Consider the following 71,170-nt stretch of genomic DNA (forward strand, 5'->3'; position numbering starts at 1 on the left):
TGAACGCAGTGCTTAGTGAACCACACAATCAAAACAAATTACAATATAATGTCATCAAAATGTTACAATATTAGAGAAATGCTGTTTATTGTCAATACAGAAGCGCCTTTTTACAAGTAGTGCATTATTGTTCGTGCCACAATTCTTGGTGAACACAACACTTGATACATTCCTCTGCTGGTGGCTCCTCATATTTTTCTGAACAAATAAGACAATATTGATCGAGTCTTAACCAAGAAAATCAACAATGTCATAATTTATTCCTCATTGAACTAATGCCCATATAATGAATCTATGCGCACACTTACCCGCGCACACTTTCCCCAGTAAGCCAAAATTTGAATTGACGTTCTTATAGAGTTGAGCAGCTAAGAGAACCTAAAATTTTTTATTATATATTTAGATTAATATGCCCATGATCGAATAAAATATTGTTTAACACTGAGGGACTCGGAACTTGGACCTGGCAAAATGTGCAGAAATGCTAAAAAATAACAAGAAAACTAGTGAATTTGATTGATTGCAAATAAAAAGTTGAAGAAACGTGGCACGGCGCACTTCTATGAAAAACTAATATGGGGATTCTGCGCCCTTGCTTCACCCAAATGAACCCCTCTTTCATACATTGCATAGTCGAGATATACGCACTGCGCACACTTACCCACTGCGCTCAGTTACCCCGAATGACTCTATACACGAAAAATCTGTTCGTACTCTTTTGAATTTACTGAAATAACATTGAACTTGAGGGGATAATAACTCCGCCATTTTGGACATTTTATATAGGCGATTTTTGAAGAATTCTACCTTCTCTATTCAGAGTAGCAATACAGGGACTGGAAAAAATCATTTCATGCGTATGCATTCTTGTTTTCCAGGCGGTTCGCTGACAAAGCTACAACCCTTCGCGCCAGTGGTCGCAACCCAATTTCCAGCAACGTCACCATTTCCAATGGCCAGAAATTCACCGATGAGCCTTCGAAAACAGAACCTGAACGTACCCAGGATTCCAGAAGTGCACGGAACGCCTCCAGTGAAAAACAAATCAGTGAGAAAAAATACCACTAGGGAAGTTAAGTTCGAGACGCACAAATGATTGGACAGAGTGTCACGTGAATGGTTGATATGTTCGATGTTTATGATGTGTGTTGTTATCGAAAAGCACTGAACTCACGAGCGAGATTTTCTTCAGATTTGAGATTGTCAAGAAAAGAGATTAAGAGATAAGGTTTTTGTTGAACTGATGTGGCCGATACCAACTTGATGAAAATTCATAATCCATAATTAAACTTTAGAAAGAGAATCACACGATTTTCACTAGGATGAAACACTTCACATGTTTCGCTATCATAATAGCATCTTCAGGTGCAGGTGGGTGAAGTTAAACTACGTGAACGTATTTTTTTGAAAAGCTTATTGATCTCTAGTTCGTGTCAGTTGAGGATGATTCAAAAACTCCCCATCTCATATAGGTACAAGGAGTTGAGGTACTAAAGATGAGGCAAAAATGCATCAGGTGCTGAATCTTTCTCCAAAACTATTTTTTGAAGAAAGATGCATGCCAAACATGCATCCCATCGAAGATATGATGGGGTGTCAAAAATTGAATCTTACCTTTATTGATGAAGGGATATTTCCTTGAATTTTCGATATACTTTGTTGAAAGTCTTTCATCATTTCAAACAAAAAAGGTAAGTCATCTGCCTTACTACCAAAATTATGTTATATCATATAAGTATGACGTATACCTTTTTTTCCTGAAAACCCGTCAGTTTCAGCAAGAAATTTCAAGAAACTCTATTTTTTCAAAATGAAACAAACTGTCAAAAATTCATTGTTCAATGGTTTAATATGAATAATAAGATTTTCTTGCCAGAATAAGATCTGAAAAAATTCTAGTTCATCTGTATTAAGTGGTACAGAAAGGATTGGAGAGAGTCTCATTATATAAGGCATGTTTTATATTGTGTATTTAGCCTTGTAAACCTGTTGAATTTGTGGATATATTATTATTATTATCATTAGGAGAATATATCAGAGATTCTAATTGTGTTAAAAGAAATATTCGCTTACAACTGTGATCATTAATCTAAAAGATAATATTCAGGTATGTCTATGGAAATAATTCTAAATTTCATAACATCATCTAAAAATTTTAATTTTCTAAGGAATTGTGTCAAAAACTCTGTATATGAAAACATACAATAATTATATATTATATTAATGTGTCATTCACTCCTTGATTTGATCGACTCATCCTGTTTTATAATTAGTTGAGAACAAATCGATGTTGTCGACATTTCGGAATTAATATTTTCTTGCCATGATTAAATTAATAGAGGCAAAGGTAGATATAGGTACACCTGATATTTGTCATTCGCAACAGAATTATCGAAAAAATCATGATAATAATTTAAATAATATGATCAGGCGAGCTCTATATTAACGATGGTTTTATTTTTGATCGATTTTCTTTATTTCCGGAATTGAATTTGATCCTTTTCATGCTAAATCGTATTGTTTTATGTACCTTCTAGTCTTAGCGTAGATGACATAGATAACTTCAACACTTAGCACCCATTCAGTTTACATCCTTTTGATTAATATTATTTTATTTATACTACATACATAATTCATGTCACCATACTCATGTAGGATTGAATTTATTTAATCATGTATAGTGAGTAATCTATATTTGTATGTTTGTATGTATTGATGAAATGTGATAAACTACAGTTTTATAAAAATCCATATTTATCTCTTCCTATGATACCAAGATTTTTACTTCGATTTCCTTCTCCTACTCTAGATAGGTACTCCTGAAAAATGCCATTTCATTTTAGAGGTGAACACCTAATATATCCTAAGACAGTAATAGAACATCCTGATTTTCAGACAGAGTAGATAATAGGTCATTTTAGGAGGGGTCTAACCCTAACCTCTTGCTAATTTTTGACCCAAAAAATAGAGATATTCTGAAAGAGCAACTCTTCTCGTAATAAATCTGAGCATTTCATCCATTTCGGCACAACCGTTCGGTCTTGAGGAAGTTTTAACTGAACCCAACTTTTTGGGAATTTTTCGAAGGTCATCTATAGAGTAGTTTTTCTTCCCGTAAAATTATCGTAGATCCGAAAGTGATACATATTCTGAAAGAAAAACTCTTCTAGTAATAAGAAGAATTTAATTCATTTCGGCAAAATCGCTCGATCTTGACGTATTCTCAAGTGAAATTAGCAATTTTTGAAAAATGTCATTTCCAAGATGAAAATCTGAACGAATAGAGATAGGCTTTCGAAATTGCTCGCAATAGATTCAGCGTGTTCTAAAACCTATATTTACGTATCAATATTTCAAATATCTGGCCCAGTTTACGAGAAAATGATTTTTTCTGTTTTTCTACTTTTTATTTTCGAGTTGACTTCGAAGAACTCTCTGGAGTGCAATTCTCTATTGATTCATCAACTGTTTGGTTTTATAAAATCTTCGAAATAAATTCTATCCATTCCATATCCAAGGAGAGTCATAGAACATCCTGATTTTCAGACAGAATAGCAAATAGGTCATTTTAGGGGGGTCTAACCCCTTGCTCATTTTTGACCCAAAAAAATCGAGATTTTCAAAATCGAGTTTTAGTGCTACGGTGGAAGCCTGGGCAACGCTGATTATAGAACCAGAAATCCCAATATAATCAGATGAATATAACAGGAGATATCGCAGATTGATATTTGCAATTTATGAAAAATGCCATTTCCAAGATGAAAATCTAAACGAAGGGAGATAGGCTTTCGAAATTGCTCGCAATAGATTCAGCGTGTTCGAAAACCTATATTTACATACCAATATTTCAAATATCTGGCCCAGTTTACGAGAAAATGATTTTTTCTGTTTTTCCACTTTTCATTTTCGAGTTGACTTCGAAGAGCTTTCTGGAGTGCAATTCTCTATTGATTCATCAACTGTTTGGTTTTCTAAAAACTTCGAAACAAATTCTATGCATTCCATATCCGAGAAGAGTCATAGAACATCCTGATTTTCAGACAGAATAGCAAATAGGTCATTTTAGGGGAGGTCTAACCCCTTGCTCATTTTTGACCCAAAAAATCGAGATTTTCAAAATCGAGTTTTTGTGCTAGGGTGGAAGCCTGGGCAACGCTGATTATAGAACCGGAAATCCCAATTGAATCAGATGAATATAACAGGAGATATCGCAGATTTATATATGCAATTTATGAAAAATGCCATTTCCAAGATGAAAATCTAAACGAAGGGAGATAGGCTTTCGAAAGTGCTCACAATAGATTCAGCGTGTTCGAAAACCTATATTTTCATAACAAAATTTCAAATATCTCTGTTTCGGAGAAAATAATTTTTTTTTGATTTTTCACTTTTCATTTTCGAGTTGACTTCGCAGAGCTCTCTAGAGTGCAATTCCCTATTGAATAATTGGCTGTTTGGTTTTCTGGAATCTTCAAAACAAATTCTATGCACTACATATCCTAAGACAGTAATAAAATATCCTGATTTTCAGACAGAGTAGTAATAAGGTCATTTTAAGGGGGTCTAACCCCTTGCTCATTTTTGACCCAAAAAATCGAGATTTTCGGAATCAAGTTTTTGTGCTTGGGTGGAAGCCTTGGCAATGCTGATTATAAAACCGGAGATCTCAATTGGATCGGATGTAAGTATAAGATATCGCAGATTTAAATTTACAAAATAAATTTTTTAGTTTTTTGCCATTTTTCATTTTCAAAGGCTCTCTAGAATGCAATTCTCTATTGAATTTTCAACTGTTTGTTTTTCATCGAGAAAACAATTTCTATGCACTCCATTTCGGGAGAGGGTGACAGGGGAATTTTGGTGAAATTGGGCAATAAAAAAGCAGTTATCATATAAATGTATTCACAAGACGTTACACATAATATTCTTCATAGTCTCGAACGAAAATTCTATCACCTACCCTTAATTAAATTTTGATAAAAATCGGTGCCTACTAAGTGGATACCTACATGTATTTTCAATGATATGAAGTCAGAAAAATATTGCTTTTGACATGAAAATATTAAATTTTAAGACAACAATGTTCAAAATTTCATTACCCTGTAAATATCCACTTAATGTATATTTACACTACAAATTGCTTGTCAATTCTAAATATTCACAAAAATTATGAAGGATCTATAACTAACTGTACAGTTCATAAAACGTCGGTGTTATAATTTATTTTTCATGAAATTTGAGGAAAACTGAATGGCAAAGATACAATTTCTGCAAGGAATTATTCATGAAAAATAAAGAACAACCTTTGGAGCAATAAATAAATAAATAAATTAGGATGAGAACAAAATATTACAGAAACTGGGAAATTGACTATTTTTTCAAAACCTGGAAGAATCGCTCTGATACATACGAAATTATTTTTAACGTTTAAATATTTGGCATCGCGATATTGATTTTAACATACTTATAATTCAAACTTGAATTTCAAGTTTAATTTCACTGACTAACACTATACAATAATTAATTTTAGGCAATGGTAAGAACAATATATATTTCTTTTCTGTAAAAAATATATTTCTCAGACACTTGGCCACTCTACTGATAAACACAGATATTTTTATAATACATCTCTGTTGATCGAAACGGATAATATCAAGATTTTCAAACTTTATGCTTATTCACTTTGCTAATGGACAACGTTGTAATAATATGCCGAAATTTATCCAAAATACACACGAGGTCGGTAAAATTTCGAAATTTATAGAGGAATCCCAAAAAATAATTGTAGCGCCTCCTTAAAGTGGAATATTAGGTGATTCAAATTTTGTCAATCAGTTGCAAAGTTTTCCTTATAAAAATCCAAAAATTTTGTATATTACCAGATTCTGATTACTAAAAATATATTCTTCGACGTGAAGCCAATATGTAGGTACTTTAAAGGCAAACATGTATGTAAAATACCTAAATTCACCAAATATATACCTCAATATTTGCACATTTAAAACAGAAATTATTTGACTAGATCAACATGCTACAAGTTCGAGAAGTCCTATTGATTGAAGATTGAATCTACTAGTCAACTAATTTCCGACAAAGCTCAAGGCTTGGACGTGAATATAAATAGAATTGAAAAAAAAAACAATTACAGACCAGTGTATTGAAAACGAGTCATTCGTTACGAAATCCCATACAATTAAAAATATATATACATATTAATAAATTAATAAATAAATAGGTTTCTCCGAGAGAAATAATATCGAAAATTTGAATGTCAAATAATAAATAATAGTGCAGTTTTATCACCCACCTCCTTTATTATGAAATGGAAATTCGTAGAATGGATATAACTATTTACTTCTATAATATATTCGTTGAAATCGCGTGAAATGCAATGCATTCTTTCGATTTCGACGGTTCAAATAACTATAAACCTCAGAATTGATCACTGAGCAAATTTGGACCATAGGCACTCATATTATGAAAATATTTAATAATTGGGCAAACTTTTAGAAGCCCTAAAATCATACGATATAACCATTGCCCGAATTTCCGAAAGTAAATCGGTTTTTGAGCTTCAGATACATTCAATGATCAGCAAAATACAAAAATAGAAAACGTTCAACTATTCGAATAATTATGGCAGTACACAAATTCAACAGATATAATAAAAACATTACGAACTTTACAATGAAGATCTTAAAATATATATACCACTAATACTATGACTGGCAAAGAACTTATTTGGTTTTGTTTTTGTAGAATCTTCTCTTGTGTATTTCCTCATGCAAAATGGAATTCTATTTTGTACTTCTTTTTACAAAAAGAATTTCTTCTATATACTGAGATCATAGAGGCACTAAATACATGAATTCTTACACAGAGAGTTATCAATGAGGAATTGAGATTTAGCATACTAATTTTCTTGAAAGGGAACGGGGGTCTAAGACGAAATTAGTGAAGAACTACCAGATACACATATTATTACAACAACCCATAGTCGATTTCTTCGACAATCTCTGAAGAATTTAGCTACAAAGTTTTGGGCGATTTCTACACTCATTTCGGAAATGTAAGAGTTAAAATAGATTGAATTCAATTCTTAATGATTTGATAAGGCCCTGTTGTAATGCAAGGATGCATTGGAAAAAGTGTCGTCCAAGAAAATGTGGGCAAAGAGTACGCCCTAACCAAAAGATCATTGGCGGGTTTGATCGCCAATGGTTTTACGTCGTTTTCTCCATTCTTGGTTTTCATTTTTCCTGAATATTCATCCAAGCCATGTTTGTACTTGTTCAAGTTTCTATGCTGATAAAAAACAAGTGATATTCTGGTAGGGGACAATCTATTCGGCTCTTTCAGGGCTGTGGTTGCATGCAACTCATGCTTTGCGCATTCGAAAAGTAGACTTCCGTGCTCTAATGCTATGGCCACACCGCCAACTTCGGAATCTCGAAAACATTCCAAGTTATCGGTGTACAACTTCTGAAATTGTAATTTTGATTGTAAGAGAGGGCTACTGTTCAATACGTTCTGTCCTTGAAAGTCATCGAAAGGGTTTATAACTTTGTAACACGGTAAATCTGAGAAGCCTGCCGAATAATTTTGACCAGTATTCGAGGCGTGAGAAAATGCACTCCCATCATTCGAACCGTATGGCAAATAATTTGAATAATGACTAGAATGTACGTTTTGTTCGAAACCATATGAATTGAAACTGTTCTGATATGGGTTGTTTTGATTGCAATTATTCGAGTAAAAGGAATTGTAAAAACCATTCGGGTAGAACGCCTGATTGTTATAAAAACCGGCCGTTTGTCTGTGCCAGAATTTGGGATGGTTTGAGGTAGAACTATTACTGTTCAAATAATTTGGTCCCATTGGATCAGAAGATCCAGATGGATTAATATGGTATTGAGGTATTCCATTGTTTACAGCGTTGTAATTACCGTTAAAATTGAGGTTGCTTTCGGTATTTCGTAATTTTGAAAGAGGAGTTTGCTCAGTGTAATCATTCCCCTTACTCATTTCCTCCTGCTTTATTTGAGGCTCTTTGTGCTTTGGAGAAGCAGTTTCGTTTTTTTTGGAGCCTTCTTCTGATTTACGTTTATTTTTTCTTTTGCAAGGCTCTAGAGGAACGCTCAGCAGTCTTATTTCTGAACTATACCTATAAAACATAAATCGTCATAATTTGCACAGCATAAGAATACCAATGAACATACTTGTGTAGAGCCTCTATACTTCCAAGCGCTATTTTATTTTGTTGGTTTTCCGTTGAACCGAATTCATCTGTCGCATCAACAACATACATCGGTAGAACGTGAAGCTGTTCGTCTGGTGGCGTTTTGGAAGTTGATTTCTTGGTCAATGTGACCACAGCCGTGCAGCCGTTGTTCATGTTTTGAGTGTCTTTGTGAGCGTGAGCGCAGAAATCCATGCAAGCTGTCACCCCCGAGAATGGACGCCCTTTGGTGTAACCCAAGCGGCAATCCGAGGCGATTTCCTCGTACTGCGTCTGGTTTTTGAAGGACGACGGCGCCAAGTTACGGTAGATCGGTGTTATGTGACTGGCCAACTTCTGCAGTTGATCCTCGAGAAGTTCCTCTTCCGCCTGAACGTTCAGCCTGAATTTCCTGACGAATTTCGATCTGGTGAACTTGCAGCCGTTGTAGTACATGCTCCAGGAGCAGCCGAAGGAGAAGCTGGCGCCACAGGAGTTGGGGTCTGTGCCTTGGCAAGCACATGTCCTTGGGTCGTTGATGCCACAGCGTCGTTTGGTTGGTAGGCCGAATTTGTTGAGTTTGTCGGTGAGGAGGTTGTACAGGTCGTCGGAGGCGTTTCTGGATACTGCTTCCCATACAACTATGCAGATAATGATGAAGGCGGATACGCAAGAATGTCCTTGACGATGCTTCACAATCACCAAGTATTTCTCATCCTGGCCAGAACGTCGAAGAATCTGAAAGACAAAAATGGGACCATGAGTTTCTTCTACAACAATATTCTCGGAGATCTGTTCATTAAGGTGCAGTGGCAACCTAAAGGCTTCTCTCGAATTGAAGTAATATACCTACTGATATTCATTTGCATAGTGCAGGCTTACTTATTTCTCAGATTTCTATAGCAGTTACTTTAGTAATCTAGGAAAGAGTTTCTGGAGAAAGAGTTTTTGAAGAAGGGAAACATTCTGGAGGAATATTACAGGAATCATTGGAATTGCAAGATCCAAAAGAGTATTTGGATCTGATTGGGAATGCCTCACCGTCACAAGCCTGCGCAGGGAATGTCTTAGAAGAGAAAATTATAGGAGGGCTAGGAATCTTGAAGTGTTCATTGGAGCTAGAGAGCGAGCTGTAGACTGCGCAGATGTAAGAACAGCTTTGATGGGGGGCAGAATGGAGCTCGAGTGAAATTTAAACTCCTTACCAAACTATTAACTACCCTAGTATGGAAGAAGTATGACTTAACCTTAAGCCTGCCTTGATCAGTGCAAACGGGCATAAGTGACAACGCAGCTATGGAATGGTGGAGAAGAAAGAAATTTCACATCAACATGTCTTCGAATAATACTCACCCATTTGGCAATAGGACATCCCTGGTTTGTTTTGCCTTCTTTTCCAGTATATCGGACCTTCTCGATTCTGATAGCTTTTCCACTCACGCCAGTTTTGCATTCGAAATCTTTTCTCAAATTCCTCAGATTGTCGGCGCACCCTGAAAATTTCAACATTGAGTTTTGACATAGGTACATATCCAGCAGCACAACCTTCAAATTTCTTAAAGATATTATAAGAGTTTCAAGAAGTAGAAGAACATACCTAGATGAGTGTAGAAGACTCCAGGCTCTGGAATACTTTGGTTCGGTTGAAGACATTGACAAGGAGGAGGCTCGTTTTCCGCCTTCAACTTGGCTTTATCTGCATTCTGTATGATCGAACATTTGTATATCTTTCCAACCCCGGACTTCTGCTTGAGTATATCTCCGAAAATCTGCGACTTGTTGCCCTCCTTCTTCGCCAAACTCTTGAAAATGTTCAGGGAAATGGTCTTTTTCGCTTCGTCTTTGGTGGTGTTTTCCGATTTATTTGAGCCACCAGCGTTACTCGGATTCAGGAAGTAACGTTGGTGGCTATACCATAAAAAATGACCGTTGTTGTGGTTCTCGTTCTTCTTCTCGTTCATGTCTGCCTCGCTGTTCTGCTTGTTCAGTATCATCGTTTTTATTTTCGTGTTGAGATTGACCCGGTCCGATGGAAGATTGGTTTCCGGCTCCTGGTTCATGTGGGAACTGTTCTGAGCGTGGTGATTGTACAAAACTTCAGTCTTATGGATTTGTTCATGGTTGTAAGTTTGTTGTTTATCTTTGGCACTGTCGTTCGATTGTCCGGGTTCCCACACCTGGTTGCTGTTGGCGTTGGACTGCTGCCACATGTGCTGATCCAGACTTTCTCCGCTGAACATCCCACTGCCTGGATACCCACTAGAGTTGTGTGAAACTAGCTGCGGATTGCTGTTCACCTGTGGATACCCAGGCTTGTCGTTTCCCGAATTCGAGTTGGCAAACGTGGAATTAGCGTTCGGACTGAAGGTATCGTTGCTCACAGACGTGAAAACTGTGCCACCCTGCTGACTGCTATAGTTCTGATTGGAGGTAGGAACATTTACAGCGCTGTTAACCGAACTCGGTCTGGATAAGTTGCCCTGCTGCGAGCTGTCCACGTTTCCAGTTGGCGTGGTGGCTGGAGGAATGTAATTCTGGTTTTGTATCGTGTACTCCTGGTACTGGTTTCTTTGGTTTGAGTTCTGAGGGGTCGGTGGTTGTTGAGGAACTGGACTTGGTGTATGATGAGAATAATTCGAGTTCGGTCTGGCCAAAGGTTGGACCGAATGGTTCGGATTGCTTGGAGGACGTGGATTAGTTAACACTTGAACAGCTCCGGTGTAAAACGTGTTGGTTTCGAACGCTGGCTGCTGGTAGGAAGTTTGGTAAATACCGTTGGAATACTGTTGGTAACCTTCGATCGGCGTATGAGTTGCCGTTGGGATCTGTTGGATGAACTGCCCTTGGGTCCAAGCTGTAACAAATTCTACTTGGAATTGAGCCGAGAGGGGTTCAAATCTTGAATGCTTACCTTGACCAGGATCTGCTTGCCATACTGGGGTAGCGAACCTGTTCGGGTCTGCGTAGAAAGGCATAGGAGTCTGAAACAAAAATTTAACTCAGTTGCAGTTGGTGTTATCAATTCGCAGAAATAAAAACTATAGAATGAAAGTTGAATATTGCATCCTTTCATTGGAGATCAATTAAGGATTGGTTATCCTTATCTCGTAGTAAAATATGATGATAATTACCAACAACTCTGGCATTCATTGATCACTTTGTTTACTACAAACAATGTATATCATTCGTTATCATCAATTGGTTATTGACACCACTTTCGATATCAATATTCTGCTCATAACTTGAAACTCGATCAACAATAACCTTCGAAAATTTCCCTGAGTCATCAAAAAACTGCAATTTTTCATTGTACATCTTTCGCTGACGTTTCAAAACCTGAATGAGTTGATCCCATGAGAATACCGAACCTTATCACCACCTGTCTCTTTTGAAAGTTACTTGAATTTTTTCTTCAGTAGGTTGAGAATTTTCCAATATATCAAACCCTATTCAAGCTTCAAAGGAAAATCTGAATAGATATCATAGATATAGATAATTTTACCATAAACTTTGACTAGGAAGTCAGATTAAAATCTGATTTATCATTTTTCTCGATAACTGCACGATTTACAAAGATGGACTACTGTTCAATTCTGCATCTTCAAAACCTGAACAAAAAATCAAACGAATTATTTGATTTTTAACCTCCTAGATAAGGTGGAACATTTACGAATGATGGTAAACCGAATAAATGATCAGGAATCGTGTGAAAATCACTTGTGACTTGACTCCGTCAGATTTCCATAAAGTGTTAATAACGCGACATCGGAAGCAACCCCAAAGCAAAACTGAGTGTGGTCGTCTGCCTGGGACGCGTTTTGGGGGTTGCACCTGAGCCCACAGGGAGGGTGAGGAGTGAATGAATAAGGTTGAACAAGGTTTTATACCTCAGGGGGAAGAGGGGAAACTGACCTATCTCAACGGTGGGGTGACTCCAGTAAACCCTTCTCGTATAAATAACCCCGTGCGTATCTTGGACCAGCTGATGATAAAGGATCAGTTTTTCCAACTTTGTTATAAATACACTGTGTGTTTGTTTGGTTGTGGTTTTCTCGGATGATTAATGGGGGGTTGAGTACTCTTTTCGACGGGGACAAGGGCAGCGGTTGTGAGTGGCGTTGGGCTAGTCAGGGACATCGTCTTCCGACTCCAAGATTTGATATATGGGAAAAATTCTCGTGATAATTCATTCAGTTTCAGATTTGGGGTTTGTCTGTGGTTTGGCGTTGAACTTTCGGTGGTAAGTTCATCTGCCATCAAAATATTGCAAGATGTGATGTTTATGGAAATCAAGGTGCAGGTAATTTTTGGTAGTGATTGCAGAATATGGATTATTTCTAAACTCAATTTACAAGGTGTCTGTAAACAAACGCGATGGACTTAGGGAGATGATTCCTCGATGAAAATAACAAGGGGTAGTTCCCATAATTTTTTTTCGAAATCGACCTCCTTTCCAAGATACAGCCTTTGGATGGCGATGACAAGTTGACAGTTTTTTTACGGGTTTTAAAGTAAGTAACTAAAGTAAGCACTAAGTAGATGGTACTCACACAATTTCTTTAGATCACATAACTTTATTATTAGGGGTTGAAAATAACAACCCCTTATGATTTTCCTTCAAAAATTTATTTCGTGGGATAGATTTTCGAAAAATAAAATTCTCTTAGGGTTTCCCATTCAATTCTGGAGAAAAAGACTCTTGCTGAATTTCGATACAGTCGATACTTTTCTCGGAATAAATAAAAACTTACAAGCAGTTCTGATCACCGTTCATTCCATCTCATCGTATAAGTGTTCCATAAAATAGAATGGATTTTTGAGGTCATCTAAAATCTTTAAGTTTACACGACGAACAGTGATCAGAACTGCTAGTAAGTTTTATTTATTCCGAGAAAAATATCTACTCTATCGAAATTTTGCAAGAGACTTTTTTTCTCCAGAATTGAATGGGAAACCATAAGAGAATTCAATTTTTCGAAAATCTATCCCACGAAAACAATTTTAGAAGGAAAATCATAAGGGGTTGTTATTTTCAACCCCTCATAATAAAGTTATGAGAGATAAAAAAATTGTGTGAGTAAAATCTACTTAGTGCTTGATATTATGTATAGTTTTATGACTCAATGGTTTTTAGAATCCGTAAAAAAATTATGTCAACTCGTCATCGCCTTCCAAAGGCTGTATCTTGGAAGGGAAGTCGATTTCGAAGAAAATTTATAAGAACTACCTCTGCTTATTTCCATCGATGAATCATCTCTCTAAGTCCTTCGCATTTGTTTACAGACACCCTGTAGAACTGCAACAGGCAACTGAAAAAAGTTGTGGGCCTGTAATCATGCAACATATGAAAATAATTTTCGATCTAGGTATACGCATTTCTGTGATAATAGTTTTTATTTAGCTGATTAACTTCCCTTATAATAATAAATGCCTTAAAGATAAAAAGTGATCATCCACAACTACCAAATTTTACAATTTTGGACTTCACCTAAATTTTTCTGATTTACTGAAGAAACAGGTATAATTGGAGTGCTAGCGACATTCAACTTTCGTACATACTGTTTGTATCGTATGATCAAGAAAAATTGATAATTTAGACACTTTTTGAAGAGATCATATGACAGGGCACGATTATTCTACGAAAAGATATTTCCTTAATTCATAAAATACAAAAATTTGCTATACAAATGAGTACCCGTCCTCCCAACTCTTGGATACGATCTACTCATTTCGAGGGTTGAAAATTGAGGAACTACGACCACCAAAAAATTTCTCGAAACTTACCATAGGTTGCTGCTGTACGGATGGCATATTCTGATCTGGTTTGAGCATGTGGACTGCCTGAGCTGGTTGCGGACTAGGTCTAGAGGTCTGAGAGTTCTGCATCACGCCACTATTTGGTTCTGACTGAATAACAGCCCCCGAAGACAGCGCGGAGACTGGACCTCCCGCCTTTCTACCACGGTAGCTCTGCAAGAAAACGTCAATCAAATTATGATAAATCGATGCTGACAGGTGATAACAATAGGGCTCGGAAGCATGAAAGGCAGTCATCCGAGTTAATAATTAGGCACACCAGAAATATGGGTTCATAAAGGATATTTTTGTAGGTAGCATCAGTTCGCTTATAGAAAATGAAATCCCTTGAGAATACTGCTGCTGCTCACCATCTAAATTATGGCGTTTGAATAACAAAATGAAAGAAAGCAGGAAATTGCGAAGAAAATAAGATATCTTTTTAGTTCCAATGAAGTTTTAATATTGCTTGAATCGTGTCTATATATATTCCTTTTAATATAAAACATGTTCACGAAAGAATCGGAACTCTCGATTACTAAGAGTTTTGCAATAAATATTCATGAGAAATCTGTACGAATTTTATATAAAATGCTTCTATTTGTGCTCGTTTCATCCCCCTTGCTTCACACCAGTCACACAGAATTTAAAATACATGAAAGATTTTTCCAATATTTCAAGAATTAATCTGCGAACATATTCGGAGGTAAAAATCAATTTCAGCGCTTCACACATGTAGGGTGTAGATATCCTCGGCACATGAATGCCCAAAATATGAAGAGAAAATCTTTAAAACATATTCATGTTATATTTTACATCCTTCACCACCTCCTTATTGGCATATCCTGAATGCTAATAAGTTTCAGCACGCATTCTACAGAAGATATTGAGCTAGCAGGAGTTAAAATGATAATTCCAGAATTATTCAGGTTTGCCATCAACGTAAAAAACTTCACATTTGGAAAATTTCTCGGATTAAATTCGATCTATATATGTCGATTTTACGATCTCGAGGTGCTTTATTGATTATGAAAATATTGAATGGTTTATGTTGAAAAATTTTGATATAATGAAAGCAGAAAGTTGACTGATTGAAGGAAATGAAAATTCCTGTAAGGATTCTTGCAGATTTCTTGATCATCCCTCATCTCATCGTGAGAATCAAATTGTCTTTACTATAATGTCTATTCATTTTCAACACGTGAATCCGAAATTGAAAATATTCCTTGAGAACAGATCTGAAACCCTCCTAACTAACTCGATAATTAATTTTTTATTTTGTTTCTTGATAAGAATGCCGTTTTTTGAGGCAAAACCATGTTAAACCCAAGAAATAAGTTCGGAAAAGGACAATTTTGAAAATGGTAATTTTTTGCGCCCAATAATACTGAGGGAACAGCTGAAGATTGAAGTCTATACCTACTGAGATAAAATTCGAGAGTTGCATTCAGAGAAAAAACAAAAATTTCGCCCCAGATTTCAACATATCGCGAGAATTCATTATAATATGTCCCGCGCATCTCTGAAAACATTGATAAAACACGTATTGTCCTCGCTGTTGAAGTATTCTGGCTTTCAGATTCATAACATTCAATTTTTTAACAAATCTAACAAGCATGGAAAGATGTGTTCAAAATAAAATTATTTCATATGTCCGCAAAAAATTATGTGATCATGGCCATGTCGAATAAAAACCTGTTCCGCATGTTCCAAGAACTCAACGCGATAAATCAATAATCAAATTTGGATTCCCATGAACTAGTAAAACATAGAATCGTGCCAAAACATTCTGGTATGAAACTTATAGGTGTTATAATGTTGTTTTTGCCGCCATCGACTGTAACTCATGTCCCACATTCAAAACATGGTAGATACCTCCTCTAAGTATTTGTAGATTGGCAGTGAATACATGGCACTTCTGTCAATAACTCAACAACAAATGAACACTTCTTTCTGGCTTATGATCACAAAAAACGGCAGTGATTGGGTGCTAGATCGGAACCTGAGCCAGATCAATACATCCTAGAAAAATTCGAAAACGCGTGAATACACTCGATTCGTGACTATTTTCAAGAAATACACACTAGCATTTCCAACGTGTTCAATATTTTCAGCCTTCCACCTAATTTACGGAACCAGCCATCCAAACATTCGGAAAAAAGCGCCTCCTGTTGTTTCTGTTTCCTTCTGGCTCGCACGCTTTCCGGGCGGTGCTGCGCGCGCGCTAGCGCTTTCGGAAGGACGTAGGTCGAGTGCTTAACACTGACAACCGGTGTGACACGAGTTATGACGGAGGTGTACGATTGTTAGTCATCATTCAAAACGTTCTATTTCCATTATCAAATAGACTGTTCGGATTTATCGACATTCGTATTAGATTTCGATATAAACATGGTTGACAGTCCTTATCGGTAATAGTATTCGTAAACTGATAAATGTTTATCGTTGTAATTGTGTCATAACATATATTAATTGGAAAATGTAGAAAAGATTGTTATATTCACGGAAAAATAGTACCAATAGAATTCTACCCCGGTAATCTCCGAATTAGAATCCGTATTTCTTTGGAAACACATTTTTTATTGAGCTCTACGGGGTGAGTCTTTGACTCATACAAATTATTTTGACAGAAGATTATTGAGGTCAAAAGAAACACCTTTTTCTATACCATTTTTTCTGATTCGGACCTGGTAAAAAGATTTTAAGTTTTCATAATGGGCTGTGCCACCCCTGGTAAAACAGAATTACCTTCAGAATAACTAGCTAAATCTGTGGCACTAGACATCTGTGAATCTTTTAAACAGAGTTGTATGCAGCCAAAGTACTCTTCAAATTTCACTGATACTTTTTAATTTTTGAACATCAAATTATTCAAAAACTGCGCATTAGACGAGAAAATATGAAGAATACTTTTATCTTATAAAACGTTCAAATATTCATTGGGTAGTGTCAAACTTAGTTTCAGGAGTTGGGTTCTTTGATTTTTTGGTATTTTTATGGTACGTAATGGTCATAATGAGAAAACTGGAAGACGTGGGTAATATCTTGTGTTCGAAAAAGATTCATCAAATAAATGAAAAACTGTATTCCGAAATCCATTTCATTCGATGAAACCGTTTGTGAAATAGAGCAAAAAATAATATTTTTTTAGGGTTTTTCAACAGTCTGTATCTTTCAAACCGAGCCTATTCGGAAAAAATGGTAAAGGAAAAAAGTGTTTCTTTTGACCTCAAGAATCTAATGTTGAAATATTTGTACGAGTCAAAGACTCACCTTGTATACTTTCGTATTGCTGTTTTGCTTCACCATTTCGATGAAAATTGAAGCAGGCTCCAGAACAGATTATTTTTCTCTTGTCGAATTACCCAAAAACAATACGAACAGAGAAAAACAATTATTCTCATTCGATCCGTGTTTTCACAATGTTTCCTCCAATTTTCCATGTTGAACATCAAATGCTAAGTAGATGGGCCTGATGTGTCGGTCCCAAAGAGGGAAAACACGCATTCTGACTGTTCGGAAAATGCAGGGACAACCCTCCACAGTATCAAAGATCCGACGGCCTTACTCAATTTGCATGGAGTTATCCCACATAATATTGGAAACCAGAGTGAAATTAGGGGAAAATCCCCGAATTATTCTTGGAAGGGTGTCATGCTAACACAACCTAATTGGTGCTGTGAAGTGTAACACAAAGGAAACATGTCCTGGGGGATGATCTTTGTCCTGAATCATCCTATCAGTGATAAGAATTCTCAAAAGGTGCAAGATTTAATGTTTAATGACAGCCCTAAATTGTTGTGCCCGAAATAGGTTAACACTTATTCTAGGTCGAATCGGGAAAAAACTGAAGGAAAAAATGGTTTCTTTTGAACTCTGTGATCTACTGTTTTAATATACTGGGTGAGTGTTCAACTCGTACAAATATTTTAACAGTAGATTCCTGAGGTCAAGAGAAACACTGTTTTCCTCACCATTTTTTCAGAATCGGCTTCGTTTAAAAGATACAGGCTGTTGAAAACCCATAAAAAATGTAATTTTTAGTTAAATCTCACAAACGGTTTTATCCAATGAAATTAATTTCGGAATATGGTTTTTCATCAATTTCATTAATCTTTTTCGAACACAAGATATCACCCACGTCTTCCAGTTTTCTCAATATGACCATGGCGTACCATAAAAATACCAAAAATTCTAAGAATGTGACTCTTGAAACTAAGATGGACGCTATCAGATGAATATTTGAACGTTTTGTGAAATAAAAGTATTCTTTATATTTTCTCGTATAATGCGCCGTTTTCGAGTAATTTGATGTTCAAAAATAAAAAATATCTGTGAAATTCGAAAAATTTGGCACTTTAGCTGAATACAATTTTATTTTAAAAGATTCACAGATGTGTAGTGCCACAGATTTAGCTAGTTAATCTGAAGGTAATTTTGTTCTTTCATTGGTGGCGTAGCTCATTATGAAATCTTAAAATAGCTGTATCTTTTTATCAGGACCGATCGGAAAAAACTATAAAAAAAAAAGTGTTTCCATTGATCTCAAGAATCTATGTTGTTAAATTATTTGTAGAAGTCAAAGATTCACCAGAGGTTCAAAAGAAATTTATGGAAAATTGTAGAAAAAATCATGTAAGAATGTCACCTATTTGTAGATGTTCGAATTTATTTTTTCCTCGAAAAATTACTGTTGTTATTATTTTTTCATCATCCGAATGATTTCTATCAACGATGGGGCTCAACCGCGCAATCAAAATTTTCCAATTAAGCGAAATTGAATCGAAATTAGTGAATTAATTGACGAATCAAATCTAGAGAACCGTGTTCGCACCAATTAAAAATTCCATCAATTCCCCACATTCCCATTTTCGAAATCGCGTTACCTAGGGGTTATTAGGTGCGAAACGGCCTGGGGGCGTAAAATTTAATACGACGTTAAAAAGTTATCAAGTCCTCTACGTCGGTGAATATTTCTGCGATGAGCTTTCTCTGTATATACTTTATTGGCAAAAGTCGGAGGTAATTGCGAATCTCGACAAGAAGGTGAAGCCGCTGCGCGCGCGCCGAGAAATTAATCAATACCCTTCGCACATTCATGTGAATTGGATGCGAACTGAAGAGTGACGCCGAATGCGCACCTCTCTATTTTCAAAAGGGAATACTATGCAACGTGAAAGTTTTCGCTTTCGCTTTCACTACTACATTTTCAGGTCCAGATAATAGCACACCCTACATTTCTGCCCTTATGACATCGCCGCCGAGGCGATGCACTTTGAGATGGATGTGCGAGAGCTGAAAACATTGCGTTTTTCTGCATGCTTTTCCAGGCGAAATGAAAGCTCGGCGAGATCGATAGAAATTACATCCATCTTGATGCTCGAGATATGTTTTAAGACCGAGATTCTGCGTTTCTTTAATATTTTATTTCCTGGAACGTTTTGCGGTTCATTCGATAGAGTTTCTTACGTTTTTAAGGACTGTTGAAGCTTCCAGAGATCATCAGGATGATGTTTAAGAATTTCAAAATTTTTTCTTAATTGAAGAAACGCATGAATTAGAAAGAAAACAAGACGTAGTGACTCCAAGACGTTCTAAAATTTAAATTTTTGAAACTCAAGTCCTTGCATCAAAAATTACAGGAGTCAATTATGAATGAATGCAGTTTTTAATCAAATTCACGAGCTATAATTTTTTTTCAAAAGGGTAAAAGTTTAGATTAGTGCCCACCTCCGATTTTGACGTCGATTTTTTCTTACATAAAGTCTTGTATGAAAAATCGATTGGTACATGTCTCAACTTCGGGAGACTTGTAGTTTGGGAGATATGAAGTTTTCATGAAAATTGCGAAAATTCGGTATAAATCAGTCGAATTGTGATATTTTCCCAGTTCAGCCCTTCAATAACTAAATCCAATCGTTTATTGAAATGATGAAAAAATTAAAAATTTTATGGAATGAATATTCAACAAATACTCGAAAATTCAAATTTCATTGGGGGGTTCAAGTTTAATATAACAATTCATCAGTTATATTCGTCAAAATCAATTCGAAATTATTTATTAGTACTCGATACCATGAATGGTTAAGAAATATGGAATAGAATTTGTGTAATTATACAGGGTGGGTCTTTGACTCCTACAAATATTTCAACAGTAGATTCTTGAGGTCAAAAGAAACACTTTTTTCCCTTACCATTTTTCCGAATCAGCTCGATTTTAAAGTTAAAGATACAGGCTGTTGAAAAACCATAAAAAAATTTCCACAGATGTATAGTTTCACAGATTTAGCTAGTTATTCTGAAGGTAATTTCGTTTTTTCAGGGGTCGCACAGCTCATTATGAAAACTTAAAATGGCTATACCTTTTCATCAGAGTATAGGAAAAAAGTTTTATTTTTAACCTCAAGAATCCTCTGTTAAATAATTTGTGCAGGTCAATGATTCACCCTGTATTATCTTCTAAAAATTCAAGAAAACTCATTCACGAAAAGTCATGTCATAAATCGATATCTCATATATTCTAGACGAAATGTTCGTGAATATATTTAAGCTAGAACCATTTTTACCAAATTTGTTTGAACCTACCCCTGGACCTCGTCCCTTTCCCCGTCCCCTCCGAGATTCTCCTCTGAGGAATCCGCCTTCTCCGTAAAGATTCTAAAACAAAATAAAAACAAAAATAAATAAAACAAAAAATAAAAGGGGAAAACAAACTCGGAAAAAAAGATTCAAAAAACTCATCTCGAAAGAAAGAAAATAAAAACGCATGCAATCACTACTTCAAGAAGTAAATAATTCGAAAGATATATTACTTATATGAAAAAGGGGAAGAAATATTGATGTAGCCTGAAAATGAGGAAATGTTTCACATATTCGAAATGTATGTGCGACGCCTAATCCATCCAAAGATAGGAGGGATGGGTAAATAACTGGAGCAGCTTTTATTACAATAATCTCCGTACGAAAAAAATCAGGTCTTATGAGACACCCAAATCTCCTAATATCAGCATCGTATAACGTTCGTTGGTTGCCATATTGGGTGTTAGCGAGCTAAGACCGAATGGCAGTCTGTCTGCTCGTATATCCGGTATCCAATACCAGGTGTGCTTTCCTCAGGGCTGTCCAAACAAACTCTATTAAAACCAACATGCTGCCAACTACCGACTAAATAATCATAGCTATAAACTCCACTTCAACTCCCGGCGACCTATTTCTTGTATTTATTCTGCTTGTATTGTATGAAGCATGGAAATTAGGTATTTCCTGGCTATATTATAAGGTTCTGTGTCATAGGAACCGTGTATGATAACCGAAGATTTTTATCATATAGGTGGTACCTATGAACAGATGTTGTGAATAAAAGAGGAAGAATTATGGTCTGAAGTGTTCATCATAGAAGGTTTGGCATCTATTTTCTCTTTTTTGTATATTCAAATTGAAAATTTCGGCGGAAATAGTAAAAAAATTTACCTGGAATTTCAAGACCTGAGGAAACACAATGAAAGTTACTATTAAGTGTGAAATATTTCTCCAAGGAGTCATTGGAGTCTGCAAAACTCCATTTCATTTCAGGTGCCATCTTTAGGGGGCTGAATCTGAGTAGGGACTGATCAAAAAATTTATATCGAAGACCCATATTCATTCATAACATATCTCAGATTTTAAAAGCTACTGTCAAAATATTCTTCGGATTTTTAATTGAAATGAAAAGCCTGTCTCTGTATGCTTATAATTTACAATATTCTGGAACATTTCGTAACATTTATAGAGTTCAATTTTCGGAATTGCATACCCTTAAAATCACTAGAATTCCAGGGAGTAGAATTTAAAAATTTTCATTATCTGTCATTCCCTGTAAGGCAGCGAATTTCATCTCTCACATTTTGATATTTTTATACCTCTTCGAAATTCTCGGCTAACCTCGTCAGGAATAAGTGGATTTTATCAGCCCAAGACCCCCTGGGAAATCAGTACCTACTTTACAGTCTTCAATTACATCGTGTTTAGGTGCCTGTTAACTTTTATAACCTGTTAATTTTCGCCTGGAGATTGATGGGCTGAGAGGAGTCGACACAATGTCTTGTAAAAATACAATCGATAAAAAATGATTGGATTACGTTCGACATCTGAAATTCAATCACAAACTCCACCTTTCAGTTCATTTTTCATCACTTTTTAAGGTCTTATGGAAGGTATGCTAAGGAATGGCTAATTTCTCCACATAATTATTCTTGTGAATTTGTTTTTAAATTTTCTCACTGCTTTTAGTACATTTATACAGGATGTAAATGAATGGTCATTTCTTTAGGTGCATGACTCCTTTTAGAAAGAGTCATCATGTTAGGCAGGGGCTGCACAAAAAAAAATTATATGAAAGGTCCAACTATTTTTTGACAACATCTAAAATTTGTTTTATTTATCAAACCCTTCAATTCTTTTCCTCACCTTTGATAAGGTGGAAAACTGGCCGTAAAACCAATAACTTTTCCTGAAAAAAAAACAATATCCAGAGGATGCAGCTACAATTTCTTTATTCTTTATATACGTGTATACAGGAAAATAAATAAAATATACCACGTACGCTGGCTACAGTAGTGGGTGGAGGGGTGAGAAACACGAATGTTCCTCTCATGCAACCCAGCTGTCGGCCGTATATGGACCACGTGTTTTCCTTCATGCTTGTTCCAAGTTCTATAAATCATGCCCCAACTAAGGCCGCTTTTAATTAAAACTGAGCCCAGTCATCAATACAATATAAGAGAACTATCACGATACACTTGCGTGACTAATTTCTGTAACATCCAGCTCATTTTTTTTCGTTTTTTTTTTTTAATCAATACATATTTGGCAGAGCATTCCATAAAAGCTCTCCCAACGGATGAAAATTGCATCCTTTTGGTTATATGGGTTAGTAGTGCAGCCTAACTGGATAATAAGGAAGTATTTAATTTTACAACGAACGTTTCTACGAATCGCGATTGGTTTAAACTGAAAGGCACATTGTTGAAATAATGTGTATCAGATACTGTCCTGATTTAAGTTTAAATACCTGTCTGGAGGAGAACCTGTCTTCTCCAAAAAATGAAAGATGGGTGTCCAAATAAAAGATTAATTACATATGTATTTGCAAAATTTTCAGAAAAGTCCAACTTTACTAAAATCAGAATGTTTTGATGAAAATAGACATAAATAGACAAAATAGTATGCTTTTTCGATGGAATTCAGTTGAAAGCCCTAGTTGTGAATGCGGGAAACCATAAATCGTCTGGTTAATCCCATTTATAAATTTCAGGATGGTTTTAGGGCTATGCAGTTTCCGAATCTTCTTTGAATTGGGTTGTGAATTCGAGGTCAATCTGACATAGTGAATGTAATTTTGTTATTTCACATTTTTCTGCTCTTTTTTATTTCAGATTAAATTTTCTGGTAACTTCGAGAAGACTCTCTGGATTTTCTTTTTCTTCGAGGAGAGGATCAGTTTTAACAGTTGGAGATGCCCTTTAATATGAAATATATCAGCTCATTTTGTAAACAGTTTCATTTCTTACAATCCTGAGTGGAGAAAGAAAAGGCTTTTTTACTGACGTCTTTCCCTAAAGTTTTGAATAATACACCATATTGTATGTAACGATAACCTCTGCTAAAAGTGTAAATAAAGGATTTAACATCAGCCAAAGTAGCGGCTGGTGATTAAAAAAAACCTATATACCTGCTTTCTTCTATGGAATCAAAATTAATGACTTAAAAATGAATAACAAAAATGGGTATTTAAAATTTAAAGCGTTTTGTTTCTATTGCACAAATTGGCAACATCGACTGAAATATGCGTTGATAATAAAGGACAACATATACACTATCATGATGAGATAGACAAAGATGGTCGTTTATGAAGTCTGCGACGAACGAGGAAGGTCGTAAAATTTTATGGGATTTTTATGGCAGGTTATGATGGCTGTGAATCAACAGCTGTCATTTTTTAAACAAGCCATTGTTCTTTTTATTTTCTAGTAGTCGCTGTTGCCAAATCGTAAACTAGAAACGAAGTGATTTAAATTTTAAAACCTCATATTTGTAGAATGATTTTGAATAGTTTCCACGGTGCATTCACGGTGCAAATTCATGAATGAAACTCATAATTAGTCAGCTTAATCTTGCATATGCTGTGATAACACAAATTGAGGAGAATTCCCCATTAGTCGTAGAACTAGTCATGAACGAGCGTGGGAAATCCCAGAAAAGTCGAAAGATCTAAACATAAATGTAGACCGGTTGCGGGATCATTGTCCACTCATCATTAGAGTGTAGTGTTTAAATATTTCAAGGGAGGATAGGGCTTTAAGCGAAACCGTGATATTTCGAGGTGTACTGTATAGTCCATTTCAAACCTGTATATAAAGGGTGTAACTTCCTTTTATGGAAGATCTTGAAAATATTGAAGCTTTTCTGAAATTTTCAGATTCCCATCTTCAAATTATTCAAAAGCGTGAAACAATCATAACAGTAGACCGCCCCACTAAATGAGTCGTTAGCGAATTCTCGCTCGGAGTTAATAAATACAGGTTCGGGGGATTATTGAAATTAATAAGCCCCTATAGCCTGCTCACGGCGTTAAACGGCAAATTACACCTCGCTTCCGACATGGGGCAGAAGATCGCACCGGGTCTAGAATCTTGGGGAAAAGCTCTGGGGCGGTTGACAGTGATCCATTAGGAGGTGTCGTGCGAAGAGGGGCTCGTGAGTGAGCTGGGATCGGCGGGTTATCCTAGGTAAAGGTCCGACATCGGGGAGGGTTTGGGACGACGCGCGGTCAGCGTAGACGATGGCCTGCTGCCGCCCCCGGGTTGCAGGCTAGACGTGGCCCAGACTTAGGGTCCAGAAGGTTGCCGCAAGGGGTTACTTCGAGGGGGTGGAAGTTCTTTCTTGCGGAAATGGGGTAAATTAGAGCATCTGTGGTTACGCAGGTAGATAAAAATGAGATGAAAGTTTCATCATCAGCATCCAACGCAAGAGTTATTCACGCCGAAATGAAAGACAGACAAAAATCCTTCAGCATGGTCATACATCGAATTGCACACTTTGAAAACGATAGGAAACTCGATCATTATTGCCATTTAAGATTGCTGGGAGGGTTGCCACCAAGCTTAAGGGTGGAAGGGTAGAATTTGAATGCCCTCCGAATGAAAATTGACCTGTTGACCAAATTTATCTACTTGGGGCCAAAGGCAAATAGATTCGTATAATCCACAATGAAATTATTTCATAAGGTGTTTGGAAAAATACGAGTACTTTATTCAACATTATTGAAAATGGCAATTTATCAATTTTTATTCATTACTCGAAATCTAGAAATGATAGGCCGGTTCTATTTTCAGATCTGGAATACTGAGGAAAAAAGAGCTAGAAAATGTGTCAACCGTTTTGTTCTAGCTGCTATACTTTTCAAGATCCCCTCAGTAGACAACGAATTTTACCCACCCTGTCTATAGCAGCTAGAAGAAAACGGATGACAAAATTCCAAAGCACTTTTTCAAAGAAACAAGGAATGGTGAAAACCGTAGTCTCCTACGATTCCTCGTTTTTGAGTTATTACCAAAAACTCAAGATTTTGACGATTTTTAAAAGTTCTCATAACTTCTTTGTCTTTGAAGTAATAGATCTGAAACTTGAACCTTCTCCAGGCACATTTTTACATAGAATCCACCGACGAGCACGAAATATTTTTTTCCAAATCATTAGGCGAAATTCCGTTTTTTTTTAAATGCAAACTTTTATTGAATTTGATATGTTTGAATTGGAAAAAAATCTTGTCTCAGTAGATTCTACATATAAAAGTGCCTGAGAAGATCTGAGAAGATTCATGTCTCAAATCTGTAACTTCAAAGACAAAAAATTTATGAGAACTTTTCGAAATTGTCAAACTCTCAATTTTTGTTTATAACTCAAAATCTAGAAATGGTAGGCCGGTTCTGTTTTCAGATTTGGATTAGTCAGGAAAAAAGAGCTGAAAATGTGTCATCCGTTTTTATCTAGCTGCTATGGTTTTCGAGATCCCCTCAGTAAAAAGTGAATTTTGCCCACCCTGTACATTGCAGCCATTTTGTGGGTCATTTTGGAAACGAAACAGCAGCTCTGGATGTAGGTCGGCAAAACCGAATTATAAAAAAACTCTCGGACGGGTTTCAGGGAGATAACATATAAGATCAAATAGAAAACCATATCGCTTCAACCCTTAGTGTTACAACCCTAATATTTTAAATTGGGAAGATGGGGTAAGTGGTACCTCATTTGAAAGGCCTTTCCATTTTTCCATTTTGAGTCCAACATATTTGATATCTTTCATTTAATCCATTCGTTTTTGAGACACTCAAATTTAAATTCTGTTCAGAATTGAAGGTGCTGTGTGAATCAATCAAATTTCCATTAATTTTCTATGGTTTCGACGATAATTATTAATTACCATACTACAGCAAATATCAAAATATAACTATTATATTTGTTTTTTTCATTAACAATTAAGGCAAAAATAATTCATTTATTGGAAGAAAGAATTGAAATAGTCCCTTTATTTTCCAAAAACTATCAGTTATAGGGAACCCTACAGGATTTATCATACGAATTGCAGAATAAATGGGTTAATATTCAATTGCTTCACAAAACATGTTCAAAGAAATGACCAATTCTGCACAAGATTTGAATTTATATCTCAAAAACGAATGGATTGAATGAAAAGAATCCAATATTCCGAATTTAGGTCTTTTAAATGAGGTACCACTTACTCCATATTATCCTCCGAGCTCCACGATCCATATCCAACAAATCATACCAATGTCAAGGCTATAAAATCCCAATTAGACGACCCTGAACAAACCGAAGCGAATAAGAATTCGATTTTTTACAACATAACTCAGTCCCCTCTCATTTAATGAAATAAAACGCTTCTTACTTGATATACATGAGAAAGAGCCGATGTTTAAAATGCGTGAAATAAATTTTATTATCATGCGAATACCTTTCGCCCCTCGCTGAAACCTTCACGAGGCACACACAGTCTTCGGGACCTGGTGGTGAACGATGTAAAAATAGACCGGTGAAGATTACAAGTAGTTGGGCCGAAAATAAAATGTGTGCACGGTGGAATGCGACTAACCCAAATATAGAGCGGAAAGATGCGTCTGCTGATGTGTTTGCGACCCCCCATGGACGCTTCTACAGGCTGGACAGAAATAGATACCTGACGCACGTTGTATCATCTACAGGAGCGATTCTTGTACTTCGGGATACTCCTGAATTTATATCAAAGTCAGGAGTCTCCCTCAACCTCACTTGGAGAGAATATATTCGAATGAATTCAAGAAAATAAATCTATAGAGAATTTCTTAATTGATGCAGAAGATTTTAAAGGTTCGCCTACTAACGGTCTTTGTGTCTTTCACGTAATTTTTGTTGAAGCCTTTTTCCCTTCAATAGGGAATTCTCCTTAATTTGGTTTATCACTGCATATGCAAGTTTAAACTGAATAATTATGAGTTTCATTCATGATTTTTTCAAATTCACCGTGGAAACTATTCAAAATCATCCTTCAAATATGGGGTTTTAAAATTTAAATCGCTTTGTGCGAAGTTTACGATTTGGCAACAGCGCATAGAAGACAATGAAAAGAACAATGTCCCATCAGCTTGTTTATAAAATAACAGCTGTTGATCTACAGACGCGTACTTACTGGCGAGCTTCAACTGCAACCGGCCATAAAAAAATCCCATAAAATTTTACGACCTTCCTCGTTCGTCGCAAACTTCATAGACAGCCATCTTTGTCTATAATCAAGATAATGCATTTGTTGTCCATTATTATCAAGGCATATTTCAGTCGATGTTGCCAGCTTGTGCAATTCTCACAAAACGCTTTAAACTTTAAATACCCATTTTTTTTTCATTTTTAAGTGCTTAAAATAATTTTTTTTGGAAACGGTTGAAATGGTTATTTCAAAATGTGATGTTTCAAAGATATTTCATAAAAAATACATCATTTTCGTCAGAAGGAGTATTCCCTTTTACCAACAATTAAAATTCCAGTGAAATAATAATCCGCTTCCTCTGATTTCTAGAGTTTTTCATAAGGGCATAAAAGAAATTGCACAACCTAAAAGAAGTTATTAGAATTAAGGTTATCACTTATAGGTGAATACTTAATAGCTTCAATAAAACTCAAATTATGAAGGTTTTTCACTATTATACAGGGACTATGAGAATGAGGACGACAAAATTTAGGTGATTGTTATAGAAAAAATAATGACTGTTTGCTATACAGGGTGAGTCTTTAACTGGTACAAATATTTTTACAGTAGATTCCTGAGGTCAAAAAAAAACCTTTTTTTCCTTTACCATTTTTTCCGAATCGGCTCGGTTTAAAAGATACAGGCTGTTGAAAAACCATAAAAAAAATTATTTTTAGTTCAATCTCACAAACGGTTTTGTCGAATGAGATCAATGTCGGAATATAGTTTTTCATTTATTTGATGAATCTTTTTCGAACACAAGATATCACTCACGTCTTCCAGTTTTCTAATTGTGACCATTACGTACCATAAAAATACCAAAAATTCAAAGAACCCAACTCTTGAAACTAATTTGGACGCTAACTAATGAATATTTGAACGTTTTGTAAAATAAAAGTATTCTTCATATTTTCTCGTATAATGTGCTGTTTTCGAGATATTTGAAGTTAAAAAATATCTGTGTTATTCGGAAAATTATGGGTAATTTGGCTGATTGCGACTCTGTTTAAAAGATCCACAGATGTGTAGTGTCACAGATTTAGCTAGCTATTCTGAAGGTTATTTTGTTTTTCCAGGGGTGGCACAGCTCATTATGAAAGCTTAAAACGGCTATATCTTTTTATCAGGGTCGAATCGGAAGAAATGGTATGAGAAAAAAGTGTTTCTTTTTAACTCGAGAATGTACTGTTAAAATATTTGTAAGAGTCAAAGACCCACATTTTATAGGCCCAAAAGAAATTTCATTTTTGAAAAAAATAATTTCATATGACCATATTCAAATTAGTTTCTGTATCATAATACATAGTAACGTTCACATCATGATGTAAACACTTTAAATCTTCTTCAGTGTCTGGAAAAAGATATTTGCGAAGGCATCGAAATGCATAAAGAGAATCGAACCCCTCCCGAACGAAAGAAACGAGAACATCGTGCAAAACATCGGGGATTGTAACCAAATCAAACATTATGGCACAATCCGCACTCGAGGACCCTCCGAGGCAGCTCTCTCAGAGGTATCTTCGATTCCCGTTTAACCTTCCTTCGCCGAAGGGGTTATGAACGTTTAAGTAAGACCCGGGCGACAACGGAGCGGTTAATTGGCTGAATTGAGAGGGGTCAAAATCACGAGAGTGTCAATTCGGGACATGGGGGACCTACCCTAACCCGCTACCTCTTCGACTGAGCCGCCCACACTCTCCAGTGCGCTTCTTGGCACGCGACCATCACAGGTGGCATTGCATCGCTCCCCTACTTTTCAATAACATCGCATAATACATGCCGCCACACTCTGTGGACGATTGTTCCTTTTTTATGGTCAAGGTGAACGCCTCCCGCTGGCCTCTAGTGGGATGCCGAAGCAGGGGTGATTAACCCTAATTTGGGATCTCGAAGCCACCTCAAAATTTGGGGTAGCACAGATTAGCATCAATATTATATCTTTACTATTATACAGGCTGAGTCTTTGACTCGTACAAATGCAGTAGATACTTGAAGTAAAAACAGACACTTTTTTCCTATACCATTTTTTCCCATTCGGCCCTGATAAAAAGATATAGCCATTTTAAATTCTCCTAATGAGTTGTGCCTCTGCTGGAAAAATAAAATTTCCTTCAGAATATCTAGCTAAATCTGTGACACTCCACATCTGTGGATCTTTTAAACACAGTTGTATTCAAAGTTCAACTGACATACAAATTTCACAGATACTTCTTAATTTTTGAACATCAAATTACTCTAAAATGGCACAATATACGAGAAAATATGAAGAATACTTTTATTTTACAAAAAGTCCATCCACTAGATAGAGTCCAACTTAGTTTCAAGAATTGGGTTCTTTAAATTTTTGGTATTTTTATGGTACCTAATGGTCACAATGAGAAAACTGGAAAACGTGGGGGATATCATGTGTTCGAAAAAGATGATTCATCAAATAAATGAAATGAATATTCCGAAATTCATTTCATTGGATAAAACCGTTTGTGAGATTCAACTGAAAAAAATTATTTTTGATGGTTTTTCAACAGCCTGTATCTCTTAAACCGAGCCGATTTGGAAAAAATGGTGAAGAAAAAAAGTGTTTATTTTGACCTCAAGAATCTACTGTTAAAATATTTGTACGATCCAAAGACAAAGACCTGCACATACTTCATTTCACACTCAAATTGCAGAATGGGGTAAATTGTTGAGCTACGTATCGTGAGTGGGATAGTTCAAGCACTTCAAAAATAGAAAATCAGCAGGTATATTTACAACAAATTGATCCACTGAATTTATTCCAAGTTAGGGACTCGCACTTTAAATCAGAGAAAAAAGGAACAAAATGATTGCAAGATTCCATTTTCTACTAGGTCAAACATTTTTTCTCCCAATGAAATGAGAAGAAAAACGTATTTCTTGTACCTATTTATTTTCACACACTCTTCGATTAATACCTAATAACAATCACAACAGCGATTTAGCTAAGTTTCCGTTATTTTCCAAAATCAATTTCCCTTTCAACTATTCATTCCCATACTTTACATATCTGAGTCCACTTCGTAAATTAAACTTTTTCGGTCATACTGATAACCTTAAGGATAAGGGGAACTAATTTGATAACTCACGTTCCAAGAACCTTCGAAAGGTACCTATCGCCTTATATTAAATTTTAAAAAGTTACAATTGTAATTTAGATAAGTCCCTAATATGTTGGATTTTATGGCCTAATTGTAATTCAACCTTGACCATTTCTTCAGCGTATATCGGACGCTCGCAGTAAGTTGGCAAGCGGAGCCATATCAAAAATAGAATTATTAATTTGAATAATTCATGTTACATTTTCGGCAGGTACAAAATATTCGTGTATGGACCTGGAATTTTACCAAATGAATGTGAGCATTCATGATTCGAGACAAGGTCTCCTTGATGAAGATCTCAAATATTGTAAAATGCGCTTTCACCATGAAATAAATATATGGCGGATACGCCATCTCCTTCACAAAGGATTAGTTGAATGAAAAAGTGGACAAATATTCCTTAATTTTGAGTTATGAAGAAAAATCGAGAAATTGCCATTTTCAATAATGCTGCATTACTCCCTTGCTTGAACTCGTACTCGAAAATCAGTCGGTGATAACTCATGGTAAGATATCAATAAATAAAAAAAATCAAGTGTTGTTGAATCATCACTTTCTGTGCATACTTTTTCACGATCACATCAAAGCATCTCCAGACAATCAATATCAATAAACGGTCAAATGAACGACTGCGAAAATAAATATCTGTCAGTACATTTGATATGTCCCATCTCAGACGAACGCCTGGAGTTATCGAGATAAATCACGCTCTATATCAAAGCCCGTCAGAGTGCCTGATCGCTATGTCATTATCAGAGATTGCAGTAGCACAAACACAACAATCGCACCGTTTAAAGTAGCCGTGGCTGGTTTAATTTAGGAAATAGATTGTTAAATCTAACAGAGTTGAACTTGCATCCGACCGAGTACTTCCTCTGGAAAAGTATTCTCATCAAATAAATTATATAATACGTCCTAAATGCAAAAATTGCTACTCGTCAGCTGTGGTGCATCGGCCGGGTTCTAATCATCGATCTTTCTCGAAGTTCAGGGGCAGCAAAGAGGGCGTAAAGCTTTTTTATAATGTACCTACAGAATCGAGGAGTTCTTTTATGGAAATACATTGGGTCGAGCATCTTGGGAATGTGTAATTGTACAGGTGACCACTAAGAGCTCGAAAATTGATGAAAAACTTGTACAAAATAGTCCATTAATTGGATGATTTTTGAGGAATGAGAAAAATGCCATAGGAAAGAAAGATTCATGAAATTGAGACGTCCCTTTTACTCTAAAGAGACGTGTAGCATAGTGATAAACGGCTCAGAGGAGCGATATTAGTTTCACAAATGTTTTGTACCTAATTTCAACGTTTTGTGGGTTTCTCTGATGAAAGTTTCTACTTTGAAAAGTGGCGGATGCGCTGGATGCACTGTAAGTTCTGTAAGTAGCTATTCGTGTACGTACACGGCTTTCTTGATTCCATACCCGACAATAATCCAGTATTGTGCATCCACAGCATCCTCGTGGCTTTTTAGTGCTTTAGATAGTGCTTGTTCATGGATTTGCCAAGCTAAACCACAGCCCTTCTGTCAACTTTGAACTTTTATAGTTCTTCAGCATCTTCAGTGTAGAAGCGTCCTGAAATCTTTCTCTCCAGCTGCAAGTCTTTCAGGGAACAGGCATTTTACAGCATTGCTTTATGAAATCTTTAAATGGTATTACTGTGTAGCAGGAGAGCCCCTTTTCCAACCACAGAAAGTTGAAATAAGATAATGTTACAGGCAATCATTGAGTAAGTTCAATTTCACATCTCGCCCTCGAGTAAAAATAATTTCCCAGCATTTTCCGGAAGCACGGACTACCTATACCCTTGAAGCCACCACATCAACATTCGTTCCATATACGTAAAATAAAATTCAACGCGAGCTACAAACGTGGAAATAAAGATCGGGTCCGTATGGGGCCCTAGGTATGAATTCACCAATTTAAAAAATGCTGGAACATAAATTAGCCACGCAGGGCGGAAATGTGACGCAGGTCCTCTCTCTCCCTCTGGTGTGTCTTTTCCTTTTCTAACTCGCGGTGCTACCAGGGTAGCTACGAGGGTAGACGATGGCAACTAGGCTACGCTTTACTTTCATGCATGTGTGTATGTTTGTTACGAATACTCTGAAACAGGCGGATGGGAACGCATATGCTGAAAGTGGTTTCCGGTCACCTTAGAGGATGCTTGCTCGTTTCCTATTACATACTTCGAATAGAAGCGCGATATATCATATAACACTTATTTGAACATTTCAATCGATGAATCTTCGAGAAAAATTCGAATTCAGTCGAATAACTTATGAATTTAATGCAGCACATTTGGATCTGTAGGCCAATATTGTCTCTCAAGAAATGTTATGTACCATCAACGATGTGAATCCATTTTTCATTAATTCTTCTCTCACCAACTATAGTCCATATAATCCTATAGATTCCTGTACAAAGCAAAAATGCAGAAATTTGTTCAATACCTATATTTAAACTGACAAAATATTTTCCCTGTTAAGAGTACGTTTTTTGTTTGTTTTAATAGTTTGGCTATTTCAGTTCATCTATTCGAAATTGTACCTTGTTTTTATTTCGTAAATGCTTTGGGTCATTCAATTCACGTTATAATGGCAATCTTAAAAGTCTATACCGAAAAACGTATCATTTTAACATCATTCAAAACTGGTATTTCCATTTGTATTTGTTGGATGAATTCTTGTATTTATACATGTATTTCATTTCTTTACTTTCTCTTTACTCTCTCTCTCTCCCTCACTTGACGAAACCCATTCGAGATTCATGAAAAAAAAATCGCATGCTCCATAAATATTCATTCCATCGTACTCTAACGCAATTCTCAACCTCTTGTAGCATCTTTTGCAGTCGTATACCTATGTTCTGTCCCTCCCTTTGTGCGAACTCAAATAATTGGATGTTGTGCTTAATGAGACTCTATCAAAGCTTCAAGTATTCGCCCCTTATAACCTCCAAACGTGCTCAGGGGGTATTGTCTGGGGATGAACTTGACAAGACATCTCTCAAAAAGCAAATTTGACTACATTGTCGAAGGTTAAGTAACTGGCGAGAGAAGATTAGGAATGTAATCATCAGTTCTAGAATTAACAATATCAATAAAGGTTGTGGAAACCATAATTCAATAATAAATGATTGATTATTCATGAAAATAGAAGCTTTGGAACGAACAAGACAAAATATAATATAGGTTCCTCAATATTTTGGACGTCCCTGTTTAGAAAAATCAATTTTTCCTCAGTCAAATGGGGGTCGCATATTCTTGAATTTTTTTCTCAAAAATCTTGTGTTTCATGAAAAAATTGCATGGGACAAGAAAGTTTTTCGCCAAAATAAGTAGCACTATGAGATTTCACATAAAACTCCTGTTACCAAACTCAGCGATTTTTGTCTGACGTATGACAATTGACATTGACAGATGAAGGAACTTCCGCTGCATTTGGGTAAACCAGTGAGAGTGTTTTATATCCGTGACGAAACTAATACATCTGAGAGTGGTTCATCCTGAGTGAATCTAACTTTCAGATTGAAAAAACTGACTCTTTATGAATATTGGCGAATATATTATGTACTATTAAATCAGTAGAATGAATAATTATCGAAAAAATTGATATCTGAATGAAAATTGCTCAAGAGAAATCAAGATATCATGAATTTCGAAATTTGGTCCTTCCAAATTCGAGAGGACATGCAAGGACCCCTTTCCAGGGCATCACAGAGGATCCCTTCACTCCACCGACCACATTTCTGGCAAATTGCGCTCTAATGGGCCAAAGGGCATTGATATTCCGTTCGGCAATTTGGCAACATTTGATATTTGCAGCGTCGGTCGGATTGATTTTTTCATCGGCAGTGGCGCTGCGAAGTGCGTGGCGTTCGAGGGGGGGCCAGGAGGGAGGTGGCACGTCGGAAGGACGCAGAGAGAGCACAGGGGTCGGGGGTGTCGCATGAGTCATCGTTGCACTCGTAATCTTATCGATCCTGTAGCTGGTCCTGCCTCAGCCGACAACCTCGCCTTCTATGCAAGATCCCGTGCCAGGCAGATTGAGGCGGCTGTCGATCCAGGGGCGCACGTTGCCCACACCTCCAGACAATAAAAAGAAAAATTTGGGAAAAACGCTTTCAGCCCTTACTCGGTCAAAAACATGAAGGCTTTCCATCAAATAGGGAGGGAACATGACCAAAATGAGATAATAATAATTTGCTGATGACATAGCCAAACAAGTATTCCCTGAAAACATCACAAATACATGTACATGCAAATACCTTCAGCGACATCTTAATGAGTATCTAATAACATCCCTCTTTGAAGTGTTAAAATGAAGGGAGGGAAAACAAGATTTGGTTGCACATTTATACCTACTACATGTCGTACAATTTATTGTTAATAACAAGAGGGAAAAACAACCCTACAATATACGCATATAACGTAAACATGTAAGGCATGATTTTATTGGTCGAAATAAGGAAAAAAATCATTTCAACCTATATTTTCAGAAGAAAATCTTGAATTGAATACAGAAATTCTGATTTCTGAAAAGCGTTCATAAAATGGAGGTGTTTTAGGAATTTTGCAGTTGACATTTGGTGGTAGATCAAAGCCCGATTAAAAGTTCCATAGCCAAATTGAAGAAAAATTGTTTGAAAATACTTCCAGATAGTTGCACATTTTACATGTTGGATCCACATTTTCAAAAGCTTCTTTTCATTTGTACATACTCTGTGATTATACGAAAGTTTTGATGACATGAAAAAGTTTCTAACCCTTATCCTTAAATCGACATGAACATAATGGTAAAAGGTAAAAAGTTTCATTTATAAGAAAATTAGTCGAGAGCTGAGTTCAGCTCTGATAGTTCAGAAACAAATGTCATCAATTAATCTTGTACCTATTTAAGCTCTCAGAATGATATGCTCTTAATCCTCACTCATTACCATAACATATAAATAGAGGATTATTTCAAGCAATTCATTAACTTTGCCTCAACGTCTTATCAGAAAATAATATCACATATTATCTTTTTAAAAGAATGAGAATAGTCCATATTCATATCTCATTTTGATTGATTTTTACTCATCCACGATTACCTGCATTTATTTGTGAATGCAAGCAAGTATTTTTGACGCATTTCGCAATTTGTTTCATTTCAAATAGTTAAGCAAGTGTAGGTTTGCATTTTCTTTCTTTAAATCTTAGTCTGATTGCAGTTGAAGAATATACGATGTAAGTAACCCCTGGTAGTAGTACTATTCTTTCAAATTGTTGTCTTTTGATAAACTAATGGGTCAGACGCCATAGAAATATCCGATTGGAGCTGTAAATTTTCAACATAAACTACTTCAGTCAGCATTTTGTCCCCTTCATATAATTATTTTCAAAAAGCACTTGTCTTCCAGGTAGGGCTTCAATACAGGTGACAATTATTATCACCAGTGAATGACACTAATGAAGCAAATATTGATATTGTCAACTGTATTTTAAAACAGCACAATACATCATTTTTATCGGTGCGTAGTCAAATATTGTTCCCCAGGACCTGTCGAAGGGGGTTGAAACAATGCAATGCATATATTCCAAGTCACCATTTTTTTCCACAATGCAGACCGACCGAAGACGTGAAGAGATATAAGCGGATCTATTCCTAACATATAATTTTTAACATTCGATGAACCAAGAAGATTCTCCTTCTTTTTTTTCCTGAAAAATCCTGATAATTTCTACGCACCTTTTCATTCAGAATTTAATCATCATTTCGAATTATAAAGCGTTGGAATCGAAAAAAAAAGGATATAGAACAGAAAGGGAACAGGAGGTCCACCATCTACCCGAGACATATTAGAATATTGTCGTTTCCCTTTATTAGAACAGAACGCAATCAGAAGCTTTCAGGAATTGTAGTTATCCTACCGCTGCCACTGGTTTCCTGCCAAACTGGACTCACAACACAGGAGCCAGACGTTTAGTCGGTGAGGTTATGGACGCGACGCATCTTTCCCCATTTCATCGTATTCGGGAGAGAACTCTCTCAAAACATGCATCCATTCCCGAAGGACCAACCCCAGCACTCCGCCAGAAAAGAACTCAACAGGGCCTATCGCTACCCAGCTATAAAGAACAAATTGAGAAAGTAAAACTATGTTTGCCTACAGCTATATTAAAAAACTGTTATTCTTCAACTGTTTGTGGTTCATTACCGTATCTGATAAAGTAATGTAGCCATTACCTACTTCCCCAAAAAAATGTACATAGTTAAAATACATATTACTGTATATGGATACCTACTACAATCCAAATCTGAGCTTTTCATCAACTTTAACTTTTCGGAGATGAAATTCATGGTGTACAATATACAGGGTGTTAACTGAAGAAAACAGAAAATATTGATATTTCATTAAAAAACATGGGTCGAAAGTTCACCCTTCTAAGATGAAAAAAAAATGAAAAAACAAGAGATATTTCGTTGAGAGTTTCGATATTCTAAACGAAAAATAGGGTCATCGACTAGTTTTTGTTTTAGTGGTGATTTCAGGGATTGGCACCACTAAACCACCATGTTTTTACTACCTGTTTCATATCTGCAGACATGAGTGAGGTTGAAAGATGATGGAAACCACATGTGTTTCTTCAAGATATTCTTTCAAGTTTGTGTCTGAAATTTACCAAAATTAGTAGAATATTTCTTGTGTCCAATTCCCAGAACGAAACTATGATTCTGAAATTGGAAATTAACAAAGAATTGACTTGATCGATCAACAACGAAATTATGGTCCTTTGGAAAATAGGTATCTATGAAATTTTTAGCACAATGTTTTGCGAATTCTCATGAAGTTTTCCAATTGATTCAACTGATTGTGAAATGAATTTCTATGAAAACTGTTGGAAAAATGAAAATAATGTACGACTTATTAATAATATATGTAGAAAAAGATTCATTCGTTCAATGTAATTTGAATAATTCGAAAATGGTTCAAATCGAACTTTAAAAGCGGCAATTTTGGAACGAGTTTGATCATTTGAATTTAGTACAGACTGGTGTAAGAAATTGTTCTATACAAGTGAAAGGGAAATAATTTTCTTCTTGGCACCTTTTTGTAAGTATTCTATAAGACCTTAGTCATAAAGTAATCCTGTCACTATAGAATTGATGCTGGGGCATGTGCTAGTTTCTTCAGGAGATTTTCTGCATGACATTTGAGCTATGTGACTTCTTCTTTCATGGGTACATCTGTCGAACTGATGGAAATATATGTCCTGTGAAGCATTTGATATCCAATGGAGCGGATGGAGTGTATGTACAAAAGAGAGATCGCAGAGACATTCTCTCATTCATTGTGTGCACAGGTAAATTTAAAATGTTCTTCGGATGATCAAGTATTCAAGAATATTGGAGCAAACTTATTCTCGGATAGCATTACGTCTTGGGAATGTTTGTGGGAATGAATATCGTTAACACTTTGAGAAGGAACTTATTTTCTTCCTTTTTATCGATCAAGCATTGAGAAATTTCAATAGAAGTTTTTTTTTGATGTTGTTACATTTTTGAGGCGTGGATTTGCCTTATTAGACCCTTGATTTCTTCAATAAATCTATGGAGTTTGACAAAAATCCTAATTTTTTCCAGTTTTCAGCTCACGCTTTACGTTTTGTACGACTCATTTTCGCCGAAATAAAATGAAAGAAAAAATTGAATTTTATCGAAGATAAAAATTAAAAACACATTAAATAATACATAATCTCCGAGTGCTTCTATAAATTCAAATGACCAACGTACAAGGATTCTAGAAATCTTCGATTTGGAAGGACAACCAGAGACCACACCCACTGAGTGGTTTTTCCAAATGTTCAATGTACAAAAACGACTTTCTTAAAATTTTGAGATAAAATGGAAGAAATAAAACGGTTTGCTTCATACACTTTCATGTTTCAATTTTGACTCACAATAGTGAAAGTTTCGGATAATATCTAATATGATGAATATTCTTGAGTGATCTCCAATGTTTCCTATTCGTTTTGAGTCATATATACGGCTTAGGGAGAAGTTACACCTTGTGTTCTCTCCATTTAAAAACTGCATTCACTAATTCATGATCAACTCGTGAAAATTTTCGGTTAAGACTTGACTTTATCTTAAAAATTATGTTGAAGGACATCTTGAGTTCACTGCGAGTTGCTTTTTTTAATTTAATCGTTTTTCCAATAAATAAGAATATATTGAAATTTAGAGTATACAAAATAATTGTATAGGGAAGTTCTTTCATCATATTCCAGTTAAAAGAGATAACAAAAGGAGCTTTAAAACTAAATGGAATTCAAAATTGACAATGAAATGTTAGTGTACAGAAACAACTTTGGAATTTTAAAACCAAAGCGAGTTATTACATAAACTGTCAACTACAAAAGATTTGCATTCAAATAACTGAACCTTCAAGCATCAAAGGCCGTTAAAAATGAAAAAGTATTTTCTCCAACAAATGAAAAACCCTTGTATCTATATAAATAAAAGATTAAGCAGCGTTTGGACCCTGCTTCTTCCTTATCGAACATTATTTGAAATATAGCCGACTGACGGGCGGCCTGCGGCAGCTGCTATGCGCTTAGCACGCGACAAGATTTCTTTATCTGTGTCAATTGTGTTATTTCATCTGCTGTGCCTTCATTGTTCCTCATGTCGCCATGACGACCGTGGAATACTCCAGGCCCTCCTAGCTTTTTTGTTGATGAATCGTTGTAATTTGTATCGTCGAACGAACTTCTTCGATGACAATCAGCAGCGATTGTGGAGAAGGTACAGCTGAGAATGCTGATTTCAGTCGGTCACCCGGACTCAATTAGGTTTCCAACCAATTTATGGATGAAAATGGCAAGGAAAACATTATACTTCGAGGAGAATAGTAAATGTGTTCTATCAATCATTAATCACCTGTGATTTATGAGATATTATTCACTGGTTTATCGAACTTCATGGTCAGAATCACAAACGAGAGCCTCAGAACATAGAGAATGTAGAAAGTATTGAGTTTTCAGATGAATGGATACAGATATTACAGAAAATGAGGAGATATTTTAGAAATTATCTTTTCACGATGGGGGATAGAGTACCTACGTTCTTCTCACATACATAGGGTGTCTGTAAACAAATGCGAAGGACTCGATCATAGTCATATCGGATTGTTCGTTGAGATTTTCCTCTGTTTTTGGTCAAAATTCCATTCACAATTATAACCGTGAGAGATATACAAGGTTCCTGTAAACAAATTCAAAGGACTAAGGGAGATGATTCCTCGATGAAAATAAGCAGGGGTAGTTACTATAATTTTTTTTCGAATTCGATCTCCCTTCCAAGATACAGCCTTTGGAAAGCGATGGTGAGTCGACAGTTTTTAATTTTTCCTACTGGTTCTAAAAACACTGAGTCATAAAACTATACCTGATATGAAGTACTAAGTAGATGTTACTCACACAATTTTTTTAGATCTCATAACTTTATTATTAAGGGTTGAAAATAACAACCCCTTATGATTTTCCTTTAAAAATTGTTTTCGTAGGATATATTTCCGAAATATAAAATTCTCTTATGGTTTTCCATTCAATTCTCAAGAAAAAAGTCTCTTGCAAAATTTCGATTTAGTCGATACTTTTCTCGGAATAAATAAAAACTTACAAGCAGTTCTGATCACTGTTCATCGTGTAAACCAAAGATTTAAGATGACTCCATATACAAAAATCCATTCTATTCTATGGAACACATATACGATGAGATGGAATGAACAGTGATCAGAACTGCTTGTAAGTTTTTATTTATTCTGAGAAAAGTATCGACTGTATCGAAATTTTGCAAGAGACTTTTTTTCTCAAGAATTGAATGGGAAACCCTAAGAGAATTTTATTTTTCGAAAATCTATCCCACGAAAATAATTTTTGAAGGAAAATCATGAGGGGTTGTTATTTTCAATCCCTAATAATGAAGTTATGAGATCAACAAAAATTGTGTGAGTAACATCTACTTGGTGTTTCATATTACATATAGTTTTATGACTCAGTGTTTTTTAGAACCCGCAAAAAAAATTAAAAACTGTCAACTCGTCATCGCCTTCCAAAGGCTGTATCTTCGAAGGGAGGTCGATTTCGAAAAAAATTTATAGGAACTACCCCTGCTAATTTTCATCGAGGAATCATCTCCCTAAGTCCTTCGCATTTGTTTACAGACACCCTGTATGTGAGAAGAACGTAGGCCTCTATCCCCCATCGTGAAAAGATAATTTATAAAATATCTCCTCATTTGCGGTAATATCTGTACCTATTCATCTGAAAACTCAAAACTTGCTACGGTGTCTATGTCTGAGACTCTTGTTTGCTCATGCTTATTTTCATCGAGGAATCATCCCAAGTCCTTCGCATTTGTTTACAGACACCCTGTATTATTATTCGATTGAAGAATATATATCAAATACATCCGCACGATTTTCTGCAGGGTGCAAAACACAAGAACCGCCATGACTATCGCATTCAAGGATGGCTGTTGAGTGTTGAATCTTAACATATCCATCTTTCGAGACCAAAGCAGCTGTTCGCAGTCATTGTCCTCGGCTCAATTTTGTATAAAACCGTTCCTTATCCCTGATTCCACCATATGATCATCCAAAATAAACAGAGAAACATTTCCGTTACAGTCCGACAGACGTTGGGAATTCTGAATTAAGCAATTCCCGCCAAAACATGACCTTTTATGAGGCAGAAGGGCTTTTCATTAATCTTGCCGGTCGGGTCAGCAATTTGATTAAATTTGCGGTCAAGTCTGCCCCCCGTGGCTCTTGCCGTACAGGCGAAGACCGATTCATTCATGAGATGGTCGCCTAGTCAGTTGTTTCACGCCACTGCGGGGCTCATTGTCCATTTCACGAAAGAGTATAATGGGCATGAGTATTGAATTTTTATAGCTGGGCTTCAAAATGTATGATGGATGCGGTTTTTACTCAAACAGACGGTTTCTACCAAAACATATCTCTGTTTCATTTGTACAGCGTTAAAACTGATCGATTGGCCTCAATTCTGGTGTGAGCAGAACTTACAGAACCGTCAATTGTATACACCCTTTCAAAATTCGATATAAAGTGTACGTATACTCAATTCTTGGAAGAGTCTATTGTGGGGTTCCCCAAGGATCCAACTGGAGTCTGTCATTTAATTTATTCCATAACATTATCATTTACACCCTATTTTATAACTTTAGAATATTTACATTTATCTCTCAATTGGTATTTCCGGAAATTCTTAATCAGATCTGGAAATTTCGGCTGATGAATTAATCTAACAGAATAGAATAAGATGTATATGAAGAGTATGAGGGAGGAATAAAAACAAATTTTCAAATGATTTTTGTTTTCACATTATTATGATTGTTAGAATGATAGTCATAAATTTCCCAAAAATGTAAAAATTTGCCTCATATTTGAACCTCTATTTCAGTTCTCGAGGAATCAGTTCTAACTTGTTCAATTTGAGTTATAATTACTATATCCAGTTTTAATTTCATCAAGGAAATGTATTTTAGCTGCAAGGAAGTATCATCGTTGTTTTCTGATTTATTATGCAGGGTTTCATTTCAAAACTCAATACAATAATTTCAGGGGTATGTTCCCTGAATAATTTTATGGCCAAAATCACATAAACATAAGCAAACGCTTACAGAACTACAAGGTGTTGAATTTTTTTGGTTTTCTCTTTATAGCTCCTGCAGTTTTCGACATAAGGGGCTCAAATTTTAAACGTGTTGAGCTGAAGGTTCTATGCATAATCAGATAGGCCAAATATAAAAAAACAAAAATAATAAAAATAAATAACCTACAGAATAATATTTTCTCACAGGTCGTTCCCCCTTTATCTTCCCAGAATTTTTTTGACGTGAACTACTGGTATATTCTGAAATTCAAAATCAATTCCTTGACTTGTTCGCGACATTTTTGAACCCTTGACATTTCTTCGTATCTCTAACCAATTTCGGGAAAAACGAGGATAAACCAAATGTTGCTATTATTATTACTTTATATAGTTTTTAATAATTTCAATTTGTACTTGAAGGAACGTATTTTGATTTTTTTTCACTAAAAATTGAAAAATGCCTCCCTGCTTCTTCGATGCTACCCTATTCTAAAAAAAAATAATATAATAACCCTGTAATCAGGGAATATATCCCTAAAATGATTTTATTAAATTTTGAAACTCCCTGTTCGAGAAGTTATGAACCTGATAATTTTTTTCAGCACCCTTCATCCACTTGTACATTGATTTACAATTGTACATCGATCGCAGGTGACATTGGATTCTCCCTACAAGACAGTACACCCTTAATATTCAAACCACCCCTCAGAGTCAACCCCTCAATTGCAAAATCATAAAGCAAGGTGATTTCTGATCGAGAACCGAAGTGAGGATAAATCCAGACTGAGATTCTGCGTCAATAAAAATTTTATAACAAGAAAATTGAAAAAAAAAAGAAACATCAATTTTGGTTAGAACACTCAGAAATTCAACATTGGAATTTCAGAAAATAGAATATGTTACTCCATACATCTTACTGGTTTTTTCTCGTGAAACACTGGAGGTAGTTCCATCAAAATTTGACACAAAAATGGAGTATTAGGTTCTGGTTTGAGACCCTTTTTATAGAATACAATTGATTTGACATAGTTCATATTCCGAAGATTCAGGTCTTGAATTTCAACGTTTAATGAGTCGTTTCGAACTGAGGGGACCTTAAAAAACATTCAATTTCTCCAGCAGCCTTTTAAAAATTTTCCTACATTAGATACTGAACGAATTTTCGTTGATTTTTCTGACCCTGCATATCTTTAGAATGCAAATCCCCAGATGAATTATCTGGAAAACATTCCAACTAATCGAATCGATTAAAATCAGCTTCTGCAAACCACAAGTTCCAAATAAGGCCCATGTAATCGAAAACAATTTATGCAACGGTCAAACCGATTTCGTTAATTCGTCACTTCCATCCAGCAAACCGTGTCTGGATGGCGTAGTTGTTACGTTCGGGAAAGTGTCACAAAAAATTGCGTAATATTTTATAATCAGTATCATCTACATCCCATTGTCCCCGTGTTCCTTCGAACGCATTCACTATTCGCCATTATGGGCATAACGGTAGAAGTCCAGTGTTATTGTCAGAAGGGAAAAAGGACGAGGACTAGACATGCAGGCCGTCCAAAACTCAGGCGGGCCACTGTAGACAACAAACAGCTGGCAGAGTTTATTCTCCCTTTGCAGCTGTTCGGGAACCATGCCGTACTACCTGGTACGTATAAAATAATATCCAGCATATGTGTATCGTGCACCCGAAGCATCGTCGTCTTTCCCAATGTATTTTAATCGACCACTGCATCAATGAATCTCGACTTCATACAGTCGAAATTGGGCTGTTCTAAGCAAAAAATCGATTAACGTTATCAGGAGGCTGAGTGCCAATAAACATTCTTCCACAGTCTGATATCGCCCAAGAACAATTGAGAAAGTGATGAACGAACCCTCACTTTTCAAATTTCGCTTTTTTTATCAAGGCCAGAAATATCAAGTTGAATGAATTGTTCATCAATAACGAATACAGGTTAGAACCTTTATTTATAAACTCTAAATGAGGAAAACCCCATCAGAATATAGTTTTCCTAAATTTATTCAGTGTTGAAATCAAAGCTTTCGAACTGTAATGATCTGTGTTTCTCATTTATTTCAAAAGATCACTTTATCATAAGAAGCCCGTTTCTCAATCATTATTGCAATCCTTTCAACTGAATGGTTCCTCAAGTTACAATTTCAAGTAGGTCTAAAAGTAAAGCTTCACAAATAGAGAATACTCTAAAATTGTCTTCATCGAAACCATACTCGTAATCTTATAATTTTGGAAGCAATTCTTCAGAACTCATTGTAGGATGTTTTTTACTAAAATTAGTAAAATGAGGTTTGTTCTCCACTCCTTCAATTGTATCAACATGGAAGGGTGAGAATAAAAAAATTGGATAGATATGGGTGGAAAATTTCAGTTTTTGATTTTTGACAGGAGGCTTTCTAAGTTTTATCCCCCTGAATTTGGCCCCTATATATTGTCTTTTCCTTTCATCTCAGCATTTGGCCATAGGTAAATAATTGAATTTGGTACACATAAGTTTTAGGTTGTACGAAATCTCATATTGCTATGTATTTTGGCTTAAGACACTTTTTACCGGGCCACAATGTGTTTGGAACCACTAAATATTATCGAATTCCTCGAAAAACCTTCTTAAACCGTTAGCTCATTCAACTGAAAAACTTTCTTGTCCAATTTTTCATAAAACATAAGATTTTTGAGAAAAATTTAAAATTTTTTCTAACACATTTGGAATTCTAATTCTTAATCATAAGTGACTAACATTGTGCCCCAGTTGAAGAAAGATGCTGATGGTAAAAATTCAGTGATTTCTGCATGAGCAGATTCAGGGGTAAAAGAAGAGAAGATGTGACTAAATTTTCTTGTATTCATTTTGAGACACCCTGTATTAGGACCTAATTTATACCGCAATTGTCAGACAGAAAAACTAAGAGAATGGGGAATAAATGCCAGATAAACTGAATAAATATCACTGAGAAAGAAAAAATCTCGAATTTTTCGAATCACAACCACTAGCATGATTTCCCATCTCTTCATTCTTCTTCGCCTCTTTCTCAAGCGTCTAAGACGAGGGTTGTTCAATGCTTGCGTCCCGGATGTATGAGGCCAAGCTGGAAAGGTCAGATATGCCGTCTGTCTGGGCTTGAATTATTTCCTGCTGCTATAAAAAAGTTTCCATCGGAAATCGAAGAACGAAACCCAAAATGCCAAACATAACGGAACACATCCATTCCGACCTCCATCTTTCATTCAATCGATGGTTCTCGATTACTAATGTCAAAATGAGTCACGTCAAATGTGTTCGGGGTTGGTTTTCGACATATTCATACTAATAACAGCACGATTTCTGGTCCGGCATTGCTCTGCAGTAACGCAGCATGGAAAATACACCAGGAATCTCCAAGAATATAACCTGATAGTCCCCCATCGTCTCAGCGAAAATGGCGACTTTTTGAGTTTCAAAATTCCGCATTTCTACGAACACGAATCCATAGGTAAAGCGAAAAGGTCAACCGAAGACGAAAGCGCCTACTACGGCATCAAGTTGGACGGCAAATACTTACAACTAAACTTGCGACCTAATCATGGCTTCATATCACCTGACGCCATCTCCGAAATCAGAGAACCAAAAACACCAATTCAAGATAGGAGGATTAACAAAGTGCTGAGGAAGAGAATGTGCCATTTTAGAGGCCACGTGAGAGGAATACCAGGCTCAAGGGTAGCCTTATCAACATGTAACGGTCTAGCGGGGTATATTTCGATCGACAACCAAAAATACTTCATAGAACCCTTGCACGAACACCAAGCCAATAAACTAGGACAACATCTACACATGATCTACAAAAGGGACATCCAGAATCCATACGAGCACGACGACCGTTGTGGTTTGAGCCGAAATTGGGAAACCGAATGGAAGAAGACTTTGAAGAACAAATACGCGAAAGATCACAGTTTATCAATATCCAAAAGGGGTCTGGCGAGTGTCCAACGCTACATGGAACTACTGATAGTGGTGGACAAGAAATTCATCAAGTTCCACAAATTCCACGACATTGAAACCTACATACTGACCATCATGAACATGGTGGCGGATTTCTACAGGGACCCATCTAATGGAAACGCCATGGAAATCGTGGTTGTGAGAGTGATGTACCTTGAAAAACAAGAGGATGAGATCGATTTGATGATCGTGGATAACGCCGAAGACACCCTGTCGAGCTTCTGCAAATGGCAGATGAGAGTCAACCCGAAAGACGTCAAAAACCCAAACCATCACGACATCGCCGTTCTTCTGACACGTCACGATTTATGTGGGGACAACGGCACCAAGTGCGGCCTGGAAGGGTTGGCTTACGTTGGCACCCCATGTACACCTGACGAACCATGCGCAATCAATGAAGACAGCGGGTTGATCCTGTCCATCGTGCTAACCCACGAACTGGGACACGTGATGGGTTGTTCGCACGACGCCCCTGATGATTCCGGTTGCGAATCCAAAGACCCCAAAGATGGTTCCAACTACGTCATGGCCCCCTTCGTGAATCTAAATACCATAAGGTGGTCCACTTGCAGCAGAGCCTTCATCACCACGCTCTTCGAGAGTGACTTGGGGGAATGTCTGAATGACGAACCGCAAAAATCGATCTATAAACAAACCGAAATCCTGCCTGGGGTCGTTTACGATGCTCAAGCGCAGTGCGAAATGATGTATCCAGGTTCTAAGTACGAAACTTACGATCCGGAGAACTTCTGCGAGCTAGTTTATTGCAAAACGAGTCCTACAGTGATACAGACTACAGGGCATTCGTACGTAGATGGGACCAAGTGTGGGGAGAACAAATGGTGCTTCCACTTGAAGTGCATCGAGGTTGGAGAGAGACCTGAAGCTGTGAATGGTGGCTGGAGCAAATGGAGCAACCCAACAGAATGTTCCAGGACTTGCGGTGGTGGTACTTCGACCGCTTCCAGGGAATGCGACAATCCAACTCCAGCGAACGGAGGCAGATACTGCCTTGGGGATAGGAAGAAAGTGACCACTTGCAATATGCAGCCTTGTCCTCAAGGCAGTACGCCATTTCGGGAGATGCAGTGCACGAAGCACAACACCATCCCTTTGAAAGGAGTCACTCACACGTGGAAACCTTATCTGAAAAGAGACGAACCCTGCGTTTTGTACTGTTTGAACGAAGAGAACGTTTTTCACAGATTAGAACCGAGAACTATCGATGGAACTCCGTGTAAACCTGCCACTAAGGATATGTGCATAGCCGGCGCTTGTGTTAAGGTTGGCTGTGATGGAGTCATAAATTCTGACGCTACAGAAGACGTTTGCGGTATTTGCAATGGAGATGGAACCCAGTGCAAACTGATCGAGCATACTTACACCAACACTGGTCGAGGTTACACCAAAGCTGCCACAATACCGGCAGGAGTACGGAATATCTTCGTCGAAGAAACGAAACCTTCGGCTAATATGATCGCCCTTACGGATAAGACGGGTAACACCTATTTCCTTAACGGAAACTACCAAGAATCTCCCGATATCGAGTTCCTGATAGGAAAGGTAGAAGCCGTATATAGACACCCGGAAGAAAATCAAGAACTACTGGTCATCAAGGGACCTTCTGATCAAGATCTGGTCCTGATGATTTGCTTTTTCGAGGCGACCAATGTGGGGTATAAATTTCGATATACGGAACCAGCGTCGGAGTCCGAATACCTACCTAAATACCACTGGGAGATCTTGAGCTTCGGTGATTGCTCCGCCAAGTGTGGCGGTGGTATCCAACAAGCGGAGATGTCCTGCTCAGAAGAAAAGGCCGGTAAAGTGAGCCCAACCTTCTGCCAAGACTTGGAAAAACCTGAGGCGAGCACCAAAAAATGCAACGAGCAACCTTGCAAAACGAAATGGAGAGTTGGTAAATGGGGACCTTGCCACGCTTGTAAATACAAATCTGGCGTTCGTCTGCGAGAGGTTGAGTGCGTTAGGCAGTCCCCACACCCTGGAACCGAAGATATCCTGGTGGAGGACAGCGAGTGCAAAGGACCAAGACCGGCAACGAGAGAACTCTGCAATGCTCCCAAAAAATGCAAAATCAGGAGCGTCCAATACGGTCTGCCCGACTCTGAAATGCAGGATGTTTGGCAGCAAATAAAATCGGCGAGAAAGATGAAGAAACGCTCGGACAACGTTTGCGAACCGGAGAAAAAGGTTAAAATAAAGGTCGGTTCCATAGTGCAGGACCACGTGAATCCTGACGACATCAAAGTGGACGTTATTCCTTTGAAATCCACCTCGATGACTATCAACTTAACTGACAGCGCTTTCGAATCGATGGGAGATGTGATCGGGGACACAAAGGATGAGAAGAAAATCAAACATCTACAGGGTAAGGCGGCAGCTGATGAGATCATACGTTTAGAGCATAAGAACAATACAGCTAACAGACGCTGAAGGTCTCATTCGATGTAAATATATTTTTCAGTCTCTATAAGTTATATAGTTGGTCGAATTATTATTTTTATTTATTATGTATATATTATAAGGTTTCAATATGTAAAGATGAAAAATGTTTCTTGTCAGATTCAAACTGAAATAGAATTGTTTTGAATCTTGATCCTTGTTGTTTATCATTCGTATTTCATGAGATTGATCAAGATGAAAAGCATAATTATTGTCTATTTTTGTATTTTTTATCATTTCGAAAACATTTTTTGGGATCTTTTGAATAAAACCACGCTCTGCTTCATTGGGATGTTAGGTGCTATATAACTTCATTGTTCTCATTCTTCAAATGTATTCTCGAATAATACGTATCATTAGTATCTCGAAAGCATTTGAAAACATCGAATGGGTCAGTGTAGAAGCATAATTTGAAGCAGGTAATTATTTGCGAGAAGGAATATTAAATTATACGTTTAGGCAGCCATTTTTGTCGCCTCATTTGAATATCGTTAAGCTCAACGGTTTTTAGGTGGACGCTTGGAACAGAAATCTTTTTGATGATGAGGTGTGAATGATGCAGAAGATTCCTAGAATCTTCAAGTAAGAAGTTCAATAAATTATACGTGTGAATTTTCTCAAACGTAAAGTTCAAACAACAAACTGAACTGGTATTTTTTGGAGCATCTGCGATGAACTTTTAAAAAGCCCTATGTGAAGAACAGCGATAGATACGAAAGCACATTTTCTCTCACGAGGAACTGGTCCTAGATATGAGGCTGGGATTCTAAAAGTATTTCGCATGAGATGAATCAACACTCTATTCATCTTGCCCCCATTTAGCAGCTAACCTGATCCAAAACCTGATATACAGGTTGAAAGGCACTATATTTTTCTAGGAGATCCCTTTAATAAGATTATAATTTGAATGGCGGATAGAAATCTGGATGTATATTAGGTATGAGAAGTTCGTGAAAAATTTACACTGAAATGAGTTAACGGTTAAACAATCTCTGAAATGCTTGGACATATAAACTGTTTCAAGATTAAAACATCACGCTGTTTCATATTTACAGTATGTTACTGAAGATACAGGAGATGATTTCGAAAGGGCAATATTTTATGCAGATAGATTAGGTCAAATGGGCATTCCTTCTGAGATGCCAAATTTTAATTTTTTTCTCACGTTTCCTTCATTTTTCAGTAAGTGATGTTTGATATCTTTTCAACGACAAGAATTTGATATTTGGTACGCATATGTCTAATTTGATATAATAGTCTAAGATCCCACTGCAGAATTACTACGTTCATTGCGTATAGAGTCAAACACACATTTTTACATACGTTTATGGATAGTAGAATACACTGATAACACCGCAGCCTGTCAAAATTGGCCGCAAGTAATTTTAACGTTCATGACGTACAAGGATGTTTTTGTTATCAAATTAAAGCTAATTTTTTATCGAATATGATGATGTATGGTTGCCTGTGTATAAATAGCCGCAAGTTAGGTGTGCCCTCTGTTAAAAACGCGAGATAATCTATAAACTCTCTCTCGCGTTTTCAACAGATGGCAGACCTTACTTACGGCTATTTTTTCACAGGCAGCCATATTTCATCATATTCGAAATAAACTTAGCTTTAGTTTGATATCAAAAACATCCTTGTACGTCATGAACGTGGAAATACATCGAAATGTTAACAGCTTAGACCTGGCTGCGAGGTAGTTGCGGCCGTGTGTGTAACGGCAGCTATGGATTTTAGTATTCTTTACATGCATTGTTATGATGTGGATGATATTTTGTTTCAAAACGAAGCGAACGAAATTTCTCTTGGAATATTGATTATTATTAATTTAATTAAAATTACTTGCGGCCACTTTTGACAGGCTGCGGTGATATCAGTGTATTCTACTATCCATAAACGTATGTAAAAATGTGTGTTTTACTCTATACGTAATGAACGTAGTGATTCTGCAGCGGGATCTCGTACTATAAGCAAAGAGTATGTTACTCTTTGCTATAAGTACTGAATTTTTTCCGATTAAGTAAGAAACTTGCATTGCATCCATTGCGTGTTAACTTTTTAAGGCCAATGAGCAAGATAGACAGATAGAAGATGATGCTAAGATATGAGAAGGAAACTAGAACGCAGTAGATACCCTCCACCTCAAAACTCAAACAGGACTCACCTTCTTTTCAGTCAGTTTCTCGCATCTCCTCTGCTTGCAGATCTGGTGGCTCTTGTCGTTCCGGCACGGTGCACAGTCCCCGCAATTGTCCTTTCTTTGGCATCCGATGCATTCTCCGCACCGTTTTCGTTTCTTTTTCACCTGTTTATCAACGCCACCGCCACTTATATCGTCCACACTCGAATTGTCCGGCATATGGTGGTTTTTGAAACCCGCGGTGCTCGAGATCGCAGCGACCTGTCCCGAATTTTCCGAGCCCATGTCCATGTTACTAGAGGCACCGTCACTTTCCGTCGAACTCTCCAGACTTGACGCCCGTATTTTTCTTCGTTCCTTCTTGCGGAAATCGTTCCTCGTCGGCGAGTTCATGATCATCCCGCCGTTTTTCTTGTCCAGGCCGTTGTACAGGCCGTTGTCGATGTTCGGCACCGGGTTCTGGAACTGCGTGGGATGCAGGGTAACGTTCTGGAGCTTCAGACCCGGGTCCTGAAGCGAGCTGAGCTTCAGATCGGCCTCCGAAGGCTTGAAAACGGTCACGACGGTCGGGGACGATATTAACTGATTCTGTTGGATTATTGCTCCGTTCTGGGGCGGAAAAATACTGGTGTTAAGGGCGGTTAAGTTCGTGGTGGGGTGGGAGTATAACTGTATGTGCCTCTCGTCGAGGAACTGCTGCTGTATCGATGGTATTTCCCTGGCTTGAATGGGGGCAGGCACCAGAGGGTAACTTCTCGGGTTAACTGCACTTAACGTATGAAAGTTAGAGTTCAATGTGGTTAAACTATGGTTACCGGGACTAGAATTCGGTGATACTGGAGTAAGATTAGTAAGAGTTGTTAAGGTTGGTTCACTGGTAGTAGCGGGGTCGTTAAAAGCCTGAAATTGCGATTGAAATGATGGAAGCTTCGAAGCACCATTTTGTTGTGCGAAGGCATCAGCTAATGAGTTTACCTGAGTTGTTGGAGCGAATGCCGATGTCGAGTCCACTGGTTTCGATTCCCAGGGCCTGTATTGCGGCTGGGAGGAAATTATGGACAGTCCGTTTTCCCCGCGTTCCAACAGTCTGGTCTCCGTGTAGTAGTCCCAGTTCGATATGTCCAGTAGTCTGGCATCGCTGAACAGCCTGTCGGAGCTGGTGGTGAAACCGCCATTGGAATCCATGTCGGCGGAGAATGTGGAGAACGGAGGAAGGTGTGCCCCAGAGGGCGCATCTTGGACCGTCGAATTCGGAGTGGCGGGAGTGGGGGGGTATGACGACGTCAGGGTCGTGTATCCAGAAGTGAGACCCTCCGGGTCTTGGCTTAGCGTTTCGCTCATATTGCGGGCATATTTTAATTGTTTGTGCTAAACGATTTTCTGCTTTGAACCTGACATTTTAGAATATACGGACTAGATTATTGTTATTGTCATTTTTATCCTGAATTTCGCTGAGATGAGTTCTGAGTTCCCTGGTAGATTTGTACTTCACCGTTATTTGTACTGTCTGTTTTGTATAAAAATAATGTTCTCAAATGTACATGACTTGCTCTATAAAAATAATACCTGAAACAAAAAATATCCGTTAGATCATCCATGTTTTATTCATCACATACTGACTATCTACCAAAAAAACTTACACAAACACATAATAAGTTTGTCAATTTGAAAATGTACCACCCTTATTAATATCTCGTAGGCGAAATTTTTACGATTGATTAAAATCAGTTTGCACCAACCCTGTGAGCCTGATGAGAGGCACCCCTAAAATCTTAAACGAGAAGGGGGTTGAGAGACACTTAATTTCAAAGGTAATTCGATTGCCTCTTCAAAATTGATATACACTTGACTTTAGTACTTCCGAAAAATAAAAAAAAAAAGAATAGAATAGTAACGACAGCAAGAGTTTCAACAAAATATCAAAATAATGAATAATTCCTACTATAAAAGATTCTCAAAATGCTGACCATTATTTTGTAGATAAAAATGTAAAATATTTTAGTTCAACTTGAATTCGTGGGAATGCTGTGCGTATTCTAACTTTCAATTCTTCTTCATCTCGTGGATGTGTTTTAGACTAACAGACTTTTAATGTCACTCGAAGAAACATCTGAAGGTGTCAAGTCTGGGGAGGGTGGTGGCCATTCAATTGACCCTCTTCTACCAATATATTTCTCTTTGAAATGAGGTGGAGCTCTATCTGGTTGGAAGTGAATGAGGTCTTCTTGTAAAAGCATAAAGATGGAAATATGATCTTTTGGTAGAAGAGAGCTGATTGAAAAGCCATCAAGCTGCCCAGACTTGACACTTTTAGATTCTTTCCTCTGGGAACGTTCGAGTCTCAACGCTCACATAGTTGATACAAATTGATTGGAACCAACCTTATAAAGTGCGCCATAGGAATTAAACATCACCTCTTTTGAATTTTTTCAGATTTTGTATGGGAGCCGAGATTTTAAGGGTGGTACCTTTTCGAATTGACACCCTGTATAAATAGTCTTCCATCGATTCCTGAAGGACCAAATTATTCGTAAATTGGCGATTTGATAGACTCTTCATTAAGGTTGAAGCGATAATAGAAAACGACTTAATTCGCAGACAAATAATGATGTGAAAAACGATTTTCCTGCATCCGTACATCCACTCCTCCCCGAATAAAAGTATCTCATCCCGGAAGCACCCTCGAAGCGGAGATAAAAAATCCTGCCAAGGCACAACTCACGCAGCTTTTTTTCATTAAAATTACAACGGACGACGACTCCATCCTCCAAACTACCGGGACCCATCTACGAAATCCCCTATTAACGGCAGCGTCCTCTTGAACCTCATCAGTTCCCTTGTTTTCGGCTCAATCATATCCGCAGCAGGACGAAAGCGAAAGGACGCTGCGCACGCGTAAATTTAGCGGGCCGCTGGAAATTCCATTCAATTTTAATTTATCGAATGCGGAAATTCAGCCGTCGAGTAATTTGCACCTCGATAAAGAAATTATCAAATTCAAAGATGCAGAACAGCCTCCGCTAATCGAATATTCGTGGTCGGATCCCCGATGAAGACTTCAATTTTTCGGGTCGGTCGTTTCGGTTCGAAAACAACTTTTTCGATGTTCGGGAAATGATGGGGATCGTAAGTAGGTTCAGTTATGAGAAAAAACAAGAGTTTTGGAGAGGGGTTGATGATAGCGATATTTTGCGAAGAAAGTGGAAGGTATATAGCAATTTAGCAGTAAAACTGATGTAGTTTTGTTCTTTCCCTTCGGCATTGCAGAATGCGCCAAATTTCTTGTCTAAATTAGCTTCAGCTAGTCTTTCAGCTTTCCTCGCATCTTTTGTTACGTTACTCTTGATTCCTGTGGATATACACAAAATGGTGCATACGCCAGGATTGCAATCCATATTCTGTTGATGATGACTCAGTACCAATATTCAATATAATTTATTGAATGACCCACATGGTCCATCAATGCGAAGTAGGATGGTTGTCAAGGCTTAGAATTGGTGGATGAAGAACCCAGAAAAAATCGATTAAACTTTCGTAAGCCAGTATTAAAAGCAAAAAGACCAAAAATACGATACTAGATACCTATTGGCAAAAACGAACCTAAGTCAGAAAAAAATAATCGATACTTATAGATTATTATTAGCCAGAAAAAAATTGCTACAAAGGGTACCTACTCCTATGCAGAAGATTATCGGAAATGAATAAGATAACGATGAATTCTTCAACAATCACAAAATAATTTTCAGAAAATCTAAACAGATTTGCATACTCTTATAAGAATCAAATCTTCAATCTATCATTCTATCAAGTTGCATTTACAACAATCTATATCGAAATCTCTCTTTTCGATTTCACATCTACAATTTCAAAACCATTACATGGAAATTCAGATAGGTACACTATTTATCAATCAGAACAGTATTGAAATCTGAAGAAATTGACGTAGCAGCTCAAAGGATGAAAAAGAATATAGTTGTCCAAGGAGTTTTTCAAAATTATTTCTGTCGAATTGGGCTAAAACGGATATCTGAAGCACTAAATATTTCATACGAACGCGTTCATCATATAGTTCAAGTCAATTTGGACATGAGAAAAATTGCTGCAAAATGGATCCCCTAATGTTTGAATGTTGACCAAAAGCGTGCAAGGGTAGAAGCATCGCGTTCGATCTGTGCTCGATTTGAAAACGATGTAGACTTCTTCAACAGAATTGTTACTATGGATGAGACTTGGGTACATTTCTACGATCCAGAAACAGAGCAACAATCGATGGAATGGCGACACTCTGGTTCTCCAAGACCTAAGAAGTTTCGTGTCCAAAAACCTGCTGGAAAAGTTCTTGCTTCAGTTTTTTGGGATTGCCATGGAGTACTCATGATTGAGTTTTTGGATAAGGGTAGAACAATAAACGTAGATTACTATTCGACATTACTGACCACTTTACGGGAAAAAATTTAAGAGAAAAGACGCGGCAAGTTATCCAAAGGTGTTTTGTTTTTGCAGGACAACGCCCCTGCACACAAATCTCATGTTGCCATGCAAAAAATTCGTGATTTAGGGTTCGAATTACTAGATCACCCTCCTTATTCACCAGATTTGGCTCCATCCGACTATCATCTCTTTCCTCAACAGAAAAAAAGTTTGAAAGGTCGTAAATTTTCTTCCAACGAGGAAGTAATAAAAGCTGTGGAGGTCTGGTTTGCAGAGCAAGAAGAAACATTTTTTTGAAAGGTCTAGAGACGTTGCAGGTTTGCTGTAATAAATGTATCCAATCAAGAGGAGAATATGTTGAGTAATAAAATATTTTGACATTGAAATTTTGTTTGGTTCTATAGTAGGCTAAGAATTTCTCAATATATCCTCGTACCTAATCTAGAATTTATAGGGAAGTTTCTGAAGTAAACGAAACAACAGACATGGCCTGTTTCATTCGTATTGACCACAATATTAATATCCGAAACATCCCGAATGTAAATGACGGTATAAAACCCAATTAAACCAGCTCGGTCCTAATTAAATTTCTTGGAAATTCAAGAATTTCAGTTCTGCACCAGGGAATTGGACTACTCGTAAACCGACAACAGCTATACTTCCAGTCGCCATGGCAGCGTTCCATCCTCATCGGAAGCGATGCTGAAGTGCGTACTTCCGGCATGCTCACGTGTTACAGCCGGCCGATCGGCTCGCGAAATGGTGGCACATCAAATGGCGACCGTGAACTAGGAAATACGTTATTACCCCCCAACAACCACAACAAAGCCTTCTATATCCGACCTGTGTCATGTAGATGACCGATGCATGCGATGTGGGTTTGCGTTTGACAGTTATGATTACGGCAAGGTCAGTGAAACAGTTTCACTTTCGGCCGTACCGTGAAAATCCGCGAAAATGCAGCTAGGATCGGGTTTTCCCGCCATTTTGTTTCCCAGATGAGTATCGGGCGTTTTAAAAATTCGGCGTCGAGAAGGCTTTGGAATTTTGACAGTAGGCTTTTGGGGCTGCCTATCGGGATCAATACAAACTGTCAAATTCAGCGGGGGAAAATGATAAAAATGGTCTCTTGAGACGGGAAAACAAGTTTATTCTTGAGTTCCAATTCAGATATGGACAGAAAATTCAAGATTAATATTGAAGGAAATATTCACGATTCGTGTACAACCGTTTTTGGTGATTACTAATGTATACGAAACATTATTTCAGAAAAAAGTTGAGTTAAATGAAGAAAAGAAAGTGGTTCGAACAAAAATTATGTTAAACCTAATGAAGAACTTTGAGAATAGAAGAAAATCTTCGTTTGGTGTTTTAACGCAACTCACTGAATGTCAAGGGAAATTTTTTTTGTAAGTTAATTGGAATCAAGGCCATTTCCAACTACAGTTGAAGTTTATAACTGGAAATATTTCGCAAGCAAGAAACATTTCTGTATCGGTTGTAATTTTCTTAAAAAAAAAACTGTTTTTGGAAAGTTTCTATATTTAAGACTTTCTGCGTTTTTTCCGAGGTTTTCTCAAAGATACAAACATTCAGCTTTTTGGAGAATCTACAATTATCTTACAAGAAAGAGATTTTTCTCATCAATCATCAACCAATATAAGTGCAACAAGAAACCAAAGCCTTCATTTTATTTTTATTCAGATTCCAATTTTGATTGTGTCAGGATATCTAAATTTTGGTCTCCGATATAAATTTAAATAGCCTTTATTCATCTTAAAAATGGAAATAATCAAACTGTTCTTTGTTGAAGCAACAATAAAATCCTCGTATCAAAATGTCTTAATTAATATACGTGATGAAATGAACCGTCGAAAGTGATTCAAATATTTGAGTGTTACCTATTAATATATGATATTAGATCATTAAGGGACCTATAAGAATATTCCGTGAAATTGGTGGGAAAACATCTAGTTTTTTGCGTCTTTCTTATTGTACAATGGAAGATATATGGTGCAATGATATTGTTATAGTTTAACCAAAGATTTCTTTCAGTAGGTACCCGTCCTTGTTTGTAAAGAAAAAAGTACAAAATAATGATACAAAAAGAACGTAGAGGTGGACACTTTGTTAATCAATTCTTTGAGGATTGAAACTCAATTCTACGAAGTATAAAAACTATTGAATTTTGTTGGTGGTTTTCTCTTAAGCTCGATCTTAACAAGTCTGCTCATTAAATATCTAATGTACCTACTATATATCAGTCAGTAAGTACATAGTTTTCGCATCATCTTTTGACTTTTTTGCATATTTTGTTGTGATATCCATCTATACCCAACATCTAGATCTGCATGCATGCGAATTATCATCAAATCAACCGAGATAATTAATGGATAGGTAGATAAATTTCATAATCGATGAAGAACACAGGGTCGAAGAGCGCTTATCCAATTCCATCTCGATGAGAAAACGTTATAATATAATAAGTTGTAATAAAAATGGCAGGTGCTAACAGCACATCACCGGTGGTTCAAGATACTCTAAAATGTTACTTATTAAGTAATTCAGGCAGCTAATATTTGAGGTCTTCCGATAAAATTTGCATTTGTTTCGGAGCATATTTTGAAATACGAAAATATTGATAGGTGTGGAGTCATATATCCTTGCAGCTGATTTATGAACAAACTTCTTTCTTGACAAGAAGTTTGTGTAAATGATTCTTTTCCATTACTCCGGAAGAAATTCGAAAACAAAATATATAGATTTCTGAAGAAATACTATGGAAGATTCTTTTCCGAAATATGACCAAACAGAATGAGCAACGAGTGTTATGGATTTCCTGGAAGAAGGAGAAATTTGGCATGACTTGTTGAGGGTGGAAATCATGATGACTCACGGGGACAAATGCGAATCTCCAGTCTACGCCATTGGAAAATAGGTCCTGATGACTCATTTGGAAATCCATCGAAGTGAGAAAAATTCTATTGAAATCTCGGATTTGTTCAGATGAACGGAATATTTCAGCCGCAACAACAACCCGCATAGGGACTAGACCAAAAGTTGCGAAAATACCAATAAAACTTGCAAAAAAAACATCGAACCAAATTAACAATGGAAAAACTCTTTTCGTGTATAACCCCAAAATTCAACGGAGAATATGCGAAAACTGCTAAAAATTCATCGAGACATGCTACACTAAAAATTGCGTCAATAACAATCCGTAAGAAAACACTTGCACTTTCACAATGGAGCTTTTTCGAATTTCACTCGAAATTTTCACTGGTTTCAAATGAAAACATGGTAAAGCGACTTCGGGAAGGCCTGTTCCCTTCCAATCAGCCCTTTCTTGCGACGTAGTCCGCCTAAACAATATTTTGCGCGTCATTCGCGCAAAAAAGCACAACCGTCCGTTGACAACGCAACAAACCGCGTAAATCCTTCGTATGAGCGTCGGAATGGGCCGTTTCAGCCGGGAGAAAGCATGCAAAATCCGGCTAAGGGTGAAAAATACTGACCATGTGTAAATTAAAAATATCCGCACACACACACCACCTAGCACGCACAATATGAAAATACAACTGACGCATAGTGTGTCGAGCTTTGGGAATCGGTCCGCGCCGTGCTTCGCATCTGTCTTGCTTTCGGGCCAATGGGAGAGCCCGATTCGACACTGTCAAAGCTCATACTATATACTATTAGATATATTGTGTTTGTGCCTGTACACCGGTCGAATTATTTTTTAATTTATAAAAGCTCGTATTGATATGCCATTTTGGTGGAAATTGCAAGTTTGAACTTGCAACTATGTAGAATTTATTTTTCTTCGGAAAGCTCCACTTGAATACTTGAATTTACTTTCATTCTAACCGAAATCGAACATATTATATACTTTTCTTAATGCCAGTTACAATAACTTATTTGTCTAATGCTTTTATCTTTTATTTATGATTATAATTTTAAATGTATTTGTGATAACAGTTTAGCAGAAATTATTCACTTTGATTATCTCCTATTCTCAGCGATGATCATCTAATTTATTCGAATAGAAGGTACTTCTATGGACAAAATTGTGGAATTTATTCGTCAATGAACAAAATGAATTTTCCTCTTAATATTCAGCATTCATGAAAGCCGCTCAAAAATTATTAGGACCTTGAAAAATTTAAATAGGGTGGCTGTGTAGAAATTCGCAATTCAAAATGTTTTTTGAATCCGTCTAAAGTCTATATCTATAAAGCATCAAATGAAAATTGCCAGTTTGAACTTTTAATTGTGCATTTTTTTTTCTTTGTTCTAAAAGCTTTGACTTTGATATTTATTTGTATTTACTCCTTCCGCAAGGCTGAATATATATTCAGCCTTGTTTGAAAATAATTATTCTCGGGATCTACCTATTGGTTCCATTTATTCCTATATACAATAATAATACTTAAAACTGCAAAAGTTGACTGTCAAACATTGTTTTTGTATTTTTTGGAAATTTATTCATTTTTCGTTTTATTTTCATTAAATTTTGTTTTTTTTTATAATTGATGACATAGATTTTTTCTGCGAGAGAATAATTATAAAAAAAGTTATCGGCATTAAGCCACTCAAAAATTTGAATAGATTTGCTGATGAAAATTTTAACTAGGGAGTTTTAATTAATAATTTTTCTCGATATTATTAAAAAAATTTCAATATTTTTGTTTGGTAAAAAGCTATCAAAATTTCATCTTTTCTTATATCAAACTATATCGATTTCACTAAAGTTTTCATCAGCCATACGCTATTTTTTTAAATTCATACCTACTAAATTAATTATGTACATATATGTATTTTTTCGTATTTTCATATTTTCATATGAACAGAATTTATCTATTTATGAAAAAAAATTTATATTATTCATTTTTCATCTAGGTATAATCATTAAATTGCTCCAATAGGCGTAAATATCTAGGTACATATTTAATTGTAGTAGGTATTACACATCAGTTTCTCATAAATCTTATTGCACAGCTCAAAATCTATCTATAGGTATCTATATACCTAAATACTCACTTCCTCCCATATCATTGAACCTCAGATTTAATTTTCAACGAATAATTAATATGTAGTTTAGGTATATAAATATACTATATATAAAGTATAATATAATATATATAATATACTGAGTATATATAAAACATTAGTAAGAACATATTCCTGAAGAACCTGATTTTGAAATGTAATTTCGCTGATAGTACATAGGTAGGTACATATATATCCTATTATATGTCTTATTAACATGTTTTTGTTACATTTGGGAAAAAATAACGCTGCGAACAGGATTCGAACCTGTGCGGGCAGAGCCCATTTGATTTCGAGTCAAACTCCTTAACCACTCGGACATCGCAGCCTGTATATTTTTCATAATGATAATATGAATCGTAATTATTGAAAAAAGATTTTTTAAATGTCTATCTTAAATAATGTTGGTTCAATATTGAAACATCAAATAATAAAACTAAAGAACTCGAATGAAAACTAAACAAATAATGGTTAACATGAACCTCAAATTTATTCTCTTACTGATTGAAAATGATAACCTGTATTTTTTTAAATTCGGCGAAAAAACATAATTAAACAAAAAAATTATTTCAAAATTTATTCAGGAGAAATTTTCACAAAATAATATGAGATATTTAAAAAATTATTGAATCTTCTTAGGAATAAGGATATGTATGCATTGTCCTTATCCTTATACAATGCAATACCAAAGATTAACTCTTCTTTGGCAATACGATCAATTGAGTAGGATTCATTATGGGCTAATTCCATCATTTTCTTCACTTTACATTGGCTGATATAAAATTGAACTGATGATTCATTATATATGGAATTATTATAAACAAATCCGTTTTTAAATCAGCATCCCTCATCAACTGTGCGAAATTCATTCAATTCACGTGAAATGTTTATATAATAACCTTTCTTTCATGGTATTGCTGCAGATCAAACTCAATCAATAAAATATATTTTATCAAACTGTTGGATTTGGTAGCTCATTCGATATGACATAAAATTCACCGTCCCATAGGCGTAGCCAGGGTTGAGTTTCGGGGGGGGTTTGAAATGAAATTTTTCTGATTTTGACATATAAATTGAGACTCTTTGAAACTAATATTATGAAACTATATTATTTCGGGGGGGGTTTGAACCCCCAAAACCCCCCCTGGCTACGCCCGTGCACCGTCCTCTCATTCGGGGTAAAATTTATTAATAATAATATGAATATAAATGTTAATGTGGGTGAGCACCTTTAAATTTAGAATTGTTATCCAGTTGCTTAGGCAACCATTCTTACAGACATCCAAATTTCTGGTGGATGCGCCAAATCCATTCAATTTGATATTTGTATTTTTTTCATTTAAATGTTATTGTTATTGCAGTCACTGCAGTTACCTAGTAACAATAAATAAGTTGAACACAAATCCGGAACTAAAGAAGAATAATCCTAATATGATGAAAATCAAATGATATCCCTTTGAAGAGGAGGGGAAAAGGGCATGAAGATATAGAAAGTAGGAGCAGTTCAGTTCAAAGCATTGAACTCAATATTGAGTTCAATAGTTCAAAGCTCACTTGTTCTATGGCAGAGGCGTAGCATAGGCAATATATAAGCCATATTTTGGCGATTAAGCGTCTTAATCGATGTCTTTAAGCGTCTTTAAGCGTGACGTCATTAATTTTGTTGTCGCAAAAATAGAATATCGCTGATGGTTGAGTCATCTGTCGTTGTCATTAGACAGCGAATCGAATTGTGAATTTTTCAATTTCTGTTCTTTGGCTATTATTTGAAAAATATTTATTTATTCTAAATGATAATGCAGAAACTGCATTATTGGCAATAAAAGCACTCTTCCCTAGTAGGAATTCAAATCAAATTCGATATAAACAACATATTCTCCCTTCTTCTTTATATTACCTCTTTCCGCTTAAGACGTTCTGTGCTTAAGACGACACAGGCCAGAGACAAGATGACTCTATGACACAGGCGCTCTCCACAGACCGCCAGGTTCCGCTTAAAGCGTCTTAAAGACTGACGTCATGACTTATTCGCTCGAATAGCACCGCTTAAAGACGCTTCACGCGTCTTAATCGCGAAAATATGGCTATAAAGTTGTAGAGAAAACTTTTGTGTCAAAAAAAGGTGTTTATTAAATTAATAAGGAATTGGGAGAGCTGAACTAACTTTCGCAAGTTAGTGGGTGAGAATTTAATTATTTAAATTTATTGCACGGCACCAACTAATTGTATGATAGCTACGCCAATGCGCGCTAGTGTGACGTAGCGTGCGGCGATACCGGAGTGAACCGAGTATTGGCGATCTCCTATTGCGCCTTTTTTTGCAAAAGGGCCAAATATTGCACCAGAGTATCAACTGACGTTCAAAGTATTTTATGTATCATTAGTTCTATAGCTTACCCACTTCCAGTGAATCCAATAAACAGATATGGTTTATCAAGTTCACTGCCAACCCCCCAATAGCTATGTAAACATGTCTCCTTAATCCCTTGCATCTACATTTGCAGAAAAATAATAAGCAGAAAAAATATAAAAACATATTCTTTATTGTGTCAGGTATATAAATAAATAATATCCAAAATCTTAACCTAAAAAACAAATGGTAAAGCTGATGAAGTATTTCATCAATCGTCTGTCTTTTGTTTCTTAGGAGACTTCTTATCATCTTCTTCTTCTTCATTTCTACGTTTGGTTGTATCTCCATATATACTTCTTTTAAATTCTTCCATTTTTTCTTTGTTATTCAATATGCTGTTATGCATAAGTCCATTGCTGATTACATTTTCTTCTTCTTTGGTGCTACCATTGGTGACAGCTATCTTTGCAGAATCATCACTAGGATTGGCATAGTCATTCAGTTTCACTTGTGCACTAGGAGAAGTGTCAATTTTCATTATTTCCCTCAGAACCATTGTTGCATAAACTGAAGCGTCCAAAGTAAACTCTAGTATTACTGCTTTGAATTTACCATCTGAAAATTACATAATATATATCATCAAAAGTGATTTATGTTTTAATGCTCAAGCGAATGAATAGATTATGACCATTTTATGCAATGGTAGAGGATAAAATATATTTATCGATGTAGCTCACCTGGAATATCTTTGGGTTCCTCAATTTTTCTGAGTACGTCAAAGTCAGACAGTATCAAACTATTATTTGGATCGTTATATTTCATTACTTTCCACTTAAGGTCTTGAACACTACCCAGAATTTTTCTGTAGGCCCCCGACAGCGTGTATGTTCTAGAAAAAATATTTTAGTGTGTTGTACTAGAAAAGTAAAAAACTCACTTTACGCTTTGTTTGGGCATTTCTAATGTTAAACCATATTTTCCCAATTCTTCCTTATATTCCTCCTTCAAATTTTCAGGATATATAACATCATAACCAGGTAATGGTAACACAATATCATATATTGTATATTTTGATAATTCTGACTCAGTCAGAGCTTTAACTTGCTGCTTCTGTTTATGTATCTCAGGGTTATTTTCTTGTTCTGTTGATACAAATTCAAAATTAGAAAATCCAATCTAATGATACTATTATTTCATTATTAAGAATAAAGATCTTTACAAAATGAAATCAATTGGAAATTGTTTGAAATACCTACCATCTTTGCCATCTATGAAATTCTCTACAAAAGATTCGTCAACTCCTATTTCATTTTCAACAAATACATCATTAATAACAACCAAATCATTTTCAACAGGTTTCAATCCATACTTTTTAATTCTGATGCTCACCATTTTATTCCAAACTATACTTTGAAAGGAGTGTAGGTATAAAAGTCTCATATTTCTTGGTATCTAAAAATATAAAATAGCGAATAACATAGGTACTTTCCAATTATCAATTATTGACATACATTTTCTAAAGCATTAACATAATTATCCTTTTCTCTCGCTAATCCCTGAAGGAGTTTAGCTTCAACACAGTTATTTTTACTTCTATTCAAACAGTTGAAAGCCTTTTCAGAATCTTTAGTCTCAGCAAAAATTTTCTTGGCTTTTCCAACATCTGAATGCGGGTCATCTGATTTTTTCTGTTTCAGTATCAGATCACAAGCCTAAAAGGTGAGAAAAATACAATAACTTAGGTGAAAATCATTGAAATGATCAAAATAAACACTTTAAAGAATTCAAACTAAAAATCAAATTATTACTCACTTCCTTCCAGTTTCCTAAGAGAAGTTTAACGCCTATTGTGTAAGTTGGCGCTTCTTTATCATTCCCAAACCGCTGTAGCCCATAGTAATTGATGAAACCATTATCTTTCACATGTTCTATAGCTTTTTCAATAACTATATTTTCAGCAGCTACATTTCTCAGAGCAATTTTGAATCTGTTGCCTCTCAGATCACCAAGTTTAAGAGGAGTATCTTTAAATGTAATATTACCAATTTTTATGCTTCTTATTGGTTTTGTTTTGATGATCAACTTCCAAGGTTCAACTTGTTTAACACACATCCACTGTGTTGTTTTAGCTCTTTTATCTTTTATACCAGCATATGTTATAAATGAAGGTCTGATTTTAGTAACATCAGCAACCCTATAGCAAGCAGTCATTGTGTCTAGGGCTTCCTTATACAGTATGAAATGGACATAATCACCTCTACCCTCAGGCCAAACGAACCTTTCCTTAGAACCTATGGAAAAAAATATCGTAACTTTGTTTAAACAACAAAATTTCACTTACCCTGGGTTGGTTTTTTGAAAATCACAAATTTTTTACCATCTTCTTCTATTGTATTACTGTCAATTTTATTTCCAAAAATCCCCTTTACTTTTGTATGCAAATTCTTTCGCTCTTCCTTTTCCAAATCACTGACATCAAATTTAACAGATTCTTTAGAATTAGTCTTCACCATTTCTCTGATATCCTTCCATATGTTTTGTGGTAATGTCTCAATAGGAGATTCCTCCAAAGAAGCATAATCGATAATGACCTTCTCTTCTTTAGGAATATCAGTATTAGTCAAAACTGCTACTGCACCACTTGGATCCACTTCACTCACATGAAAATCTGAGTATCTAGCTTTAATGACTCCACTGAACCCTTCCAGATTGCTCAAAAATTCTGATATCCCCACTTCTGTTTCAGTTACCTGGTCAACGTGCCTAAATGTTTTTTTCGTATAATTTTTATGATCAAACTGAGGTTTCTGAAACCGCTTTTTGTGACTAAATTTTGAACAGTTCTTATTGTTCTTAGACTCCATGATGAGGCTACTTAACTTCTAAACCTTAATATTGGGAGCAGGGCTTAACGAGAACAGAATTACTTGAAATAATATCTTCTCGGGAAATAACACATTATCCTCAAAACGAAACCGAGTTATTTTAGCACCAGAAATAAATCAGAGACTTTTTAGTTTTTCATAACCTGCAACAAAGAGGAACCTCTTTGCCTGCAATTCGAACTTAATTCTTAACCTTAAATTCGAAAATCAAAAATCATAGAGAAAAATAAATCCAATTTTTGCTCCAGTATGTAGCCTGTGTAAATTTTCGTAACCAGTAAATTCAATAAACTCCAAAATATATATATAGCCAAGCACAGACATTTTTCGTTGTCTAGATCTTTCTTTCTGTTATTACATGAAATTATATTAGCAAAGATTTCCTTTCTGCCTTGTTCAAAATACCCGACCTACTTCAAGATGCACATTTTCGAAAAACTATGAAATTCCCAGCATCTTCACTTGCTACAATGCATACTTCGAATCAGAGACAACTCTGTCTCTGCTTCGAATGTACTAAATGATATATGCATGCATTTGTGACATTGCTTCTGGATGTATGATTACACCATGAAGAGTAGCTCCATAGATTATAAATATCAATTAATGATAACAATTAAAACAAATGTGGAATAAAAATAGAATATATAATAAACAAATTCATCAAATACATAGATAATCTCTGAATCTCAAAAACAATCCAAATATATTGCAAAAATATAATTCTTTCCTTCTTCAATTCATCACATTGAGTTAGTTAGCATGTGCCAAAGAATCAACAATAGACTGAGCAACATATTCTACATTTCTTGTAGTTAGTCCAGCCATGCTTATTCTACCAGATTTCAACATATAAACATGGTGTTTCTTGACCATGTATTCCGATTGGGCCTCTGAAATCATATCATAAGTTTTCATCATAGAACTTTACTGAATTATTGGTTATTGAATGATGAAAAACTAACCATTCAAGCCAGTGTAGGAAAACATGCCTATTTGAGAAGTTATATGGTCCCACTTTCCAGGTGCATTCATTCGTTCAATGGCACCCCTGAGTTCTTTCCTCATTTGTATAATACGATCAGCCATAGTTTTTACCGACTGCTTCCTGGAAATGAAAAATAATTATTCTACTGTCATGAGCTTATTTACAGTTATTTTTACCATTGTTCATAAAGATCTGGATTATTCAAAATATAAGCAATTATTCTGGCTCCATGACTTGGTGGATTTGAGTACATTCCTCTTATGAGAACAGTAAATTGTGACTTAAGATTCGGTATCAAACTGTTATCCTTAACAACAACAGTCAGATTACCAATCCTCTCATCTACAAGGGGAGTCTTATAGGACATTTTTTCAACAGGAAATAATTAGATATTAACTTACTGTATAAACCAAAATTCTTAGCAAAAGATTGTGCCACCAACATTTCAATTCCCCGAGAAATGAAGTACCTCACAGCCCAAGCATCTTTATCTAAGTCTCCACTTGCAAAACCTTGATAAGCACAATCAAAGAAACAAAATAACTTTCTTGCTTCCATCACATCAGCAATACGGGCCCATTGTTCTTGGGTTGGATCACATCCTGTAGGATTATGGGCAACAGCATGAAGAATTATGACAGAATTTTCAGGTGCTTTGTCTAAATCTTCCAGCATTCCCTCAATATCCAGTCCTCTACTGGATTCAGACCAGTACCTATATTCTCGAGCTTCAGTGAAGCCAGAGTTCTTGAAAATCAACTTGTGATTACCTGTTGAAGGAAACAAGTAGCCAATAATTTTTTTGAAAGTGCTTTCCATTGATTAGAATTAGGATTTGATTATCATTATAAAATCATTGATGACTCACCCCATGTAGGTTTAGAGTAATAAAAAACGGTGCAACCTAACTGGGAATGTAGAAACTCAGCACCAACTCTCAAACAACCTGTGCCTGACAGGCATTGTACTCCAAAGGCCTATAAAATACTTTCTCAAGTATTCAAATGATATTACACTGAAATGTTAATTTTTTACCCTGTTCTCTCTTAAAGCTTTACTTTCTTCTCCTAATAGCATAAGAGTTGCAGCTTTGGAGAATGATTCAAGGCCTAATATAGGTAAATACTCCTTATTCAAACTGTCATCGTTAGCCAAGGCTTTTTCGGCTATTCTGACAACAGGCAAAACCCAAGGTTCACAGTTCTCTGTACGATAGGCTGAAAAATTTAAATGCATAAAGACCCCCATAGTCTTATCAAATTTATTTATATTGCAATTCTAAATAAGCGGGCTACATCACTACTCAAATGAATCAGACATACCTCCGACCCCTAAATTGACCTTGTTAGAGTATGTATCTTCGTTAAAGGCTCGGATAAGTTCAAAAACCTCAATGGGTTGAGCTAGTTGTACACTGCTGAACCTCGACATAATTCAAAATGAAAAAATGGGAGTGAATTAATTAATTCAACTTATGCTACAAAGACTAAATGATCACATATATGTGTTATCTGTTATCTTTATTGAAACTATTAGGCAATTATTATTTGATCTTGATATTACTGTTTTTACGTCAATTTGTTTAACCTTTTTGACCTTTCCTTGATAATCTTGACATTTGGTCGATTTGCCGCTTTGAACTATCAAAAGTAGATAATTTTCTCCTACTGCTCATCGATTCTATGATGTAGATAAAATCAATCGAGATTCGAATGATAACCATAGAACATATACATAACCATAAAACTGTTTAAGAGGCAAATTTAAAATAAATAAATTTTCTGGCTTTGAGTTTTATCTTTTTATGTTATAAATATGTCCGAACATGGTGCTTGTTTACAGACTTATAATCAAGAATTAGTTAAATGTTAGTATGTATATATTTAATTATATTATTCATCTCTGTATTCTTTAACTAATCACTTCTATAGGTTTGGAAGAGTTGAAATCGAATAGAGTAGGTCTTGTAGAAATAATAAAGAGAGAAGAGTCTGAACAAGCTGTTTTAGAACGCAACATATCCGTGTTACAGGAGAAGCTGCATAATATTCAAAGTAAATTAAAATACCATAAACAACTTTATGATGATTACACTAGTACCATACAAGAGACTGAAGCAGGATTCAAGAAGGTAATTAAGTTCCTTTGTCTTCAATTTTTGTACTGATTTTCCCCACTTTCAGATATTAGAGAGCAGTCAGACACTTCTTAATCTTGTTCAGCACCAAGCTAATAAACTTAAAAATAATACGTCCAATTAAAAAAAATTAATTTAATTCACAAAATTACCTGATACTGGAAAACATTTTTTATTACAATCAAAAAGAAAATCACATGAGATGATTCAACATAAATGAATTTCAGAGGATTCAATTCAAACTTGTAAACAAACTATCAATATATACATATCAGACTTATAATTTATTTACTCCTTTTCCTGTTTATTTGGTGTGAACTTGAGTTTATTTTTCAATAAGCTGATGAAATTGGAATTATCTTTCACTTTCAAAATGAATCTCTTGGTTGTTATATTATGCAGAGGTCCAAATGCTAATGCCACCACTGTGCATGCTAAGCAAATTACATTGTAAGGCATACTGAAATCTGGGGTGGGCAAAGTAACAATCAGAGTTTCAGTGCGAATTTGTACTAAATATCCATTCCTTGAGGCATTGAAACTATCTCTAATCATTGAACCATCTTGTGGTAATCCTGTAAAATCTCTAGCTAAAGGCATATGGCAGCTTATTATCGCAGATCCAACATAAAAACCATGATTGGCATCAGGAGGATACTCTTGCCACTTCAGGAATGTGAAATCAAAATCAATTGTAATCATAGCTACAGATTTTGCTGGTAAACGCAATAATAATTCAAGTTGATGATATCTTGTTCTCAGTTTTCCTGGTTTGAATTTGAGCATTATTGGCTTTAAATCTCTACCACCTGAGGATATCTTCAGCGTGTGTAAATACAACTGCAGATACCAAGGTATATTCTGAAGAAGTACAACATCAAGATCACTCCAGTGGTTGTTGTTCAACTTAATGACCAATCCTCCACTTTCTTTACCATACCCTGAGAGGTATTGGTGAGCACATAGGACTGGAGGAACTGTTACTGTAATTTCTTGTTTAGGAAAATAATTAGCACCAACTGAAAATGCTTTCCCCTTAAATTGATATTTTGCTAATTTACTGACAGTTCCACCTCGTATTGATGTGATTATTTCATCAGGTTCTTCTGTTAGATGGAAAGGATTAGACGAGTTAGATGTTATGTCAATATAAATTGTACTAGAATCAGCTAAACTACATGTATTAATGATACCCTGACCAAAAAATTTTATAAGAGACCAATTTTTTGTACCTAATGTTTTGCTATCATATACTAAAGATATAGTTTGCTGTAATTCAAGACTTGTACTAGAGCAATATTCATCAGAGCATATTCGTCTCAAATAAAGACCTAAGGAATGATATCTAGTATTGTGAATGAAACCAGAGTTCAATAGAGAACCAAGACCAGTTTTAGCATTGCATGGCAGTAACTTCTTCCATGGAGTTAAATTTTCAGTACAGACTATTTCTCTGGGTAGACTAGAATACCTCAAATAACTAGAATTTACTTGATAATATTGATCAACTATTCCTCTTGGTCTGAGGGAATATTCAGGACTTATTGTATTTGTCCGATCTATGAAATTAAAGGAAGCACAAAGCAATCCAGATAGAGAAGCCGTTAACTCCTTCCAATTCTTATCAATATCAATAGTATTTGGTTTGAACCAAGCCCACACCTCACCACCTGGAGCTCCATTGACTACTGGATATCCCCATTTCTCATAACGCCATAAGCCATTGGTTAGGCCAATATTGAGTTCTTGTACATTATACCTCTCAACCAATTCTCCTAATATTCTAGGAAAAATTCTCGAATGGGAGGCTGAAAGTAAAGATTTCAAGAGGAAAAACATGAGATGACAGGCAAAACTCACAAAAACCAGTATCCGGCACACTCCACTTTGTAGTGAAATGAAAGTGGTTGTAAACATGATCTGTATTTAGTGGTTTTATTAGAAGTTCTTCCACAAAAGAATCATCCTCAGCCATGGCTCCTACTATTAAACAGAACCATATAATCCTATATGGAATGTGTGACATCTTGATTTGGTTCAGAAAATTTGTGGAATGCCTAATATTTTATTTATATTTTTTGTAGATAGAATTATATCTACGATATTATTATATCATCCTGTTTACCGGTGATCGAATAACACAACAAAACA

At 36.1% G+C, this 71,170-nt stretch overlaps 7 protein-coding genes and 1 non-coding gene across 13 annotated transcripts in view; 3 read left to right on the plus strand and 5 right to left on the minus strand.

Moving 5' to 3' along the window:
- The window catches only part of LOC123310818, a 20,337-nt gene extending 18,045 nt beyond the window's left edge, over positions 1-2,292 (plus strand). Inside the window, exon 14 of the mRNA XM_044894488.1 lies at positions 879-2,292. Coding sequence (XP_044750423.1) covers positions 879-1,096 — 218 coding nt within the window. The 3' untranslated portion in view covers positions 1,097-2,292. The remainder of the gene's footprint in view (positions 1-878) is intronic.
- A 2,593-nt stretch (positions 2,293-4,885) lies between these two features.
- Positions 4,886-59,168, minus strand: LOC123310831 (DNA N6-methyl adenine demethylase). 5 transcript variants are annotated; one of them, XM_044894503.1, is made up of 9 exons: positions 59,123-59,168; positions 51,201-52,742; positions 20,600-20,671; positions 14,003-14,188; positions 11,130-11,199; positions 9,816-11,084; positions 9,572-9,711; positions 8,220-8,956; positions 4,886-8,164 (listed from the first exon to the last, which is right to left on the minus strand). In XM_044894503.1, the coding sequence occupies exons 2-9, from the start codon at positions 52,515-52,517 to the stop codon at positions 7,093-7,095; spliced, it is 4,863 nt and encodes a 1,620-aa protein (XP_044750438.1). In that variant the 5' UTR covers positions 52,518-52,742; positions 59,123-59,168; the 3' UTR covers positions 4,886-7,092. The 5 variants fall into 5 exon arrangements, with proteins under 5 accessions (XP_044750438.1, XP_044750441.1, XP_044750439.1 ...); XM_044894506.1 differs by lacking the exon at positions 59,123-59,168 and having other exon boundaries at positions 51,201-52,076; positions 52,152-52,752; XM_044894507.1 differs by lacking the exon at positions 59,123-59,168 and having other exon boundaries at positions 7,328-7,482; positions 7,947-8,164; positions 51,201-52,756.
- LOC123310832 (A disintegrin and metalloproteinase with thrombospondin motifs 12-like) lies at positions 45,860-49,144 on the plus strand. The gene has a single exon (XM_044894508.1). The coding sequence runs from the start codon at positions 45,860-45,862 to the stop codon at positions 49,019-49,021; it is 3,162 nt and encodes a 1,053-aa protein (XP_044750443.1). The 3' UTR covers positions 49,022-49,144.
- Positions 59,169-60,902: 1,734 nt separating the features above from the next.
- Positions 60,903-60,984, minus strand: Trnas-cga. Its single transcript has one exon. It is a non-coding gene; the product is annotated as a tRNA-Ser (tRNA).
- A 2,197-nt stretch (positions 60,985-63,181) lies between these two features.
- LOC123311982 (pseudouridylate synthase 7 homolog) lies at positions 63,182-66,037 on the minus strand. Its single transcript, XM_044896135.1, has 7 exons — positions 65,351-66,037; positions 64,822-65,300; positions 64,521-64,721; positions 64,266-64,461; positions 63,947-64,151; positions 63,747-63,898; positions 63,182-63,624 (listed from the first exon to the last, which is right to left on the minus strand). Exons 1-7 carry the CDS (start codon positions 65,871-65,873, stop codon positions 63,278-63,280), a joined length of 2,103 nt encoding a protein of 700 aa, XP_044752070.1. The 5' UTR covers positions 65,874-66,037; the 3' UTR covers positions 63,182-63,277.
- A 487-nt stretch (positions 66,038-66,524) lies between these two features.
- On the minus strand, positions 66,525-68,480 carry LOC123311318 (aspartate aminotransferase, cytoplasmic). Its single transcript, XM_044895213.1, has 7 exons — positions 68,205-68,480; positions 67,918-68,099; positions 67,751-67,859; positions 67,284-67,652; positions 67,059-67,224; positions 66,860-67,002; positions 66,525-66,787 (listed from the first exon to the last, which is right to left on the minus strand). The coding sequence occupies exons 1-7, from the start codon at positions 68,311-68,313 to the stop codon at positions 66,648-66,650; spliced, it is 1,218 nt and encodes a 405-aa protein (XP_044751148.1). The 5' UTR covers positions 68,314-68,480; the 3' UTR covers positions 66,525-66,647.
- A 110-nt stretch (positions 68,481-68,590) lies between these two features.
- LOC123311319 (Sjoegren syndrome nuclear autoantigen 1 homolog) lies at positions 68,591-69,304 on the plus strand. Of its 2 annotated transcripts, none has more exons than XM_044895215.1 (3): positions 68,591-68,749; positions 68,814-69,013; positions 69,066-69,304. In XM_044895215.1, the coding sequence occupies exons 1-3, from the start codon at positions 68,698-68,700 to the stop codon at positions 69,141-69,143; spliced, it is 330 nt and encodes a 109-aa protein (XP_044751150.1). In that variant the 5' UTR covers positions 68,591-68,697; the 3' UTR covers positions 69,144-69,304. The 2 variants fall into 2 exon arrangements, with proteins under 2 accessions (XP_044751150.1, XP_044751149.1); XM_044895214.1 differs by having other exon boundaries at positions 69,073-69,304.
- The window catches only part of LOC123311317 (GPI transamidase component PIG-T), a 2,059-nt gene continuing 30 nt past the window's right edge, over positions 69,142-71,170 (minus strand). Inside the window, exons 1-2 of the mRNA XM_044895212.1 lie at positions 70,880-71,170; positions 69,142-70,827 (exon numbers count right to left, since the gene is read on the minus strand). The exon at positions 70,880-71,170 is cut by the window's right edge and continues 30 nt beyond it. Coding sequence (XP_044751147.1) covers positions 69,308-70,827; positions 70,880-71,045 — 1,686 coding nt within the window. The 5' untranslated portion in view covers positions 71,046-71,170 and the 3' untranslated portion in view covers positions 69,142-69,307. The remainder of the gene's footprint in view (positions 70,828-70,879) is intronic.

The sequence above is a fragment of the Coccinella septempunctata genome, chromosome 4 (assembly GCF_907165205.1).
Source record: "Coccinella septempunctata chromosome 4, icCocSept1.1, whole genome shotgun sequence".
Classification (NCBI taxonomy): domain Eukaryota; kingdom Metazoa; phylum Arthropoda; class Insecta; order Coleoptera; family Coccinellidae; genus Coccinella; species Coccinella septempunctata.

What these genes read in the sequence shown, in the direction of transcription:
- LOC123310832 (XM_044894508.1), top strand. Translation starts at nt 45,860, where the DNA reads ATGTGTTCGGGGTTGGTTTTCGACATATTCATACTAATAACAGCACGA.
- LOC123310831 (XM_044894503.1), bottom strand. Translation starts at nt 52,517, where the DNA reads ATGAGCGAAACGCTAAGCCAAGACCCGGAGGGTCTCACTTCTGGATAC. An exon ending in CCGTACAGCAGCAACCTATG is followed by an intron (nt 11,200 to 14,002) that starts GTAAGTTTCGAG and finishes TTTTTGTTTCAG; the next exon opens with ACTCCTATGCCTTTCTACGC. An exon ending in GATGTCCTATTGCCAAATGG is followed by an intron (nt 8,957 to 9,571) that starts GTGAGTATTATT and finishes TTTGTCTTTCAG; the next exon opens with ATTCTTCGACGTTCTGGCCA.
- LOC123311982 (XM_044896135.1), bottom strand. Translation starts at nt 65,873, where the DNA reads ATGGAGTCTAAGAACAATAAGAACTGTTCAAAATTTAGTCACAAAAAG. An exon ending in TTTCAAAAAACCAACCCAGG is followed by an intron (nt 65,301 to 65,350) that starts GTAAGTGAAATT and finishes TTTTTTCCATAG; the next exon opens with GTTCTAAGGAAAGGTTCGTT. An exon ending in ATGTTAATGCTTTAGAAAAT is followed by an intron (nt 64,462 to 64,520) that starts GTATGTCAATAA and finishes TTATATTTTTAG; the next exon opens with ATACCAAGAAATATGAGACT.
- LOC123311318 (XM_044895213.1), bottom strand. Translation starts at nt 68,313, where the DNA reads ATGTCGAGGTTCAGCAGTGTACAACTAGCTCAACCCATTGAGGTTTTT. An exon ending in GGTCAATTTAGGGGTCGGAG is followed by an intron (nt 68,100 to 68,204) that starts GTATGTCTGATT and finishes TAAATTTTTCAG; the next exon opens with CCTATCGTACAGAGAACTGT. An exon ending in CCAGATCTTTATGAACAATG is followed by an intron (nt 67,003 to 67,058) that starts GTAAAAATAACT and finishes TTTCATTTCCAG; the next exon opens with GAAGCAGTCGGTAAAAACTA.
- LOC123311319 (XM_044895214.1), top strand. Translation starts at nt 68,698, where the DNA reads ATGTCCGAACATGGTGCTTGTTTACAGACTTATAATCAAGAATTAGTT. An exon ending in TAATCAAGAATTAGTTAAAT is followed by an intron (nt 68,750 to 68,813) that starts GTTAGTATGTAT and finishes TCACTTCTATAG; the next exon opens with GTTTGGAAGAGTTGAAATCG. An exon ending in CTGAAGCAGGATTCAAGAAG is followed by an intron (nt 69,014 to 69,072) that starts GTAATTAAGTTC and finishes TTCAGATATTAG; the next exon opens with AGAGCAGTCAGACACTTCTT.